General features: G+C 37.1%; 1 protein-coding gene and 1 long non-coding RNA gene across 2 annotated transcripts; both read right to left on the reverse strand.

Moving 5' to 3' along the window:
• Positions 1–34,476: 34,476 nt before the first annotated feature.
• On the reverse strand, positions 34,477–38,596 carry LOC127859818 (uncharacterized protein K02A2.6-like). Its single transcript, XM_052397322.1, has 2 exons — positions 36,922–38,596; positions 34,477–34,514 (listed from the first exon to the last, which is right to left on the reverse strand). The coding sequence occupies exons 1-2, from the start codon at positions 38,594–38,596 to the stop codon at positions 34,477–34,479; spliced, it is 1,713 nt and encodes a 570-aa protein (XP_052253282.1).
• An 18,159-nt stretch (positions 38,597–56,755) lies between these two features.
• LOC127860620 (uncharacterized) lies at positions 56,756–60,404 on the reverse strand. Its single transcript, XR_008039863.1, has 3 exons — positions 60,283–60,404; positions 59,646–59,795; positions 56,756–58,998 (listed from the first exon to the last, which is right to left on the reverse strand). It is a non-coding gene; the product is annotated as an uncharacterized LOC127860620 (long non-coding RNA).
• Positions 60,405–62,578: the final 2,174 nt, after the last annotated feature.

The raw sequence follows: 62,578 nt of genomic DNA on the forward strand, positions 1-62,578 counted from the left end.
TAACCATTCTTCTTGTCGTTTTTTTTCTATCTTAGTGATAGTGACGTATAGCAAATTGCACTAATCAGCTTCCTTCAACACGAAAACTACAAGGCAAAACCTCCACCCGAAATCAAGTTATTGAGTAGGTACATTTTTTCTATTAAAATCCTTGACCTTGACTTGATAAGGCCCAGTTACAAACCAAATTTACATTTCCGTAAAAGCTTGCTTAATCCAAACTCTAATCAAGAGTGTAGAGTTCAAACTTAATTTACTAGAATTAACCGAAACTCAATATAAACGCAGAGTTTTGAACTTTGTTGAATATATTTCAAAAGGTTCTCTCGCTTAAGGAGACGAGCCTTTCGCGCCCCCTTAACGCGATTCTTTCATAAATCATGGTAGAAGAAAACAACATTTGTTCAACAGTGAATTTCAATATGTTAATAAAGCTTATAATAAAACAAACTCTAAGGGAATATAGGGCTTACCTTTCCAAGTTGTCTTTGTAGGATTCGAACTTATCATCGTCCTCAGGCGGTGCGGCAGAGCCTTCTAACTTCGCAATATTCCCGTCCAGAATCTGGATGGCTTTCACGTCCGCCATGGTACCCGACTTCAGGTCAAATGTGTTTCAAACTCGGATGTGAAGTCATTGGTCAACTAACAAAGTAACTTAAAGGGAATAGTCTCGGAGTTATTTGCTGTTGTTCTAAGCTAACGTTCTGATATGATATATCTATATATATATATATATATATATAATATATATATATATATATATATATATATATATATATATATTTAAATAGTGCATTTACCTTTCTTTAATAAAATCTCCAACGTATTTGTGTTTTCATACAGATAAAAAATGCTGGTTTTTATTTTTATGTGAACATATATTCCATGTGAATTTCTCGCGACGAACGTGAGTTTGGTTTCGGGAAGTTCAGGAGAACTTCGTCGTGCTTCCGACTCTGACCGAAGCCAATCTCGAGTTTGCTCGTGAATGTTCGGATATCGTCGCGGGAAATTCACATGAAATATATTGTGATACAAAAAAACTGAAAACAAGCATTTTGTATCTCGTAAAATCGATGTTACCGCACCACATCTAGCGTTGAAATTTTGACTATTGCTACAAGGAACACTTTGAGTGGGTAACTTTATTAATATGTGGCTTTAACAGTAACCGTATGCTTGTTTTGTGTATACTACACTGGTCCTTTAAACGTGTCGAGTTGTACAAGAAGGTAGTCGCATCGATCTCATTTATATTTTTCTATTTATCGTTCAGTTAAGCTGAATAATGCTTTTCGGCTCATCAGCTCATATCATATTACGCTTTGTAAACATACTGTGAAATCTAGTGTTATTGAACAATAGCTTATGACAAGTTTTATTGTCATTTAAAATCAGGCGAACACGTCTCCGTTTTGAACTGTTCAAACAGCAATTGATTCATTTAATATGAACTTTTTAGATGTTTATCAATACTATTACTTAAACGATTTATTGATAAATCAAAACATCTATCATTGAACCAGTCGTAATCTGATCTTTTAATTCCTTTATTGGAAAATCGTCGTAGTCATGTGGACCAGGAAGTTTATTAAAACAAAAAGCGACCATCAACGCATTACGTGTATATTTCACTTTAATGCGTTAAATGCGTGTATCTTAATTGTGACAAATTGATATGTGTGCGATTTAAATAATATATTAGTATGTGCATTCTTATAATATGAGCCGCGTTCTGAGAAAACTGGGCTTAATGCATATGCCTAAAGTGTTGTCCCAGATTAGCACGTGAAGTCCGCACAGGCTAATCAGGGACGACACTTCCCGCTTTAATGGTATTTTGAGTTTCACGGAAGTCCCTCCTTACCGAAAATCAAGTTTAGGCGGAAAGTGTCGTCCCTGATTAGCCTGTGCGGACTGCACAGGCTTATCTGGGATGACACTTTACGCACATGAATTAAACCCCCTTTTCACAAAGCAAGGTTCACTTGTTGAAAATCAATTGCCAGTTGTCCTCCCCTCTATCTTCTCTTCAATCACACTGCCTTACATTATTTTCTCAGAACAAGGCTCATATTTAAGTAACACATCATACTAGCCGCCATCGTCAAATCAACCAATGCAACTCAAAACCGCTCAAACTCGTACTTTATTAACCGGTAAATAGCTCAAAATCAAAACGTATTTCTCAGACGTAAGTTACTCCTCTGATAAAAGCGGCACTTCCATTGCATTCAATAATATATTAATTTAATTATAAGCAGGGGATACAAAATTGCATTCTCATCATAATTCTGAATAAAAGGCAGGCGGTTGAGTTTGAAACACAAATTGTACATCTTTTCCTCTTAAAATCTATTGCCTTTTTCTTTTCAAAGTATATTATAGCTATACGTCTTGGAATATTAACAACGTTAGGAGTACCGATTGTCAATAATAATATTTTGTTATTTTTTAGCTGATTAATGATTCATAGTAAATGTGCTACTTTGTAACCATAAAATTGCTTTAATTTAAAACATATTATAAAAAAACATCAAACATGACATCCGTGTCGGCATCAACTCATGAGGGGCGGAACACTAAGCTTCAAATTGGGGCGAGCACAAACGGTCGTCGCTTCCGATTTCGAAAAATGCGAGTTGGCGATGATTTGAGTATAATGATGTAAAATATTTTGGGAAGAATTTTTATAGGGATTGTTGAGGATAAAAAAAAAATTTTCTCCAGCACAAGATTATGGAAATACTTTAACCAAACTTCTGGCACTTCGCCCTCTTAAGTTGAAAATCTGTTTGATTTCATAATGACAAAAATGTTATCTTCGGTATGAATTACCAAGTCAAACTTTAGAGTTATGAAGGGGTTTTTAATTTGTTATGACAAAATTGTTTATAGAAAAAACGTGTTTATAACGTGTATATAAATATATATATATATTTATATATATATATATATATATATATATATATATATATATATATATTTACGTGTTTCGACGACCGAGTATTTAATAATTACGAGTATTAAAGTCATAATTGGGATTAGATACCGATTTCATACAAGATAATGCTTGTTTTCTTTACTTGATAAACCGTAATTAATAGAATTGAAGAGTTTATTATATTCTAAAAATGTTTAGACTTAAACAAGTCTTCTATACACGCATATTAATATTAAAGTAAATACTTTACAATAAAATATTGTTTGCTTTAAGTTGCAGAATGACTTTAAAACGACGGAAGTGCATATATGGCGGCTTAGTTAACAAACGAAAAATACAACTAATATGCATAGATGTTAAAACTTAAAACTATACACTTGAAGTCATTTGAATATGCATTTGATAATTTGATCTGTCGTATGTAGAAATAAAATACTTTCTTATCCTCACAAAATCAAAATGGTGTCCAAATCAAGTGTTACCATGATCAAACGCATAATCTACACCATCAATTGAAAATACGTTAAGACACTCTATACAAATCACTAAATAAAACAATTCCACACATAATCTCACATGTATCTGAAGTTTCACACAGTCTAAACACAATTCAGTGTATTTTAAGTAATACACTGTCACTGCAAAATCAGGCGTAACCTATTCATTCACTAAAATAATCGTTTGAACCTTTAAGTCAAGGCCGGTTTTAACACCCACCGCTTTGTATTTACCGTTTCATTTTAGTTGCCACAATATTTAGGGAGTCGGTAACGAAAAAAACGCAAGAAAGTAAATCGTTTCCATATAGTCGATAGCTTTAAAATACATGTTCTTTTAAATGCTCTAAATTGTTCATCACATTTTTAACTTACTAAAGCTTTAATAAGTTCAATGATGTTTCTAATTTTGTGTTTCCTATTTGTTAGCAAACGACTGCTGTGGCCTTGACCATATTCGAAGTTAGAGTTATCAGTTATTAATTTATTTAATTTGTGAATATATCAATGTAACAAATGTGGTTTACATGCCTTTAACGTGATCAGATTAAATGAAGTGTACACACAATGCGTTAATGTTTGCCTATTGTTTAATATATATGAACTTCCTGGTCCAAAAGTCTGCGACGAAATTCCGAAAAGGACGAGAAAAATCTGATAGCGACTGGCTAAATGGTCGATGTAATTAACTCTCTCAACTTATCTTTTAAGTTAAACTATTGATTTAGAGACTTCTAATTGAAATTTAATTTATTTGTTAAACGATAGAAGTCGTAGATTGTTTTGTAAGGTTTTAAATGACCTAACAACTTTGCCTGTAACAATGAACGGTATGTGTCGCGATGCGACATATGATAGGATCTGATCAGGCGATAATCTTAAAACAGCTTAACTATGTTAACAATTCACCGAAGTCAACAAATGGGATCGATGTAATTGATTTAATATATGTCCGCATGCAAACCTACGACCGCGTCATCTTTGTTATGTGTCGGTAAGAAAGTAAGCTAAATATTTCCTTAATATGTGTGATAACAAGGGTACTTTAAAAATACTTTATAATTGAAAAACATGGATTTCAGAAAGAAAGAAAAACATGATTTCCCCAAGGCTGCTAAAATCAGTGTCATTAGGATGAAATGGCCGCCTCCGAAACCACTCGTCCGTCCTGGCTGGTACTTCAAAGCATGTATTTTTACTTGATATAAGTAAGCCAAGCGTTATTATTCAATTTAAAGGGACCTTTTCACAGATTTTGGCATGTATTGAAGCTTGTCATTAAATGCTTTATATTGATAAATGTAAGCATTGGATATAAAAAGCTCCAGTAAAAAAGAACACAATTAAAGACAGAAAAAAGCAATCCTCAACTGGGCAAGAACAACTGACCCATGAAGTAAAGGTCTAACGCTTAGACCACTCGGCGATCCGTGCTCATACAGTATACTTTATATACACAATCCTCGCACTGTAACAAAATATAACGACAACAACAGAACTCTCCAAATTATTTAATCGTTTCGCGTTGCAACGCTGTATAATTTTCGTTTTTTTAATCGTCAAAAGATGCATATAATAGATATATTAGAGCATGGTAAATGCTCAGTTTTTCTTGTTTCCTCACAGATATCATAAATAGATCTACAACGAAAATTTGCGAATCTGAAACCTTTTTTTTTAATTGTGTCATTATTCCACAACGTGAAAATGTCACTTTAAGCAGATGGGATTGTTTCGTCTAGTTTTGCTACAAGTCCTCGATATGTAGACATTTGTTGCAAGTCGCCACTCGCAACCCACCAATTTCAAACAACCTCAACTTCATCTGGACCTTAAACTTCCATCGACCTTCTTATAATACAAAATGCTATTACCGGTAACTAGATTGTACCGTACCGTTTAGCAGCAACGTCATTTGTCACATCATTTAAACTATGATATAGCGGTCGCTTTTGACCATCAATATAATCCAACCATATAATCAAACCTCATAATTGTCTTACTTTGGCATTGCATAATTTAATAACATAAGAAGGGAATGAATGACACCTCCATAGGTTCTAACAACGAGTACATTGCTTCATCATTAAATTTTATGTCCATATTTTTTCACTCAGATGACTTATCAAGAGTTGATCAACTTGTTTCCTTTGCATATGATTTTGATCACCGCTGGGGTAACAGTGTAGGAGTATTCAATGCATGGTGATCGCCGCGGGGGTACCAGTATAGGAAGATGCAATGCGTGGTGATTGCCGCTTGGGTACCAGTATAAGAGGATGCAATACGTGGTGATCACCGCTGGGGTACCAGAATAGAAGGACACAATGCACGGTGTTAACCGCTGGGGTACCAGTATAGGATGAAACACTGCATGGTGATCACCGCTGGGATACCAGATTAAGAGCATACAATGTATGGTGATCACCGCAGGGGTACCAGTATAGGTTGTTACAATGCATGGTGATCATCTCTCGGGTACCAGTATAGGAGGATACAATGCATGGTGATCACAGCTGGGGTACCAGTATAGGAGGTTACAATACATGGTGATCATCGCTGGGGTACCAGTATAGGAGGATACAATGCATGGTGATCACCGCTGGGGTACCAGTATAGGAGGATACAATGAATGGTGATCACCGCTGGGGTACCAGTATAGGAGGATACAATACATGGTGATCATCGCTGGGGTACCAGTATAGGAGGATACAATGCACGGTGATCACCGCTGGGGTACCAGTATAGGAGGATACAATGCATGGTGATCACAGCTGGGGTACCAGTATAGGAGAATACAATGCATGGTGATCACAGCTGGGGTACCAGTATAGGAGAATACAATGCATGGTGATCACCGCTGGGGTACCAGTATAGGAGAATACAATGAATGGTGATCACTGCTGGGGTACCAGTATAGGAGAATACAATGCATGGTGATCACAGCTGGGGTACCAGTATAGGAGGATACAATACATGGTGATCACAGCTGGGGTACCAGTATAGGAGGATACAATGCATGGTGATCACAGCTTGGGTACCAGTATAGGAGGATACTATGCATGGTGATCACCACTGGGGTACCAGTATAGGAGGATACAATGCATGGTGATCACAGCTGGAGTACCAGTATAGGAGGTTACAATACATGGTGATCACCGCTGGGTACCAGTATAGGAGGATACAATGAATGGTTATCACTGCTGGGGTACGAGTATAGGAGGTTAAAATGCACGGTGATCACCGCTGGGGTACCAGTATAGGAGGATACAATGCCTGGTGATCACCGCTGGGATACCAGTGTATGAGGATACAATGCATAGTGATCACCGTTGGAGTACCAGTATAGGTTGATACACTCATCGTGATCACCGCTGGAGTACCAGTATAGGCGGTTACAATGCATGGTGATCACCGCTGGAGTACCAGTATAGGAGGATACAATGCACGGTGATCACCGCTGGAGTACCAGTATAGGAGGATACAATGCACGGTGATCACCGTTGGAGTACCAGTATAGGTGGATACACTCATCGTGATCACCGCTGGAGTACCAGTATAGGCGGTTACAATGCATGGTGATCACCGCTTGGGTACCAGTATAGGAGGATACAATGCATCGTGATCACCGCTGGAGTTCCAGTTCAGGTGTATGAAATGCATGGTGATCAACGCTGGAGTACTAGCATTTTATGATACAATTCATAATGATCACCGCTGGGGCACCAGTATAGGTGGATACAATGCATCGTGATCACCGCTTGAGTACCAGTATAGGAGGATATAATGCATGGTGGTTACGGCTGGGGTACCTGTATTGGCTGATACAATGCATGGTGATTACCGCTGGGGTACCAGAATAGGAGGATACACTGCATGGTGATCACCGCTAGGGTACCACTATAGGAGGATAAAATGCATGGTGATCACCGTTAGAGTACCAGCATTAGGTGGTACAATGCATATTGATCACCGCAGGGGTACCATTAAGGTGGATACAATGTATGGTGATCACCGCTGGAGTACCAGTATATGAGAATATAATGCATGATGATAACGGCTGGTGTACCTGTATTGGCTGATAAAATGCATGGTGATTACCGCTGGGGTACCAGTATAGGAAGATAAAATGCATGGTGATTACCGCTGGGGTACCAGTACAGGGGGAGCAATGCATGGTGATAACCGCTGGGGTACGACCAGTATAGAAAGAAACAATGCATGGTAATCACCGTTAGGTATCAGTATAGGATGATGCAATGCATGGTGATTACCGCTGGGGTACCAGTATAGGAGGATACAATACATGGTGATCACCGATGGGGTACCAGTAAAGGAGGATACAATACATGGTGATCACCGCTGGGGTACCAGTATAGGAGGATACAATACATGGTGATCACCGCTGGGGTACCAGTATAGGAGGATACAATGCATGGTGATCACCGCTGGGGTACCAGTATAGGAGGATACAATGCATGGTGATCATCGCTGGGGTACCAGTTTAGGAGGATACAATGAATGGTGATCACCGATGGGGTACCAGTATAGGAGGATACAATGCATGGTGATCATCGCTGGGGTACCAGTTTAGGAGGATACAATGCATGGTGATCACCACTGGGGTACCAGTATAGGAGGATACAATGCATGGTGATCACCGCTGGGGTACCAGTATAGGAGGATGCAATGCATGATGATCACCGCTTGGGTACCAGTATAGGAGGATACAATGCACGGTGATCACCGCTGGGGTACCAGTATAGGAGGACACAATGCATGGTGATCCCCGCTTGGGTTCCAGTATAGGAGGATACACTGCATGGTGTTTACCGCTGGGGTACCAGTATAGGAAGATTAAATGCATGGTGATTACCGCTGGGGTTCCATTATAGGAAGATAAAATGCATGGTGATTACCGCTGGGGTACCAGTATAGGAGGATAAGATGCATGGTGATAACCGCTGGGGTACGACCAGTATAAGAGGAAACAATGCATGGTGATCACCGCTAGGGTATCAGTATAGGAGAACACAATGCATGGTGATTACCGCTTCGGTTCCAGTATAGGAGGATACACTGCATGGTGATTACCGCTTGGGTACCGGTATAAGATAATACAATGCAAGGTGATCACCGCTGGGGTACCAGTATAGGATGATACAATGCATGGTGATCACCGCTGGGGTACCAGTATAGGAGAACACAATGCATGGTGATCCCCGCTTCGGTTCCAGTATAGGAGGATACACTGCATGGTGATTACCGCTTGGGTACCGGTATAAGATAATACAATACATGGTGATCACCGCTGGGTACCAGTATAGGAGGATACAATGCATGGTGATCACCGCTGGGGTACCAGTATAGGAGAATACAATACATGGTGATCATCGCTGGGGTACCAGTTTAGGAGGATACAATGCATGGTGATCACCGCTGGGGTACCAGTATAGGAGGATACTATGCATGGTGATCACCGCTGGGGTACCAGTTTAGGAGGATACAATGCATGGTGATCACCGCTGGGGTACCAGTATAGGAGAATACAATGCATGGTGATCACCGCTGGGTACCAGTATAGGAGAATACAATGCATGGTGATCATCTCTGGGGTACCAGTAAAGGAGGATACAATGCATGGTGATCACCGCTGGGGTACCAGTATAGGAGGATACAATACATGGTGATCACCGCTGGGTACCAGTAAAGGAGGATACAATGCATGGTGATCACCGCTGGGGTACCAGTATAGGAGGATACAATGCATAGTGATCACCGCTGGGGTACCAGTTTAGGAGGATACAATGCAAGGTGATCACCGCTGGGGTACCAGTTTAGGAGGATACAATGCACGGTGATCACCGCTGGGGTACCAGTATAGGAGGATACAATGCATAGTGATCACCGCTGGGGTACCAGTATAGGAGGATACAATGCACGGTGATCACCGCTGGGGTACCAGTTTAGGAGGATACAATGCATGGGGATCACCGATGGGGTACCAGTAAAGGAGGATACAATGCATGGTGATCACCACTGGGGTACCAGTATAGGAGGATACAATGCATGGTGATCACCGCTGGGGTACCAGTATAGGAGGATACAATGCATAGTGATCACCGCTGGGGTACCAGTAAAGGAGGATACAATGCATGGTGATCACCACTGGGGTACCAGTAAAGGAGGATACAATGCATGGTGATCACAGCTGGGGTACCAGTATAGGAGGATACAATGCATAGTGATCACCGCTGGGTACCAGTAAAGGAGGATACAATGCATGGTGATCACCGCTGGGGTACCAGTATAGGAGGATACAATGCATAGTGATCACCGCTGGGGTACCAGTATAGGAGGATACAATGCACGGTGATCACCGCTGGGGTACCAGTATAGGATGATACAATGCATGGTGATTACCGCTGGGGTACCAGTAAAGGAGGATACAATGAATGGTGATCACCGCTGGGGTACCAGTATAGGAGGATACAATGAATGGTGATCACCGCTGGGGTACCAGTAAAGGAGGATACAATGAATGGTGATCACCGCTGGGGTACCAGTATAGGAGAATACAATGCATGGTGATCACCGCTGGGGTACCAGTATAGGAGGATACAATGCATGGTGATCACCGCTAGGGTACCAGTATAGGATGATACAATGCACGGTGATCACCGCTGGGGTACCAGTATAGGAGGATACAATGCATGGTGATCACCGCTGGGGTACCAGTATAGGATGATACAATGCACGGTGATCACCGCTGGGGTACCAGTATAGGAGGATACAATGCATGGTGATCACCGCTGGGGTACCAGTATAGGATGATACAATGCACGGTGATCACCGCTGGGGTACCAGTATAGGATGATACAATGCATGGTGATCACCGCTGGGGTACCAGTATAGGAGAATACAATGCATGGTGATCACCGCTGGGGTACCAGTATAGGAGGATACAATACATGGTGATCACCGATGGGGTACCAGTATAGGAGAATACAATACATGGTGATCACCGATGGGGTACCAGTAAAGGAGGATACAATGAATGGTGATCACTGCTGGGGTACGAGTATAGGAGGATACAATGCATGGTGATCACCGCTGGGGTACGAGTATAGGAGGATATAATGCATTGTGATCACTGCTTGGGTACTAGTATAGAATGATATAATGCATGGTGATCACCGCTGGGGTACCAGTATATTAGCATGCAATTCTAGGTGATCACCGCTGGAGTACCGGTTTAGGTGGATGCAATGCATGGTGATCACTGCTGGGCTACCAGCATAGGAGGATACAATGCATAATGATCACTGCTTGGGTACCAATATAGGAGGATACATGCATGGTGATCATCGCTGGGGTATCAGTATAGGTTGATACAATGCATGATTATCACCGCTGGGGTACCAGTATAGGAGGATACAATGCATAGTGATCTCAGCTGGGGTACCAGTATAGGAGGATACACTGCATGGTGATCACCGCTGGGGTACCAGTATAGGAGGATACTATGCATGGTGATCACCGCTGGGGTACCAGTATAGGAGGATACAATGCATAGTGATCACCGCTGGGGTACCAGTATAGGAGGATACAATGCATAGTGATCTCAGCTGGAGTACCAGTATAGGAGGATACACTGCATGGTGATCACCGCTGGGGTACCAGTATAGGAGGATACTATGCATGGTGATCACCGATGGGGTACCAGTATAGGAGGATACAATGCACGGTGATCACCGCTGGAGTACCAGTATAGGAGGATACACTGCATCGAGATCACCGCTGGAGTACCAGTATAGGAGGATACAATGAATGGTGATCACCGCTGGGGCACCAGTATAGGAGTATACAATGCACGGTGATCGCCGCTGGAGTACCAGTATAGGAGGATACAATTCATCGTGATCACCGCTGTAGTTCCAATTTAGGTCGATGCAATGCATGGTGATCACCGCTGGAGTACCAGCCTTGGATGATACAATACATAATGATCACCGCTGGGGCACCAGTATAAGTGGATACAATGCATGGTGATCAACGCTGGAGTACCAGTATAGGAGGATATAATGCATTGTGATTACCGCTGGGATACCTTTTATTTACTGATACAAGGCATGGTGATTACCGCTGGGGTACCAGTATAGGAAGATACCATGCATGGTGATCACCGCTGGGGTACCAGTATAGGAGGATACAATGCATGGTGATCACAGCTGGGGTACCAGTTTAGGAGGATACTATGCATGGTGATCACCGCTGGGGTACCAGTATAGGAGGATACAATGCATGGTGATCACCACTGGGGTACCAGTTTAGGAGGATACAATGCACGGTGATCCCCTCTGGGGTACCAGTTTAGGAGGATACTATGCATGGTGATCCCCTCTGGGGTACCAGTATAGGAGGATACTATGCATGGTGATCACCGCTGGGGTACCAGTTTAGGAGGATACAATGAATGGTGATCACCGCTGGGGTACCAGTTTAGGAGGATACAATGCACGGTGATCACCGCTGGGGTACCAGTATAGGAGGATACAATGCATGGTGATCACCGCTGGGGTACCAGTATAGGAGGATACAATGCATGGTGATCACCGCTGGGGTACCAGTATAGGAGGATACAATGCATGGTGATCACAGCTGGGGTACCAGTTTAGGAGGATACAATGCACGGTGATCACCGCTGGGGTACCAGTATAGGAGGATACAATGCATGGTGATCACCGCTGGGGTACCAGTATAGGAGGATACAATGCATGGTGATCACCTCTGGGGTACCAGTATAGGAGGATACAATGCATGGTGATCACTGCTGGGGTACCAGTATAGGAGGATACAATGCATGGTGATCACCGCTGGGGTACCAGTATAGGAGGATACAATGCATGGTGATCACTGCTGGGGTACCAGTATAGGAGGATACAATGCATGGTGATCACCGCTGGGGTACCAGTATAGGAGGATACAATGCATGGTGATCACTGCTGGGGTACCAGTATAGGAGGATACAATGCATGGTGATCACCACTGGGGTACCAGTATATGAGGATACAATGCATGGTGATCACCGCTCGGGTACCAGTATAGGAGGATACAATGCACGGTGATCCCCTCTGGGGTACCAGTATAGGAGGATACAATGCATGGTGATCCCCTCTGGGGTACCAGTATAGGAGGATACAATGCACGGTGATCACCGCTGGGGTACCAGTATATGAGGATACAATGCATGGTGATCACCTCTGGGGTACCAGTATATGAGGATACAATGCACGGTGATCACCGCTGGGGTACCAGTATATGAGGATACAATGCATGGTGATCACCTCTGGGGTACCAGTATAGGAGGATACAATGCACGGTGATCACCGCTGGGGTACCAGTATAGGAGAATACAATGCATGGTGATCCCCTCTGGGGTACCAGTATAGGAGGATACAATGCACGGTGATCACCGCTGGGGTACCAGTATAGGAGGATACAATGCATGGTGATCCCCTCTGGGGTACCAGTATAGGAGGATACAATGCACGGTGATCACCGCTGGGGTACCAGTATAGGAGGATACAATGCATGGTGATCACCTCTCGGGTACCAGTATAGGAGGATACAATGCATGGTGATCACCTCTCGGGTACCAGTATAGGAGGATACAATGCATGGTGATCCCCTCTGGGGTACCAGTATAGGAGGATACAATGCACGGTGATCACCGCTGGGGTACCAGTATAGGAGGATACAATGCATGGTGATCCCCTCTGGGGTACCAGTATAGGAGGATACAATGCACGGTGATCACCGCTGGGGTACCAGTATAGGAGGATACAATGCATGGTGATCACTGCTGGGGTACCAGTTTAGGAGGATACAATGCATGGTGATCCCCTCTGGGGTACCAGTATAGGAGGATACAATGCATGGTGATCCCCTCTGGGGTACCAGTAAAGGAGGATACTATGCATGGTGATCACCGCTGGGGTACCAGTATAGGAGGATACAATGAATGGTGATCACAGCTGGAGTACCAGTATAGGAGGATACAATGAATGGTGATCACAGCTGGGGTACCAGTTTAGGAGAATACAATGCATGGTGATCACCGATAGGGTACCAGTATAGGAGGATACAATGAATGGTGATCACAGCTGGGGTACCAGTATAGGAGAATACAATGCACGGTGATCACCGATAGGGTACCAGTTTAGGAGGATACAATGCATGGTGATCACCGCTGGGGTACCAGTTTAGGAGGATACAATGCATGGTGATCACCGCTGGGGTACCAGTATAGGAGGATACAATGCATGTTAATCACTGCTGGGGTACCAGTATAGCAGTTTACAATGCATGGTGATTTCCGCTGGGGTACCAGTATAGGATGATACAATTCATGGTGATCACCGCTGGGGTACCACTATTGGAGGATAATATACATGGTGATCACCGCTGGGGTACCAGTATTTGATGATACAATTCATGGTGATCACCGCTGGGGTACCAGTATAGGATACCATGCATGGTGATCACCGCTGGGGTTCCAGTATAGAATGATACAATGCATGGTGATTACCGCTGGAGTACCAGTATATGAAGATACAATGAATGGTGATCACCGCTGGGGTACCAGTATAGGAGGATACAATACATGGTGATCACCGCTGGGGTACCAGTATAGGAGGATACAATGCATGGTGATCACCGCTGGGGTACCAGTATAGGAGGATACAATGCACGGTGATCACCGCTGGGGTACCAGTATAGGATGATACAATGCACGGTGATCACCGCTAGGGTACCAGTATAGGAGGATACAATGCATGGTGATCACCGCTGGGGTACCAGAATAGGATACACTGCATGGTGATTACCGCTCGGGTACCAGTATAGGATGATACAATGCATGGTGATTACCGCTCGGGTACCAGTATAGGAAGATACAATGAATGGTTGATGGAGAGGGAGTGAAATTAAGCATAAGTAAACTAAGCATTTTTACACTCTTACAGAAGAGGTACAGTATTGACATTTTTTGTCCAACACCAACACTTTAAACCTAACACCGTCGATTGAATACGCGATTTTACCAGAGCATTGAGGCATTTGGCCCGAGTAAAGACCATATTTTTCGAAAAAGATTTTTTTTTTTAATTGTACAGGGCGGTACTTGTGTGAAGAAGACACAAAACAAACGTCGAAACGACGAGAGTTTTGACTCGGATATAAGTATCATTGTGACGAGTGTGGACAAGAGTAAGAAGAAAATAACACGCAAAGGCAAGATTCGAAATGTATCACCATCAGAAAGCAGCGAAAGCGAATAGGAAAAGCATTCTGATCGCCGTAAAGGGAAGAATAAGCAACGAAAGCGAGGTCTCGGAATCGGACAAGTCCTCTGATGACAAAAAGAAAAAGAAAGTAAAACAAGCAAAAGAAGGCAAAGAGAAGAAGAAAAAGAATATTGGATTCGATTTAAAGGGTGGTAAAAGTAAAGTTTAAAATGCAGGACAAAGAAAAATCGGAATCGGAAATCGATGACAATGTACCAATTGTTGAAATCGAGACCAAAGAAACGCCAGTATAAACAAAATATTGGGTTTCGTCCGCACCAAAACGTATGTCAGCATCGATATCACCAACAGCCGCGAAGAACACGACACCAAATCAACTGAGCAAACAACCCAATACCGACGGTAACAAACGCAAAACTGACGATGACCAAGCACTCCGAGAGGCTCTTGAACAGTTGGATAGACGTAACGATTGTGAACTTGAGCAATGAAACGGTGGAACAGTGAGAAAACTACCGCCGGAAGTTAACATGGATATGCGCAAGAAAATCTTCAGCCAAGAATTTCAAAGTAACATAAATGCGTTCTTGCAATCATAAAGCGAGAATATACGATTTAAAGGTCAACATTTGTATTCCTGCAATATAAAACCAGGAAATGAAGTAAACGAGGAACGTTCATAAAAAACATTTATTTACCACCTTTGCATGATATCATCCATTAATTTCTTTACTTCAGGAACATTTATAACGAAGAAGTTTACGCCAACACGATTGCTCGTATATTTTAGAAGAACCTACTTTTGATCTATGTGTCGAATTAACAAATCAGAACAGGCAATTTTTTGGTTCTGGAAGACTTATGAGATTTTAAAAAGCGTAAATAATGTTTAATTTAAAGGATGCTCCTTTCAGATTTACAAGGAGAGGTTTTTATTATCCGCTTGTCATTCAGGACAAGTATTTTGTTGGTAAACTCTGTGACAAAAGTTGGACAATTGAAATTTAAACAATCTATGACCAAGTCCACTTAATGCATTCGTATGAAATATTTATGAAAGTATGCCTATATAAAAATCGTTTTACACTATGCTTGGTCGTATTCCTGTTTACATGAGAAACAGATTCCTTATGAATGCTGTTTCTTTATAAATTGAAATGTTTTATCATAATTGTAGTTTTGGGGCACTTTATTATATTTGCAACGAAACGGTAGTATTATTATGTTTAAAAAACGAATGGTGTAATGCCATATAATACACGGGAATAGTGTTGCTGCCGTGACTGGAGATTTGCACATTTTCTGAAGTAACATTAGTGAAACATTTTTCTTGAGTAGCATAAGTGTTATTATTAACGTCTGTGCATTGTGATATTTAGTATACGCAAAGGACGTAGGTAATTTTTTCAAGATAACAATCTAACTGTTCTGTTAACAGAAAAAAAATCGACGATTTTTATTTTATGCTTTCCGGTGGTTTAAAGAGAAATATCAGTGAATTAATTCTGATAACTTCACTGTTTCAATTAATGAAAATTATCAGTGAAAATTATCGATAATTCTCAGTGTTTACTGTGAATTGACGTCAGTTTTTGACGAAATGACCTCATTATTCCAGCGAAATTCTTTAGTTAAACTCTTTAACAATGTTTATAAACTGTGAAAAATAAGCATAACATAAAAAGAAAATGTGTTTGATTCGGTGATATTTCGATTTTATTTCACTCGTGATCATAGAAAATATAAAACTATAAAATATGAAGCTGCGCCACTCGTGAAAATATTATTTTCTATGATCACTCGTGAATTAAAATCGATAATCCAATGAATCCAAAAAATATCCTCTATATCTCTACGTGAACAACATATACTAAGAACCACGTGCTCAACAAATTTGAATTATTGGGATACTGGTACGTATACGTTCACTTTCTAATATTATATTGATTATATTTTTAAGTTTTTCTCGGTAGACAGTTGTAGATAAATGTTTTATTTATGTTTGAATTAAAACAACAAATGTGTGTTTTTTCTGTTGAAAAGATTCCATTTTTGGGGTATATGGAGTAAAGGTTCTTTAGGCCGTAAAATAACAATCTGTTCATGATGGTATTCGTTTATGTGTAAGCGTAAATCATAAAATTATTTTCAGTCAATTATTTTTCATAAAATTATGGCAGCATTATTAAAAATGAGTTTTGGTATTTTTTATTTTTTGGTTTTTAATGGCTAACTTTTTTAACAAAACAACTTACAACAAAATAATAGTCATAAAAACTAAACCATGTATGCATTTTTCATATAATAACAATACAGCAATAATGGCTGTTATGTACTACATGTGGCGGCAAGAGTAAGCACAAGAATATCTAGGATTTGACTTGGTTATCAAGTTTAAGACGAACATGACCAACATTTAAATTCAGCCTGGATAGTGTCATGATAAACATTCTGACAAAGTTTCAAAAATATTGAGTCATATATGTGGCTTCTAGAATGGTAACACACGTAACCCATATTCAAACTAAGCCAAAATATTGTTAAGATAAACATTCTGAACTATTTTAATCAAGATTGAATGAAAGCATTGCGGCATCTAGAGTGGTTACGAGCTTTAAGTTGACGTCGCCGGACGCCGGTCATAGATTGACCAAAATACCGGTGAGTTGAAAAGCAATACATATTGAATTATAAATAACAAGAACACCGCATAGCGGGTTCCAACGCTCGGCTGTGGGTGCAGTTTTCAATAAATGAAAGCTTGTCAGAAGTAAAGGAAGAAAGGTAAGTGACGAGAAGAACTCATCTGAGAGAATATGCATCTGTCGATAGAATATTTACATTTTCAGGACTTCTACCTATGTTTAAGTTTATTTTATGACCTTTGACCTAGTGAATCAAAATGGGTGTGGGGTGTAGAGCTCATCAAGGTGTTTCTACATATGAAGTGTTAAAGATGTAGGTAGAAGCACTTTGAATTTAGAGCCTATGTTAAAGTTTAATATAAGAGGTCACAGTGACCTTGACCTTTGACCTAGTGACCCAAAAATGGGTGTGGCGTGTAGAACTCATCAAGGTGACGCTACATATGAAGTTTCAAAGTTGTTGGTGAGAGCACTTTGATTTTAGAGCCAACTTTAAGGTTTAAGCACAACGCGGACGGTGGACGGCAGACGCCGGACGGCGGACGCCGAGCTGGCTATGACAATACTTCGGGTTTTCTCCGAAAACAGCCGAGCTAAAATTCACATATAGGATAAGGACACCATTATAAGTTTTTGGAAAAACACACATAAAACACAATGTTTATACAAAAAAACAATCACACAAGTAAAGCGAAGTATTATATAAATACAGTTTTGTTCTAAGAACAAAACATTAGAGTTCGATCATAGTGTTACTTCAGACGATTCGTTAGAGTGTTTTGTAGACAATCTACTTTTTCCTAGGTTGTAGTTTTGTTAGCGGTTTGGCCTTGGAAGAATTCAGCTCGTCAGACCGTTCTGTGTACATACCTCCGAAGCCACTTCCCCGAATGCTCTGTACAGACAATACGAACCGTGCTCGAGTGTTATTAACCAAACTCTATTTATTTCATGCTTTTTTAAGCAATTATTTTAATTAAACATGTATATATGTATCGAAATAATTATGTATAAAATCAGTATTGTGTTCAATACACGCTATGTAAAAGGAGAGAAGTTTGCTTAATACACCATTTCCGTTTTGTGCAACCAATACATATTTATATGTTTTTGATATTTCTTTGACTGCCATCAACGATATATTTGTATTTATACCTTAAACATCACTTATATACGCCACTAAAGACAGTTTTAATCGATATAGTTTCCACTGTCCGTCAACGTAAATGAAGAAATTATAACATACATTTGCGTTTATTCAGCAGTTTAGCGTATATTTGTTAATGGGTGGTTGTACTTTAAAAAAAAACTACACCTACCTCAAAAGACATGCCAAGTCGCACGGTATCTAACGGCTCACCAGCTTCGCTTTTCAACGTTACGACAATGTAACCGTCATAGGGCTTGCCAGACGCTCGGAGGGCCCGGATATCTTTCTGGTAGGCGATGGAAAGACGCAGATTGACTGGATTCATGTAGGCGAAGAATTTGTGATTTAACTAAAGGAGAAAATAACAATTGTGTCATTATTTGATTTTAGTTTTTGTCGAATGTCTGCATACCAACAAGTACATATTATGGAAAGGCTTAATTGGAAAAATACTACTGAAATATATAAGGCTTGTAATGAAAACCCAGTTTTATTTGATGTTGAACCAGTTAAGAACGTAACATTTGGAAGGGCCTTAAAATTTAAACTATACAGAATATCTGTTTCTAATTTGATCTTTGACGCTTCGACAATCCTGCTGTCGGTTAATTTCGCTCACTTAAACATCTCCTTATGGTGTTATGAGTATAATATGACTTACCTGATCTCGGTTTACTTGAATCTATACCACATATCCCGCTCATGTTATGTTCATAACATAATTTACCTGATCTCGTGTTATTTTACTCAATTTCACGCATCTCGCTGATGTTGTATTCATAATCTGACGACCCAATCTCGTTTTACTTGGCAAAAGGTCTACTTAACTCAGGCACAGAAATCCCTTATGTTACCTTTATACTCTGAACTTTGTGATCTCGGTATTCGATCAATTTTGCTAATCCGTTTCATACATTAATAATTTGGAGTACCAGGTCTCGGTGGCTTAAGCCAACTCATCCCTTTATGTAATGTTCATAATCTGACCCACCTCATCTAGATCTACTTGACTCAAGTCCACACATCGCTCTGATGTTATGTTCACAATCTGACCCAACTAATATTGGTCTACTTGACTCAAGTCCGCACATCCCGCTGATGTTATGTTCATAATCTGACCGACCGTATCATGGTCTACTTGACTCAAGTCCACGCTTCCCTCTGATGCTATGTTCATAATCTGACCCATCTTATCTTGGTCAACTTGACTCAAGTCCACTCATCCCTCTGATGCTATGTTCATTATCTGACCCACCTTATCTTGGTCTACTTGACTCAAGTCCACGCATCCCTTCGATGTTATCTTCATAATCTGACTCACTTTATCTTGGTCTACTTGTCTCAAGTCCATGCATTCCTCTGATGTTATGTTCATAATCTGACCCACCTTATCTTGGTTAACTTGACTCAGGTCCACGCATCCCTCTGATATTATGATCATAATCAGACCCACCTTATCTGTGTCTACTTGACATAAGTCAAAGCATCCCTCTGATGTTATGTTCATAATCTGACCCACCTGATACTGGTCTACATGACTAAAGTCCACACATCCCTTTGATGTTATGTTCATAATCTAACCCACTTTATTTCGGTCTAATTGACTCAAGTCCACGCATCTTTCTAATGTTATGTTGTGTTCATAATCTGGTACATCATATCTTGCTCTATTTTAATCAAGTCAACAAATCCCTCGGTTGTTGTTTTCATAATCTGACCACCTTTATCTTGGTCTACTTGACTCAAGCCACGCATCCCTATCATGTTATGTTCATAATCTGACCCACCTTATCTTGGTCTTCTTGACTCAGGTCAACGCATCCCTCTGGTGATATTTTCATAATCTGACCCACCTTATTTTGGTCTACTTGACTCAAGTCCACACATCCCTCTGATGTTATGTTCATTATATGACCCACCTTACCTTGGTCTACTTGACTCAAGCCAACGCATCCCCCTGATGCAATGTACATAATCCGACCCACCTTATCTTGGTCTACTTGAGTCAAGTCCACACATCCCTCTGATGTTATGGTTATAATCTGACCTTCCGAGAGGCACACTTCTTTGCTTGGCTCTGGGCCTAGGTGCAGAACAAAATGGTTATATAAAGGAAGTTTTTTTACTTTTTCCAAGTAAGAAGGCATAAGGTCTTAATACCGGACGGGTTGGGGTTCATGGCGGTTCCTCCACATAGCAAATACCGTTCCCAAACTAAATCATTAAAGGGGCATTGTTTCAGATTCGCAAATTTTCGTTTTAGTTTTGATATTTGTGAGGAAACAGTAATACTGAACATTTGCAATGCTCTAAAATAGCAATTATATGCATCTTTGGACGATTTAAAAACCTAAAAATTATAAAGCGTTCGTCGCGAAACGAATTAATAATTTGGCGAGTTCTGTTGTTGTCGCTATATTTTGTTTATCTACCTGGATTACTTATAAAGAGTATAAAATACATTTGTTATTTTATCTGGAAAGATGGCCGAGATGTCTATGTCGTAGACCTTTTACTCCACGACTCCATGGATCAGTGGTTCGAGCACTGCTGAGGTTTATTTTTTTTATTTTTTTTTTAAACTTTATTTTTGATTTTTTACAGGAGCTTTTAAGAACCAATGTTTACATTCATCAATATAAAACATTTAATGACAAACTTGAAAACATTCCAAAATCTGTAAAAAGGCCCCTTTAAACACTCAATAGTCGCATATTGTAGTTTTTATATAAGAAGGGTCCCAACATCAAATTGTCTATTAAAATAAAATGGTACACACACCCGGCCTTCATGTAATGCAGTCTCGTGCGTGCGTTGAAGGACATCATATTGAACAAAATAATGCTATAAATTAACAATAGCTTTACCGAAATCGTATCCGCTTGATTTGAGTTGTGCGATGTTTTCATCTACAAGATGACTTTCGGAAACGAGCAGTATAGCAATTTTTGGGTTCTCACTTTTTTGACGGAAAATTAGTTTTGCCTCTGTACCATTAGCGGGTTGAAAGGTGGCTATGACTTTTATTGCATCTTTGTCCGACATGCCGCCACTTATCCCGATATCAACGACCCTGTATTAAATCAGAATGTTTCTTAAAAAACAACATTTAGTTGAAAGGCAACATAATATTTAACTAAGGAAAATCCCAAAATTATATCAAGACAGAACTTGTTTTAACATCTGCGTGTCTGTAATAAAAATTATATGACCAATTGCTTTTATTATGCATCACATTTTATACCACAAATAACTTCTCAAAACATATCATATTGTTTTTATCATTTATAGCTGTGTTATTGTTTTTAATAATAATTGTGTTCCAAAAGGGAGCAAATCAATTCTGGTAATATGGGAATAAGGAAGAAAACTAAAAAACTGTCGAGGATATTGATACACGTTTATACAAATAGTTTTTTATATCCGCTTTTGAAGGTTAATCAGTAACACATGGTACATTTCTGCTGTTCAACTATTCATACAGAAATAACAGTTATTTAGCGGTTTATCTGTAACACATGGTACATTTCTGCTGTTCAACTATTCATACAGAAATAACAGTTATTTAGCAGATTTGAAATGACATCTGAAAATTAAGTTTGACCGTTCCATCGGAGGAATGGGTATTGATCTTTTGTGCGAAACATCGCCTCATACAAGATAACAGTTCAATAATTTTCAGGACTAGACAGATTGACAAACAAAATGACCAAACCTTTGAACTCTACGATCGACGTTTGAAATGAAGAATAAAACCAATACCAAACTGCACCTACCTGTATGCCATTTTGTTTGGTGGAAGTAACAGGAGAGTGGTTCCAGTCGACGGTCTGTACTCGAAATCTGCTAGTTTCCAGTCTGAGTCATCCGTCTGGAAAAGATGTACACGGCGGTCCGCTGACTTCCTGCCTAAAAAAAAACTGTTTAGCTTTGTGACTTGATTTGGTTAATGTTACACCAACTGCAACACCAGTAAAACAAAAATAATGATTTTTCAAATACAAAATCTTTCCAAACGTTGTTTTCAATAGTTATATTTTATTCAATACTTTTACTGTAATTTAATTTATTAACAATTAACTTCTTAAACGTATATCTTACTCAATCATTTAATATTATAAATATTTTGCGCAAAGGAACAGCAATTTACTTTGTATCTAAAATAACATTATTTAGTGCATGAAGCAGGCTAGACAATTTAAGGTTTAGTTTATGTTTCAAGTAAATATGTTTAACCATATTTGGTTTAATGACACATTTATACAACGCGACAAGACAAAACCGAAATAATCTCGTTACTTAGTTTCACAACATGATAAGCTCGACGGAATTCCCCAAAACTGCGACAACAATTAAAATAAATTGTGTGCCTGTTGCTTTTTTAAGATATAGACGTAGGGTTAATTAAACCATTATAAATAAAATAAAATAAAATGGTCTGTGGGTTATGATTCGTGCTACAAGTATTTTAATGAGACTTAGTACGTTTGAAGAAGTCAATTATTTGTTTAATAAATTGCGCAGTATTTCGTTGTGCAATTGGACTGTTAACGCACATCAGTTGTTTACATTCAATTATATTTGGGTGTAACCAATATTTACGTTAAATATGTTTTGCTCTTTTTTTTTGAAAAGATGGCATATAAGAAGATGTGCATTTCGTCACCGATTTCATTTTTGTTACCGAGGATGCATCAACCGTTTTAGTGCGAAATGTACTGTTGATATTTAATTTCTATATAACTACTAAAGGCAGGCGAAAAGCGTAGAATACACTAATTTTGTCCATATTTATTGATCATTCCTTTTAAGAGCATTAAATGCTTCCTACAAAAGTATTGCCGATAGATTCCACGTATTACACCCTGGAGCAGTTTGGCCGACCAACCACAGTCTGTCAATTAAAACTGACAGTAGTATCATTTTTACTATAATTTTTGCGTAATTCATTCTGCTTGTATCCGCTTCTTTTCCGTCAATTTATACGTCCTTTTTTATTAGATACATTCAGCCCATTCAGGCGGCATTCCATAGTGAGAAGCAGTGATCCCTAAGCGAAATTACGTGTAAACATATCTCTGTACAAACTGTTTCAGAACACCCAATGGGAAATGACATTTTGGTTTTAGAACGGATTAGAATGTCTAGTTCTGGTATTTTCTAAAATCAATTGTTTAAAAAAAATAGATATTGAACGTCGAAAAACAAGTAATAAAAATACACAACATTATCTTCTTTAAAAACAGAAAAACAGACATTGCAGGCGCAAATCATTTTTTTATTTGAGTGACAATAAAAGTGCGGAAAAGCTGACAATTATCTAATGAATGTGTTTTAAATATCACATTTTATTTCCATGGTAACGCCATAACCTTGGATTGTGGATAAGATTTTTGAACATAAAAATTTGAATATAAAAGGGCCGCAATTAGACAAGCTGATAATGCCCGAGAACTGCCGATTTGGTAATTAAACCGTTGACATTGTCGGTTTTTGATTAAACTGAATAAAACACGTCAAACAAATTCACTTAATATTGTTTTGCGATCGCATCCGCACCCTTACAAACTGATAATGAAATTGTAATGCAATAATGTGTGTTTTATTCTTGTACAATATTACTACCTAATTTGTGAACATCCGAAAATGCCACTTTGATTTGTCCTGCTGGCGGGGATGCACATGTCATCGACACCATGGATGTTGAACTCTGTACGTGCTTCCACTGCTCATCATGAAGCATGCATTCGTGCCTATCCACCAAACGTATGGGTTGTACCTGGCAGAAACATTTGAGGTTTCAGTTGGTCGAACTATTAAAAAAATAATATCATATTAAGGGCGCTGGTTTTGGGATTAAAATGTCTCTGGTTCGACCGCTGTGACTACTCGAGTTTCGCAGTACAAATAATGGGCAATTGATCTCTAACAAGAGCTAAAATTGGGTACATTTGATAGGTATATAATGTCTGGAACAAGTCCAGCGCGTCGAATACTGCGTCTAGTGTTAATGTACAACATATTTGACAGTTATCGAGGGGTAAATGTTTTATTTTATGCTTTCTGGTGGTTTATAGAGAAATATCAGTGAATTAAAATTTATGATTCACTGTTTAAAACAGTGAAAAATAACTGAAGATTATCAATAACTTTTATTGTTTGAGCGAAATCATTTTAAGATATGTTTGGTTTCCCCATTGTTACCCCCAACTTCACCAAGGGCGACTACTTTGCATTGAATGTTTATAACAACATACATATTAGCTTATATTGAACATTTAATGACATAACGGGGCGCCCAACAGGAATTAGATTGTCCGGAATGGCAAAAATACAAAAATCATCACGTGTAAGCATAAAATAAAAATACAATGTGTTGGATTCTATGGAATATCGATTTTAATTTACTCTTGATCATAGAAAACATATATTTTATATAATCACTCGTAAATTAAAATAAATATACCACCGATTCCAACAAATATTCTCTACGACGTTCAATTGGTATAAGGATTTGTACTTATCCTAAACATGTGCTTTTAGTCAAGAAACACAACGCCTGCCCAATTACGCAAAGTTAGAGTCGTTAGTGAATACAATGTTTAAACGTCGCATTACGAGTACAGCGATTGCTATCACTATACGATAGATTAAAGCAACTTATCGATTGCTTTTACAAAATATGACTTGCAGGAAAAGATAGAATATAAAGAAAAAATCACAAAACGCAAAATAAAATAATGATTAAAACTCAATTCAGCTATTGCAAAGGTAAATTTAATGCAAATCACCGGTTAATTCTAATGATTATGCATTCTGATAGGATAAAATAAAAACGGAATATATAAATATATATATATATATATATATATATATATATATATATATATATATATATATATATATATATATATATATATATATATATATATATATATATATATATGTAATAAAATGTAGCAACCAATTAAACTCCTGAAACTTTATCTAGGAAAACAAATTCTGGCTCGTAACCACTTCTTTTAAAGCACCAATGTAAAGAGATCATGATTAAAACTGTAATCACAACCTTGGAAGGATCATGGAGGTTTTAACCGATTTAATACTTTAAACTTGGCCCAGAATTCATCACAAACCAAACAAGCGTTTAACGATATAAATAAAAGTTACCTTTACTGACTGAGAATAAAAAAATGATTGCCAAACCGTGAACTGAAAAGCGATTATTACACACATTAATTAAGTGTTCTAGTGTCGTTCTTAACGCCGCTGACGGTAAGAAAACCTACTGAAGAAAGAGAATGGTGGCATACATGGTAACCTACAATACCATGTGAAAACCAACAGCAAAAAGAAACTCCCAACAGCATACAGGCTGACATTGCTGGTAGAAAATGGACCCCAGCTTGACCAACAGTTTCTGACGCCATGCTGTTAGTCAACTGAAAGCGAACAGCATCACCACCATCATCGGTACATAGAATGTCCGAAAAGTTCAACCTCGCCTTAATAGGAATCAGCGAATCAAGATGGACTGGTTCTGTGTAGATTTAACATAATCCAGTGCTAGGCTCCGACGAACAGTTGCTAAATCAAATAGATAGACGATGTAGAACCATGAACAAGACTGCGATTCGCTCACAGCCTGTTCTGGTTTTATGATGGTTGCAAAAGCTATTTCCACTTTGCTTCTGAGTGGTAAAGGGTTAAGACATGCTTGATTCACCAATTGTGTGCCGAATTCAATCTCAACTGAGGTCTTCATAAAAGCTTGCTATATCTTTTCAGTGCATAATCTTTTTTTCGGCATACCGCGTTTAAGTCACGTAGATTGCGTTCGTTAGCGTTCGTCGGCTGTCCCTCTTATCAAATGCAATACTACCGAGTTTCAAAAAAGATCACCAACATAATCTGAAAGTTTTTTTGAAGGAATTACCAGCAGCATCGTTTGTGGCATACAATTAACCGTCGATTCAAAGTAAATATCGGAAGGAAGAAAGACTATTTTTTCTCTCCTTTCCTGTTCCTGAAGTCCAAATACTGTATTATAAAGACATTGAAGGACCAGAAGTTAAAAGTAATCAATTGGACTCTTTGGTAGCAGTTAGACAACCTCGACTTTTCTGACGATTTCGCGGCTGTTCTCTCTTGCATACAAAAACATATGCCAAAAATGCCTACATCAGCGCAGACAACTCAGCGTTACCATCAAAAGAGGGCAAAAAAAGGTTTTCAATTACAACGCAAACAACAACGCAACTATCACAGCCCAATGTGAGGCGATATAAGAGGTGGGAAACTTTACCAATCTTAGCAGAATCTTGAACAACCATGGAAGAACGGATGCAGACGTCAGAAACCATATCGGTAAAGCACAAGCCTTTTATCATCTGGGAATTCATTGAAATAAGCATCACCACTAAGTGAAGTTGAAGTCCATTCTAATCTATGGAGCAGATGCCTGGCGAACCACCGTCACCAACGTGAAGAAAATCCATGTCTTCAACAACACCTGTCTCGCGAAGATCCTGAAGATTCGCTTGCATGACAATATCACCTTTACATTATTGTGGAGCAAAATTCAGAATCCCGTTTGTGAAGAAATCGTTAAGAGACGTTAGCGATGAAAAGACCTCAACTTTCGCAATCCTGCATCCCATGCGACAACGCAGTCTCAGAGACAGATCCTGAAAATACGCTTATCTGACAAGACCAACTTCACCTTATGGGGATCAAAAAAGATGCATCTCGTTTGGGAAGACATCCCTTCATCCAAAACGACAAAGCAGTTTATCACCTAGAACTCCCAATGGAAGAAGAAGAGAGTAGCCAAAAAACACCTAGCGCCGAAATCTGGTTGCAGCTGGAGGGACTCGCTGGAGGACCGATACGCGTTGAAGAACGTTCAGAGATATTTGTCATAGAACAGGCACCACATGAGAAGATGATAAAGATGATCTCGTAAGTGATAAGGTGATAAATGTTAAAGTTATTAGTATATAACAAAATATGGTTCAACTATACACATTATGGCGCGAATCATGAAAACACCAAAGATATGCACTGCATCCAAACAACTTTTAAAATACAATGATGTATAATAGCATCATCGCCATGGAACGATCAATTCAAAGATTTGTTTTTAACCTGTTTGATGGCTAACCAAACATCACAGTTTAACAATAATTGATTGTTATTAGGCAGAAAATGAAAAAAAAAAGATTTACTTTTCACTAAACAAACGAATGATATATCACAGTATGCTATTATTTCCGAATATTCGGAACTAAATAATACTTACATAATAAGGACTTGTAAATAGATTGTCATAATGACTTTTTTTCAACATTTCGTAACGGATTCAAACACTTAATGAAAACTGTACAACAGGGAGCTAAATGAAACTTATGGCATAAATCATATTTAATACATTTTCGTTTATGAATAATGATATTTCGGACATTGAAACAATCAATATAATCTTACAAACGCGAAACGATCGAATAATTTGGAAAGTTTTTTTTTCGCTACATTTTGTAGTAACACCTGTATCATCTGAATAAAAAATTTAACTTATAACAGTCCGAATTGCAAAGTTACTCACAATCTGAAGTACAAAGATTTGAGACCTGTAAGGGACAAAAAAATTCTTTCCATTTTTGTTTAAATTCTATTTACTTTAATGCAGCTTTTGAGATAACATGTTAAACTTGAACCATTTAAAGCATCTCCAAGCCTCTTTTACTCTTTACAAACAATAATTTAGGCATTTAATGTTATCCCTAACCTTAAGTTCGATGCTACTGGACTCTTTGAATGTCCCCTTTTCTATCAGCACTTTAACGCTGGAATCAACGTCGGAACCAATGAGGGCCTCTTGCTTATTGACCTTGACAGTTTGAATCGCCGGACGCGTAACAGCAACAAGCCTGCAACTGGCGACGTCACGCAGTTCAACACCAGCCAGTGTGACGTCATATGAACCCTAGATAAAAGCAATAGATCAAGCAGGTGTCATGTTTCTTATAATAGTAATACAACGCAACTCACCAGCAAAAACAACCGAATACCTTATAACAAAACAGGAATTTTGTGTGAAAACAAGTTTTACAGCACACAAATAGCATATGGTCAGAAACTAAAAAGTTAAAAATCCACTTTTCTTTTGTAGAAGTGATGTAAAATATAAAAACCGTTGAATATATAACTGAACACTTATATATAAGATATAAGCGAAAAATTGACCAGTATGTATACTGTGCTCATATAATATTGGCCCACTGAATTTACAATTCAATTCAAAGATATGGATGAGTGAAGTCAAATTAATAATCGAAATGGACAAAACTCAAAAAACAAAAAACTTACGCATGATTGTTGAACGTTCTCCGTAGCTTGTAAAACTTCTGTTGTTACCCATTTACCTCCGTTGATACTGTGTTTAATGACCACTTCTTCGGCTTTATTATCGAGTGTCACGTGTGGAATAAATACGCGGACAGGTATCTGAGATAACAATGGAATAAAAACGCGGAAAGGTATCTGAGATATAAAAAATGGAATAAATACGCGGGCAGGTATCTGAGATAACAGTTACTTTAAATGCAAAATCTACATCAGACTTCCATGTTTTATAAGGCCTTATTTTATGTAATGCTTCATAATTGTATGATCTTTGTCAAATACAAATGACTTATTGATCAAACAAGTTACTGCAAGTGCATTGAATGGATACTATCATAAGCATGTGTTATTATACGATGTATTTTATTATATTTTTATTATTTAATGCAATCACAAGTACTTTGCGGTCACTTATGGGAAAAACATTTAATAATATGGAGGGACAAAATCGAATATTAAACCACGGGCTATTAAAACTGTTTTCTATTGCTGGTGCTCTGTTGATATTTGCTTAACCTTACCTCTGTTCCCAAGTTTCCTTTCTTCGAGTTTATGCTGATGATTCGACTGACAGCCTTTTCTTCCTTTCCCAGTACAGCCTTGTAACCGTCAAAATCGTCACTTGCCAAACACTGAATGTCTTCTTCGTACATCTCGTTGTCGGCGAAGGAAACTGCAGCTTGCATACCGTGAGACGGACTTTTACGATCATCAACTTTGTCTTTGTATCTAGAGTACGCGTAACTTTTTTTATAAAAATACATATCAATGTCCATCTGTGTTATCTTTTTCAATTAAACATTTATATATGAATACCGATATATACACATATAAATACATATAACTCTTTTACTATTTACTAACTTGTAAATTAACAAAGAAACTAACAAAAATGTCTTCACGTTCTATGTCGTTCGTTGACGGAATGCAATGCATGGAATCTGCAAATACGTGCTTTTTACCACTTATATATTTGTAAAATTCCCAAAATTAATTGATTAATTGCAATCTTTATCGAGCATCAAGGAGTCAGAACCCAAAGTAAATCTTTGGTTAAAATTTCCATAATGAGATTTGTTAATACTGGCCGGTGTTGAAAAACTCGTTCCAGCTTTAAATACACACATGACAGTTTTCCAATTGTTAGGGTCGCGACGTCTTGCCTCCTGGTCAGCCTTTTCCTGGGCAATACGCCTCTCTTTCTCCATCCTTTTTTCTTTTTCAAGTTGTTTCGTCTTTCCTCTTGACTGACGTGTATTGTTGAGGTGTGGAAATAAGAAACATTGACATGATTTTGAAAAAGTAAAAAAAATCCACTTACAACACTTCATCTATCTGCAACCCGAAATCAATTTGAACTCAAAATGGGAACGATTCTTCTTAAACAAAACGATGATACAATCTTACATATCGGTAAATATATTTCGAAAGATTAGTTTTTGGAATACTGTGCGAATTATTTAATATGTTCGACAAACTAATGATCAAATACCTCTCTCTCTTTATCATGCTTCTTGTCTTCAAAACTTTTACCTTTGCTGTTTACCCATGCATCTGTGCAACCTTTAACCAAATGAACATTAATGTTTTCTTGCACATGAAAAAAATGAAATTAATAAATTATGAAAGACTGAATTACAAAAAAACGTATTATAATAAAACTTCAAATGTTGTTTTATAATGGCCAAGTTCGTGCAAAAATAAATTTAACATTGTGTTCAATAGCATTTTGTGGTGCATTTCCTTTATTCTTTTTAAATCTTAAAGTAAGATCAAGGGTGGTATGCATATTTTTTCAACGAACATCCTGGTCTACAAAACTTTCAGATTTTCCGAACTAATAGAACAATAAACAATTGCCAAATAAGTTCGAGCACAGACAAACATCAGACAGGACCGTGCAAGATGAAGTTTTTTCCCACGAACCTTTCAGGAATTCCATGTCTTCCATTGTAAGAGAAACCCCGTCCTTGATCTTCGCCAACAGACGCTCCGTCTCGCTGATAAGCTCTGCCAGTCGGCTGTCCATTAAGTGTTTGGTTTTGGTCGCAATATTTTGTATGGACTGCAACTGTTGCAGATACATCCCCGGGACGCAGTCGCCACTCATTGGCCGCTCCGGACATTTTGTAACACTCTGGTCTACCATTCCAGAGGTCCCTGGTTCAAATCCCGGTCGAGGCACTGCAAATTTCAGAAATGCTTCAAGTGTTTCCCACCCAACTAGAGATGTACTGGTATGAAACCCAGGTAATAATCGCGTGTATCGGTGCTATACACTGAGCACGTAAAAGAACCAAGGTATCTATTCGCAAAGAGCTAGGGTATTGCACCCGGATTTCTTGTATCCCAATACTGTCTCTTCTGCTTGCTGTCTCTTCAGCAAAACCATGGACCCCATTGGAAATAAGTGCTTGCACCTTCATGGGTTATCCTTGACCACAAGGTCAAAAATAAATACAAAATAAATACAATACGTAATATGTAACTTCTTGTTTCTGAATGTGTGAACAAATTCAGGTGAATGAAATTGCATAATTCTGTTACAAACATATAACATTATGGACGGTTATTTAGAGATAAAATGCAAAGGCTTCCCGTATCTGATTAAGGATTTTATTTATATCATATTAGTGGTGTGGACTTTGTTTAATGCTAAATAAAATCTTAATTGACTACCTTTCGTCTGTTGCTGAACCTCTATCGTCAGTTGCTGAACCTTCTTCTCGACGACTTCCTTTATCCTCCGTATTTCCTCTGGTATCCTTTCCCTGAGCTCGAGCAGTCTCTGCAAGATCTTCTCAGCATAGTCACTTATCTGCGTCACTTCCGAGACGGCCACCTTAATGAGCTGCAAACGGTGTATGTGTTCTAGAAGTAATTTTCTATATTTTGCAACGGTTCACTTATCGCATTGAAACACTTAATAGTCGCTCATTGATAAACTAACACGTCCGAGATGGCAATCTCAATAAGCTGCAAACGGTGTATGTGTTCTAGAAGTACTTTTCTATATATTGCCACGGTTCACTTATCGCATCGAAACACTTTATAGTCGCTTATTGATAAACTAACACGTCCGATACGGCCGTCTCAATAAGCTGCAAACGGTGCGTGTGTTATAGAAGTAATTTTCTAAATATTGCCACGGTTCACTCATCGCATCGAAACACTTGAAAGTCGCTTATTGATAAAATAACAACGCACATGCAAAAGTTATTTAGGTCCTGACATGATCTGTAAACTCGTGTGTGTAATCGACATGAGATTTGGCGGTGCTGTGCTTCGAATCTAGTTTTCTGTTTCTTGCTTTTTGTTGAATGTTTAAACAATATTCGTACAAGTTATTTTTGTCGACAAATAAGCCAGTATCTTGTATGGCCACAACCTACGATTATAACTAGTCTATTTTACTCAGTGCAATTGGGTAAAGGAAACAATAAATGCTAAACCGAGTTACGCATGAGACGACCTTCTCCATTACATTCGTAACATTTAGAAATCTGTGTACATTATACAAACAAGGGTTGTGCTCTAAGTCTCTATTATGTATGAATTTGCATAACAGATGGTTTTTACAAATATGATAAAATGCAATGGAAATATCTCAAAATCGTCAAACAGAAATTAATACTCAACTGTTCAAATATGAACTTAAATATCAATACATTTAATTCTGGTTTATTGTCACCAACTTATGTTTTATAAAGTTGTATTAACTGCCATTCAGATAAGCCTCAGCAAATCGTTGTTAAGTAAGGAAAATTGATCTTTTGATTAATAAACAACCTTCTTTCGAATCATGATCATCGTCACCACCACCACCATCGTCATCATCATCTTCATCATCAGTATCATTATCATCATTATCACCATCACTATCATCATTATCATCATTATCATCATCATATTCTCTAAGAGATTATATGGCTTACCTTCTCCAAGTTGTCTTTGTAGGATTCGAACTTATCATCGTCCTCAGGCGGCGCGCGCAGATCCTTAAACTTCTTAATATTCCTGTCCAGAATCTTGATGGCTTTCACGTCCGCCATGGTACCGACTTCAGGTCAAAATGTGTTTCAAACTCGAATGTTAAGTCATTGGTCAACTAACAGAAGTAACTTAAAGGAACAGTCTCGGAGTTATTGGCTGTTATTCTAAACTAACGCTCTGAAATATATATTTCGACATGACGTGTACATTGTCTGACATAGAAACGCCAACGCTATCTTGTTTTCATAGAGACCAGGCTTAATATGAAAAGTATACAATTAGCACTTCTCAAGCTATTTTGCGGAAACCATCTTTTACATAAATTGCCTATGTTACCTTGTTGTCTTTCTACTGAACAAATCTCATTATGGCATTCATGAAGAACAATCATCATGAGAAAGATCTACAGTAAAAAGATCTTAAGATACGGAACGAATTTCGAAAGTGTCGAGGGAGATAAAAATTCCGTAGAAATTTGAAGACACCGAGTTCTTTGCAAAATCGTGCTTTCTTAGTACCGTATCTGTCAAAAAGTATGTAAATAATGCAATATTGTTGCACTTAATGAAAATCCGTCGTTTCGTAGCACATACAAAACAACCGTTACAAAAAAATAAGAGATTTTAGGTATATGTATTCAAACATACGGACGGATTGACGGACAGACAGAAGGACGGAAAGATCGATCTAACGGACGGATTTACAATCTTAAGTCCTCTTCTTTGAAACCGATAGAGGTCTAGTTCGCAGCAGAAAATCGAATTAATATTCACAATTTAAGGCCACCTAAATACATAAAATCAACGGATATTTCATAAAATTAAGTTAACCCATAAACAATCAGTTCTCTTTATAGCAATAGCCAAAATTTCAACGCTAGATGTGGTCTGGAAACATAGGTTGAACGAGATACAAAATCCTCATTTGTTATTGTTGTTTTTGTGACATTATATTCCATGTAAATTTCTCGCGACGCTGCCCAAACTTTTACGGGCAAACGCGAGATTGGCTTCGAAATCAATCTAGCGTTTGTCCGTGAATGTTCGGATATCGTCGCGGGAAATCCACATGAAATGTATTGTGCTACAAAAACTAAAAACGAGCAGTTTGTATCTCGTTAAATCAATGTGTTTATACCACATATAGCGTTGTAATTTTGGCTATTGCTACGATGAACACTGATTTTAAATGGTTTAACTGTATTTTACGAAATATTTACGAAAAATGCATTGATTCTGAGTCTCTATGTGGCTTTAACAGTAACCGTATGCTTGTTTTGTGTAAACTTCACTGGCCCTTCAGATGAGTCGACTTGTACAAGAAGGAAGTCGCATCGATCTCATTTGTTCTTTTCTATTTATCGTAAACAGAGCAAAGCTGAATAATGAATTTCGGCTCATCAGATCATATCATATTACGCTTCCTTCAACGTACCGTAAAATTTAAATCTTATTGAACAATAGTTAATGACAAGTTTTATTGTCATTTAAAACAAGGCGAAAAAAAGTCGTGATTTGATCTTTTAATTCCTTCAATGGAAAATCGTCGTAGGCATGTTGACCAGGAAGTCTATAAAAACAAAAAAAACAAACATCAAAGCATTATCATTTATCTGTATGTTTTACTGTAAATACGTTAACTGCATGTCTCTAAAATTGTGTAACATTGATATGTTTGCGAATAAAATAAATTATTAGTTGTTGTGTGTGGGTAAACAAACGAAGTGAAACGCATATAATTTCAGTGGCTACTTTATTATCATTCAACGATAGAAGCGATCAATGCCTTACAACTAACTAACCAGATCAGAGGTAAACATGCAGTTATGAAGAACATGGGGCGGTGCGTTGCTACGCTTCATTTACAAGTAGGCGTGGCGAAGCGGCATTATCTAAATACACAACAATTCTCCCCTTTTAATTTCATTGATCATACATGTAAATAAAAATGAACATACAAACACATGCGTTTACATGTAAATATCAATGTACACAATTCTAACAATTATAATGAATAATCAATAAAACCTTGAACATTTCAAGTTCATGACCTCTTTACTAAGCATGACCTTTTATTCATTATAGCATGCAATCAAAGAACATTAGTGAGCGTCCGAATTCGACACAGGTTGTAAAAACAACTGATGACCTGTCTTTCTCTCCTGCCAACTAAAGTTAATGTCTGTATGCCACTATAACACGTAATTGGCTTAACATTAAACCATCAGTGTCATTAGTACTGCAGGCGTTTGGGCGGGCTTCTATTGCGTAATGGATAGCGTCTTTCTGGCAATCGTAAATCCGTATCATTACAACGATTATCCCGGGACTCATTTATTTCCATCGAATTCGGTGCCGGCTGAAGTTCACTGACATTTGTGTTCGCGGCATTTAAAGTAGTGTCTAAGGGTGTGAAAACAGGTACATTTATGAAAGAATACTACTGCATTTCCGACGCGCGAAGCTGATCAACATGGCGTTTCCATGTCATATTATTCCCGATATCTACTTTGTATAATAGTGGACCATCTCGAGAAACTATTGACCCAGGGATCCATTTTTCCCTTGAAGTAGGTCTGAAATCTTGCGCTAAGACACGTTGGCCTAATTCGAATTCGCGAACTTTTCTATTGTCAGCCATTGATTATTGCATTTGACCATTAGTGACTCGTGTCTGTGTGTCGGGTATCATCAAATCAAGTTTACTGCGCAAATTCCGACCGAAAAACAGTTTTGCAGGAGTTTCCCCCGTCGTACAATGTGGCGTATTACGATATGCCAACAAGACAGTGTTGATCTTCAAATCGAAATCGGTGTTTTCATGCATTAAAGCGCGCATTGCAGATTTGAAAGAGCCATTGAACCTTTCCACAAGACCATTTGTGGACGGTTTTGCTACCGCAGTTCTTATATGACATATCCCGTTTCTCTTCATAAACAGAGAAAATTCTTCAGATGTAAATTGACAACCATTGTCTGATACTTATTGCTTGGGCAAGCCGTATCTTGCGAATATTGTACGCAATTCTTCAATTGTTCTTTCAGAAGTTATCGATTTCATTTCGATGACTTCTGGCCATTTCGAAAAGAGCATCTACGATAACCAAGCACATGCGTCCAAGAAATGGACCTATGAAATCTACATGTATTCGCTCCCAACTTGACGTAGGCCATTCCCACGGGTGTAACTGAACTTTCGCGGGCGATTTCTGTTGCATCTGACATGGTTCGCATCTTTTAACCATGTGTTCGATGTCAGTGTCAATGCCAGGCCACCAGACGTAACTACTCGCTAGTGCCTTCATTTTAACGATACCTGGATGGCTGATGTGCAATAAATCAAGCACACGTTCGCGCATCTTAATGGGAATTATCACCCTCATGCCCCACATTAAGCATCCGTGGTGAATCGTCAATTCATTTCGTCGCGCGTAATAGCCTTTCAAAAGAGGGTCATTATCATTGGTATTCCAACCTTGTTGTACTTGCCTAAATACACGTGACATAACGCGCTCCCGCCTAGTTTCACAGCTGATTTCCACGCTCGTGACCGGAATTTGTTCATATTGAGAAGTGTAGAACACATCTTCAACTGAAATTTCTTTACCTTTTTCCTTTGACGGCGCGGGTAAACGCGACAATCCGTCCACATTAGTATGCATTTTAGTACTTTTGTACTGTATATCGTAATCGAATCCAGAGAACAAATAAAGCATATCTCTGAACGCGTGCGGCAGTCGTTGCCGGAATGCTTTTGCTCGGGCTGAATATTGAAGTGAGGGGTTGGCAATCAGTAACAAATGTGAACTTTCTACCATAGAGATATGGGTAATACTTTTGTACTTCCCAATAAATTGCCAATGCTTCTCTATCGATTTGAGCATATTTCATTTCAGTTTTGGTAAATGACCTTGAAGCGAACGCAATCGGCTTTTCTGAGCCATCTGGCATAACGTGTGACAATATACCGGAAATACCGAACGGTGAGGCATCCGACGCGAGCCTAACCGGAAGTTCCGGGTTGTAGTGTGTAAGAACAGGTTCCGTAATGAGAAGTGTTTTCGACTTTTCGAACGCGCTCTGGCATTCTTTTAACCAGACGAATTTTCGATTTTTCTCGAGCAACGCGTTCATGGGCTTTGTTACGGTCGCGAGATCTGGCAGAAAACGATGGTAATAATTGAGTACCCCGAGATATGCCCTAAGTGATGTAACATCACATGGAGGTGGTGTATTCAATACCGCCTCTACTTTATCCTGACACTTCCATAAACCTTGTTCGTCAATTTCATGACCACAGAATGTAATCCTTGGCACGAAAAACTCACACTTGTCCTTATTTACTTTAATTCCATATTGCTGTAACCTACACAACACCTTTTGTAAGTTATCCAAATGCACATTATCACTTTCACCAGTAATCACCATATCATCCAGCATGCACTGCACCCCAGGAATTCCTTGAAGAATTTGGTCCATTGTGCGTTGCCATATAGCTGGAGCAGAAGAAACCCCATATAGCATCCGGTTGTAACGGTACAATCCTCGGTGGGTGTTGATCGTTAGAAACTCCTTGGTTTCGTCCTCGCATTCTAGTTGTAGGTACGCTTGTCGTATATCAAGCTTGCTGTATTTTCGCTCATTTGACAGATTGGCGAAAATGTCCTCGATTCTTGGAAGAGGATATATATCAACCTTGATTGATTGATTTACGGTAACCTTAAAATTACCGCATATTCTCACATCGCCGTTTCCTTTTACGACAGGAATGATCGGTGTCGCCCATTCACTGGTGTCCACTTTCGAGATGATTCCTTGACTCTCGAGACTGTCCAGTTCTTTCTCTATTTTTGGCTTAATAGAGTACGGTACCGGCCTAGCCTTTATGAATTTAGGCTGAGCATTTTCATTTAGGGTGAGCCTTGCCTTAATGCCCTTCACCTGTCCTATACCGTCACTAAACACGTCTTTATGTTTGTCAAGTATAGAATTTAGACGTACCTTCAGGCCTTCCGTTGTCACAGAGTTCACGTTAAAAAGTGTGTCCCAGTCCAGTTTGATGTGACTCAGCCAGTCCCTTCCGAACAGTGCAGGCCCATCACCTTTTACGATGCAAAGTCGCATTGTTCGCGATTGTCCGTTATAACTGACATGCACCATAACTGTCCCTTGTTGCTCTATGACATCGCCTGAATATGGCTTCAGTATGGAAAGAGCAGGATCGAGCTTCATATTTCCGAATCGTTTTCGAAAATCCTTGTTTGATATGAGGGTAACTGCTGATCCTGTATCAAGCTCCATGGGTACCTCGACATCGTTAATCTTCGGCTTAACGATGAATTTCCCGTTGTCTCCTTTGTTCACAGTGTTGATCACTGAAACGTTTTCCTCCATACACTGCACCGACTTAAGCTTCCTACATATAGCCTGTATATGTCCCTTTGCTTTACAGTGATGACAAACTGCATCTTTCAGTCTGCATTTATCGGAGGGGTGGTTAGTTTCCCCACAGTGGATGCACTTGGTGTTCTCTTTGGCATGTTTGTGATGCTTCCATTTCTTGGGTTTTGTTGAATGTCCAACTCGATTGACAGGCACATCGGCGGCTGCCGATAACTGTAACTCGGCGGCGTCCTTATGTGCAGCTTCCATGGCAAGCGCTATTTCTATGGCATTTTGCAGTGTCAAATCAGCGATTGACAATAATCTTCGCTGTGTTCCTGCATCTTTAAGTCCACGAACCTGTCCCTTAAAGAATCGTTCAAGTTCGATCCGAATTCACAGAATTCTGCCAACTTCCGAAGTGAAGTTACGTAACAACTCACACTTTCGCCCACTGCTTGTTTCCTCTTGTGAAACCGGAATCGTTCCGCGATTATTAACGGTTTCGGGCAAAAATGAGTTTGTAAAAGCTGACAAAGTTCCTCATACGATTTCTGGGACGGCTTTGCTGGTACGGTAAGGTTCCTTAACAACCCGTACGTCTTTTCACCGAGGAGTGTTAAAAGTCCTGCCACTTTTCGTTCATTATCGATGTCATTTACCATAAAGTACTGTTCAAGTCGTTCCTGGTAGGAAGTCCAAGTTTCGACATTGCTGTCATATGCGTTAATGTTCCCAATCAGGCCCGTTGCCATTTTGTGTTTATATCCAGAATTTCACGCACAATCTTGTTAAACGTATAAAATTCTCGAAATATAATCCATAAAGTTTTATCCGTGTCGCCAGTTTGTTGTGTTAGGGTAAACAAACGAAGTGAAACGCATATAATTTCAGTGGCTACTTTATTATCATTCAACGATAGAAGCGATCAATGCCTAACAACTAACTTACCAGATTAGAGGTCAACATGCAGTTATGAAGAACATGGGGCGGTGCGTTGCTACGCTTCAATTACAAGTAGGCGTGGCGAAGCGGCATTATCTAAATACACAACATTAGTGTGTGCATTTTTTAAATATTTCAGTAATACAACATACTTGCCGACATCGTCAACTCAATTGTAACTAAAACTGCAAATCAGGTAAAGGTAAAAGTGAGTTTCTGTAGTTAAGTGTGGAATGGGAATAATGTAAAGTTTCAACTTAAAACTGCTCATACCCGTTCTTAAATAACCAGTAGATAACTCAAAATCAAAACGCATTTCTAAAAATAAAGTTACTCCCCTGATATAAGCGGCAATTAATTGCATTCGAGAATAGATTAATATAATTATAAGTCAGGGGATGAACAATAAGATTCCCATCATAATTCTTAATACAATGCAAGCCGTTGAATTTAACACAAAATTCTGTACATGTCAATGGCATTTCTTATAATTCCTACTGCCCTTTTCTTTTCAATGTATTTTATTTCTATACGTTTTAAAATTATAACATCGTTAGAAGAACCAATTGTCAATAATAATTCTTTGTTATTTTTGCTGATTAATGATTCGTTGTAAATTTGCTACTTTGTAACCTAATACTTGCTTTAATTTAATTAAAAAAAAAACTACATCTTACATGACATCCGTGTAAGCATCAACTCATGAGGGGCGGAACACTAAGCTTCAAATTGGGGCGAGTCAAACGGTGTTCGCTTCCGATTTCGAAATTTTCGAGTTGGCGATGTTTTTAGTTAATAAAAAGTATTTTTGCGCAGAGTTTTTTTTATAGGGATGGGTGAGGATGAAAAACAATTCTCCAGCGCAAGATTATGGAAATACTTTAACCAAACTTCTGACACTTCGCCCTCATAAGTTGAAAATCTGTTTGACCTCATAATGACGAAAAATTTAATCTTCAGTATGAATTACAAAGCCAAACTTAAGCGTTATGCAGACGCTTTTACTTTACTGTGACAAAATTGTTGATAGAAAAACGTGTCCTTCTGCGACATATATTAACGTGTTTGCGACGACACAGCGTTTTATAATAAAGAGTATTTAAGTCGTACTAGAGATATACCAATTTCGTACCAGATAATGCTTGCTTTCATTACTTGATAAACCGTATTTAATAGAATTGAAGATTTTGATGATATTCTTAAAATGTTTAGATTTAAACAAGTCTTATTTAAAAGTATTTAAATATTAATATAAATATAATATTTTTTGCTTTAAATTGCAGTATAATGCGTTTATGTTTGCTTATTGATTAATAAACATGAACGTCCTGGTCCAAAAATGAAGAGGAAGATCTAATAGCGACTGGCTAATTGGTCGATATAATAAACCATCTCAACTAATCTTTTAAGTCATACAATTGATTTAGAGACTTCTAATTGAAATTAAATTACGTTTTTAAACGATAAAAGTCGTAGATTGTTTTGACAGGTTTTAAATGATTAAACAACTTGTTATATATACTTAACCAATAACAATTAACTGTATAAGTCGCAAAGCGACATATAATATGATCTGATCAGGCGCACAGGTGGTTAGCGTGTGGCTATGATATTAATTAGTGAAAACATCATTTTGAATGATAAATAATCATATTATAACGAAAAATTAACTTTTCTGAAAAAAAAATTCACTATCAAATATATATATAACAAGGTATGCAACTCAAAATCAGCCCGAAACGGGGTGCATCGCTTTGAACAGCCATATCTTCATCAATTGTGCAGCGATTTTCACGATCTCGGTCTTATTCAACGCAGAAATGAATTTCCTTTCTGGAAATGTATATGTCTTGCAATATTTTTACAAATGCTGGGTCAACTTTTAAGAAATAACACGATACACAACACGCATGACCCAGTTGAAAGTGATCATGCAGTCTTTATGAATGAAATCTCCAGTTGTAAAGACACATCTCCGCATTGGACCAATGAAATCACTCGTATGTTTAAAATGTCAGTTAGTTGACATGTATGTAAACAAAGGTTTCAAACGGTGCTGGACAGTTAGTCTTGATGCATAATGTAACGACAAGAACGGTAATACTGTTTTTTCATACGTTTTATTGAATTATGGTATCGAACTACATGAACTTTGTAGGGAAGTTGCCCTTTACTCCGTGAAGATTTCAGTCTTAAAGACTGCATGATCACTGTCAACTGGGTCATGCGAGTTGTGTATCATATACCATTTAATTAAACACACAATTCCAATAAAATGGAGAACACAAGTTAAATTTTAAGAATATTTTTTTTATTTTTATTTCACCCAAAAAAACATCATTTTTTTACTATTTTAACCACATAAATGGAATTAAAAAAAATTCTACCAAATAGAATTCTGCGAAACTGCTCAAATATGTTCATCTACGTATTGTCATCATGAAACACAATTAAACAATGGGGGTCACCGCACTTTTAACAGAGATTTTTTGTTTTAATTTTCCCAACCGTCTAGACGTCAAATTTCATTAAAAAAAACAGCAATTAGACAAAACCCAAGTACCGGTACATAGATTGTCAGAAATATGCATAAACATTAGAAATTGTTTACAATCTTAACTGGGATCACAACAGCCTACCAAAAGACAGTAATAAAAAAACAATATTTAATCACAAACATAATACCATACAGTATCAAACTTGACCTTAATCATTAATAACTAACATGTTCACAGATTTCGACATGTTTTGAAGTTTGTGTTTAAATGCTTTAATGTAAACAACAGGACTAAAGAGCTCCAGTATTAAACAAGTATAAAATTAAAGAAAGAAAAAAAAGTAAAAAAAAGTTAACCCCCGCCTGTGATCGAACCACTGACGATTGTATTATGAACCAACTCGGTCATTTCTGGTGATACTGATAACAAAAATTTGAGTTGTGATAATAGCATCATCGGTGTTGCTATAAATATATCCTCGGTTAAATAAACTGCCGCAACACCCCTTAAGTCAGGTAAACTATGTTTATAATTCACCGGAGAGAACTAATGGGATCGATGCCACTGTCTCTTCGTCCAAGAGCCAGTTTAGTACATGTATACAGAAAACAAAGCTAAGGTTGCTGTTAAAATCTTAACTTGTGAGAGTAAAAACGACTGCCTGATGCGTGTGAAGATCACTGGAATGGACTATAGTTGACCATCCGTCCGTCCGTTAAATCGATCTGCCCGTCGCTCTGTCTATTCGTCTATGCGTTCGTCCGTTTGAACACATACCCGGTATACTCGTGCACTTTGAATACATACCCGGTATACTCGTGTATTTTGAATAGATACCCGGTATACACGTGCACTTGATTTAGTAGGCTTATAAACTTCGGATCAAATTGGTAGTTATTGATTCCCTTTTCACAAATATAATTCTAACTGACATTTAGAAACACAGACATATCAAATTATAGTATAATGATCGGTTCAAATAGAAATTTTAACTAACACTATTCGTGTCGTATTTAAAGAAATCACTTGTCCAGTAATCTTGCGCACTTATGTTATATGTTTAATTGTAAGTGTCCATTTCTTGTTATATTATTCGCTTGAACATCTGAACTTTTACAGTATTCAAATTTTTAATCAATGCAGATTCTTTCATCACTATGTACATTTACTCCGTTTTTTCCAATGTTTATAAAAATTTATTTTACTGAGATGCCTCAAAAAGCTAGTAAAAAATTGTGTTTTCATGAAAATAGACAATAAACATGAATATTCTTTTCGATTGGATTTCCGAAAGGAAAAAGCGATCTTAATTTAAGACGCCAAACAGCGAAGTGCACAAGCTTGTCGGACTCAACTTTTTACCAATATATTTTCAAGTGCAATTACTTTATTTTGTTTTATAAAGTTTGCTTGCATGTGCTACGACATAGAAAATATGTATTAAGTGTGTACGATATTTACATACATGTACTTTAAGAAAGATACGTCACTACGAAAAATGCAATGAAACGAAAAAAAGTATACGAACATCCGTAGCAACACTTTACGACTGTATATGTTATCCCCCTCCTCAATACAGGGTTGCATATAAGTTTTATTCCATCCGTTATTCCGCAGGACAAGCAGAAGCGTACGTATGAACTGAAGGTAATAGGAGACAAGGTGAAAGTAGGAGATCACATTCTGGTTAAGATTATTGCAAATAGTTAAAGGAAACATAAACTTGCAGACAAACACGAAGAAAAACTGTTTGTTATAAAAGATCAATCATGAGAAAATTAAATTTATCATGAATATTGCTGGTGAGAGTGAGAGGTTGAGTGCTCGAAAAAAGGTTTAAAACCCCAATGCTTTGCATTGACCGTTCCAAGGCGGTGACCACAGCTTTATTATTTTATGTGTTATGTATGTTGTTTTGTATTGTGCTTTTTGTGCTGTTTGTACTGTTTTGGCAATTGGTCACTTGCCTTAAATAAAGGACCAACTAATTGTATATAATGAGAATTCAATACTGCTCCAGCAGCTGGAGTTTCACTTCTTTATATGACATTCAACGAAACAACGGATACATCTAAGGGTAAATTGGTATATGAACATAATCACCCGTCAAACAGCGACAGTTCAGATGACAATTTTGTAAGTTGTCAACCAGTTACGAAAACAATAAAGTAGCAAATAAATTTGAGGTGTAAAGAAATTTCGAACATTGCCCAGACACGTTAATGATGAATTTATTAGAACAGAAAAAATAGAAACCAATGTCGGAAATAGCAGTAAGCACATGCAAATCAGGACCACCTATACTGGATTTTAGATTAGAAGAGATTACATTGAAAGAAAAATCCGCAAAAGAGGAAAGTGATAAGCATGTGTGTGGACTGCATAGGCTAATCTGGGACAACTATTTTAGCACATGCATTTAGCCCCCTTTTCCCAGCTCGAGGCTAATTTAAGTTATTAAATGATTCATGGGGGATCTTAAAGTTTTCTTTCACGATGAACATCAAGATTTAATTGTAATATCACGTCAGTATACTAGTAGTACGAAAAAAAGTCAACGAAGCAAAAAGTTGGTCGACCTACCCACAATTTGTACAGATACTTATTGAAATAAATCTTTTGTGTTTGCATAAGTTTAAATAAACAAACAACATTACCTATGTTGAAGCTTACACAGAAGATCAAACATGACGATTAAACATACTTTTATTATAACATCTTAGGGAACAATGTACATGTTTATGAATGTGAACATATCAAATGCTGGGGATTAGATAAATAAAAGACGATGGCATAAAATCGATACAAACAAGATGTGTTTGTGAAACACTATGTCCCCCCATATATTTGACCTTTGACATTGAAGGATGACCTTGACCTTTCACCACTCAAAATGTACATCTCCATGAGATACACATGCATGCAAAATATCAAGTTGCTATCTTCAATATTGCAAAAGTTATGGCCAGTGTTACAGCTTGGCGCAAACAAACCAACAAACAGACAGGGCAAAAACAATATGTCCCCCAGTATAGACTGAAGGACATAAAAATCATATTTACAGGTAAATTAAACATACTTGTAATACATCTACACTCATACAATACGTTATAAAAACATGTCTGTGACTCATTTATGTTATTTTTTCCATTTGCTTGTTAGATCTTCGATCTAAATGACATGTGGATTTGAATACCAAGACCATGACCCCTTCAGAGGCAATAAACAGAGGATATGTGTTCGCTTTTAGAACAATATCGTGAATTATTGTTCTCCGTAAAAGGTAAATAAATAAATTACCCCGAAAGCAAATAAATTGTTTGTTCATTTAATGATTTTAATAAGTTTTTACAAGCTTCTACATAGACGTTTTATACCCTTGCTATTTTCGTATTGATTGGTGGAAATTGGATAGTGACAAACTGAAAACACTGACAATATGGATCAAAGGAAATATGCATTTTAAGATGTAGGTTTTAGAAACATGTCGAGTGGTACAAACAAAAAACATGATCCTGAACATGATTAATGATTGGTATTATTTGTTTTATAATGTATTTATTCCGAAATGGCTACGTAACTGAATTGGAAAAGTGGCATGAAAAACACGATGGCCGACTTGGATAAGTACATATTTGGATTGAAAATACCATTGATTTCAAAATTAGGTTAGTACTAAGATGACAAGCTCCGATGCCTTTTTGGGGTTCATTTGTACCCTCGAGACAGTATACACCCTTGCGCAATAGAACTGAGAAGATTAAAATCGTGTTGGTTTAAAAGAGGATATTTGTTGAATTGGGTGGATTATCGATTTTAATTTACGAGTGATCATAGAAAATATATTTTATCCATGAACACAATTGATCATAGAAAATATTTTTTTCTATGAAAACGAGCAAATTAAAATCGATATTCCACCAAATTTAACAAAGTTTTTTTTTATTGAATGCTTACAAACAATTATTTTTGCTGAAATAATGACGTTATAACGTCATGAAAATGACGTCAATTCACAGTATATATCGATAATTTTCACTGTTTATTTTCACTGTTTGACACAGTGAATTAACAGTTTTAATTCACTGTTGTTTCGCTTTAAAACCAGCGGAAAGCATACAATAAAAATAATTGGCATTTTAAAATGATACAATTTACATTGTTCAATTGACTAATATGATTATAGGTGCTACCTAATTTACGGGCAAAAGCTTTTTAAGTCTTTTTGATAACCATGTATTTTTAATAAATATATGGAAATGATTGTGTTAAAAATATAATAATTGTTGCAATAATTAAGAATGCATCCAAAAAGTCAATCCTAAAACGAGTTACATGTTCCAAGCTTAAAGATCTAGCATCTTATTTTTTTTTAGCTCATCTATTTTTTTTTTTTTAATTATGAGCTATTGTCATCACCTTGGCGTCGGCGTTGGCGTCCGGTTAAGTTTTGCGTTTAGGTCCACTTTTCTCAGAAAGTATCAATGCTATTGCATTCATACTTGGTACACTTACTTCCTACCATGAGGGGACTGGCCAGGCAAAGTTAGATAACTCTGGCGTGCATTTTGACTGAATTATGTGCCCTTTTTATACTTAGAAAATTGAAAATTTTGGTTAAGTTTTGCGTTTAGGTCCACTTTTCTCAGAAAATATCAATGCTATTGCATTCAAACTTGGTACACATACTTACTATCATGAAGGGACTGGGCAGGCACAGTTAGATAACTCTGGCGTGCATTTTGACAGATTTATGTGCCCTTTTTATACTTAGAAAATTGAAAAATTTTGTAAAGTTTTGTGTTTAGGTCCATTTTATTCCTTAAGTATCAAAGCTATTGCTTTTATACTTGCAACACTTACTAACTATCATAAGGGGACTGTGCAGGCAAAGTAATGTAACTCTGACTGGCATTTTGACAGAATTATGTGCCCTTTTTATACTTAGAAAATTGAAAATTTGGTTAAGTTTTGTGTTTAGGTCCACTTTATTCCTACAGTATCAAAGCTATTGCTTGCATACTTGCAACACTTATTAACTATCATAAGGGGACAGTGCAGGCAAAGTTATGTAACTCTGACTGGCATTTGGACGGAATTATGGGCCCTTTATACTTAGAAAATTGAAAATTTGGTTAAGTTTTGTGTTTTGGTCTACTTTACCCCTAAAGTATCATAGATATTGCTTTCATACTTGGAACACTCGCAAACTATCATAAGGGTACAGTAAAGGGACAAGTTGCATAACTCTGGTTGTCATTTTTACGGAATTATGGCCTTTTTTTGACTTAGTAACTTTGAATATATGGTTAAATTTTGTGTTTCGATCCACTTTACTTCTTAAGTATCAAGGCTATTGCTTTCAAACTTCAAATACTTTCATGCTATCATGAGGTTACTGTACCTGGCAAGTTGAATTTTACCTTGACCTTTGAATGACCTTGACTCTCAAGGTCAAATTATTAAATTTTGCTAAAATTGCCTTAACTTCTTTATTTATGATTAGATTTGATTGATTCTTTGACAAAACTACTCTTACCTGACATACCACAATAGACTCCACCCAAACCATCCCCCGTGCCCCCCCCCCCCCTCCCCCCCCATATTTTTTTTTGTAAGATCATCTCACAAATGACCACCACACCCTCACACTATACCCCCCCCCCACCCCACCCCCAATTTTTTTTTCAAACGGTTAAAAAACACAAATATTTATTTTTATTATTTTATGTTTGAAATACCGTCCAACCATCGCACCCAAGAATCCCCCTCACCCCCCCCCCCTCCCCCCCACCCGAATCCCCCCCCCCTATTTTTTTTTTTAAGATCATCTCACAAATTACCACCACACCCTCACACTATACCCCCCCCCCAAATTATTTGTTTGGAAACGGTTAAAAAAAACAAATATTTATTTTTATTATTTTATGTTTGAAATACCGTCCAACCATCGCACCCAAGAATCCCCCGCCACCCCCCACCCTGATTTTTTTTTTGCGTTTTTTTTCGCATTTTGGAATATTATGTAATAAATGTCCACACCCCCACACTATACACCCCTCTTCACTCCACCCCTCCCTCCTTTGTGATTGAAAATGAGAGTCCCTTCACCTTTAAAAAGAAAATAGATGAGCGGTCTGCACCCGCAAGGCGGTGCTCTTGTTTTTTTTTCTAGCCACAGGAATTTAAAGCTGGTTCGGTGGCTGTGGTATAGTGGATGGGGTGTCTGCTAACTGGCTTAGTCACTGGGAGGTCGCTGTATTGATCCCTTAAGTGGGAGCATTCTTTTGATAACCCTCAAGACATACTATGGCGTACCATTTGGGTTGAAAGTCAAGAAGACCTACAAGTTAAAAAGAGAAGTGTACGTCGAAGTACAATAATTGTACGTCGACATACACATATAAAATACACTTCGAAGTATATATTTGTACGTCAAAGTACAATTTGTACTACAACATACATGTTTGTACCTCTACGTACACATTTTCTGAACAGCCAATCAAAACACTAGTCTCTTGAGCCGCTTTTCCTTAAGATTCATAATAAATGTTTAAATCTCTTTTTTAATTGAGGACAAAATGAATAAAAATATCAGAATGGCAAAAAAAACAACACATAGAAGTTTCAAGTATTTAATGCATTGAAATAGATTATATACAAATTTGAAGAAGATTCAATTGTTACCTTTTTTTAATTAAAATATTCAGCATATTGTGAGTATTTATTGATCATGCGGGGCTGAGTATCACGACCGTCCAGCGCATTACTGTGTAGGAAATTCCCAACGGTAACCAAACAGTTACCAAGCATTAACGGGATAAATAATGTATTATAACCTCGTATTTTGTGATAACCATAACTTGCATAAGTCAGAGGTTAATTCCGCCACGCCAGGTCGATAAATACGCACAATATCTATGAGTAAGCGGTCGATAGTCGCATAATTCGGTATAAATAATAATAATAATAATGTTCAATGTCAAATAGCTCTAAAAGCAACAGACGTCCGGTGTCTTCTGATTGGCTAACACTCAAGGGTCGGTGAAATTCGTAAGTTGAAGTACATTTCTCGTTCTACCTATTAGGTCTTGTAGACTTCCGATGTCATGGTACGTCATATAGACACTAAGTACTGGTCCTACCCAGGAAACAGTTTGTTTCATCAAATGTCTCAATTCAACTTGACAGCTTGCTAAAGCAGTTGCATTTAGCATACAGTACACTGATTTAACATAATCAAAATCATGTGATGTGTCAAATCAATTTGATTGACGAATTTGACAGGATTTTTTTTTAATCCAATAAGTTTTAGACTGTCAAATAACACACACTACATATTGAAAGCCATGCATGGAGCTTTCGTCTGTAATATCACTGACTTCATCAGAAGAATGATTTCTACTGTTGGGAAACGTTAACACCACTAATTGTCTTCTTATTTATTATCAATGTATAATTATGTGTAACAGCATAACAACATACTTGTTTCGCAATTAAAATATTTAATAAATACAGGTATCTTGCAGGTTTCTAATTTTCTTTCGCAAACTATTGTTGAATAGTTTAAATTTTGTCGCCACTAAAAAACTAGCCATTTTGTAGCAATTCTGAAATCACAGTCTAAACTGCATACACATGGCTGTATAGTTACAATTTGAATGCAAATATTAGAATGCATCATGTTATATCATCTATATTTTTGTATTATAACATTCAAATAACACATAACACAGTACATATATAAAAAGGTATGTGGTATTGTGTGGAGATACAAAACACTTCACATCATTTATTTGCACATAAAATAATAGTTACAAAATAAGTAAAACTAAAACACTGTCATCAACCTTCATTTCAAGAATATTTACGTTTATGAAATTACAAAGTGGTGTTATTGTATTACCTTTTACAAAATTAACATTGCTGGTTTTGTACTAGCCATAAAACATTTATCAAGGATTAACAAGTAACAACCAATTTTTTAATTACACAATAGAACGGATATCATATTAATTGCATTATGCATTTACTGAACAAGCTATTTGCTACTGTTTAGAATTACACTATCTTACTAAAAATGATCACAGGTACTTAGTGCTTTTACATACTTGTGGTAAGTTTTGTATTACTAGTTTTGACAATTATCGGCGGACACCTGTCGATATACAGACAAAATTTGTATGGGAACTTTCATATTTTTTCAGCATAATTGCCTTCAAATTGTTGATTTAACAACCCTTTGACATTGTTTGCACATCTGATCTTATTATACCATAGCTGATTTTTGTATATATATAGACATATATAGACTTTTCAAAGTTCTATAAAAGTTCAAACATGTTCCATCCAAGTAAACCAACAGAACCAATAAAGATCACCACAGATAATAACTGTGTGTATAGCTTGGACATTTCGATAGTTCAGGAATCCCTGCTTTGTTGATTTCTGTTAACCAGAACTGTCAGTTTTGCTGGATAGAATGGCTTGTATGATGCCCAGCTCTTGCCTTGGCAGTACATGTTGACAATTTATAATTGTCTTGTTTTTTTGTTGATTTCGAATGTGGAAGATTTTTTACGCAAGATTGTGGTACGAAAATCCAACGGTATCGGATTTTGTGGTTTTAGGCCTAAACTAATTATAGTGATATGTAACCTTTTGGGATATCGGTAAAGTGCGAGCAGACGAGGTGTAAATACGTTTAAAATTAAAGCTAAAAGACTAAAAAGTTAGATCGGAATATCTTTAAATTTTGTGAATAAATGTGTTTCTGGTGGATAACAACGAGAACTTACCAAAATATTGCTCATGATCACACGTAAAACTATTTTCTGAGAGCGAATGGAAAATGCGTCACAAATTCTGACAAATAAACAGTAGGTTGTCGTTATTGAAATACCGCGAGAATACTGGAAGAAAAGAGATGCCAACTATAATGTTTAAAACAAATAATTTTTTTAACAAGCGTTTGTGATTTGTCTGGATAATAATAACAATAAGATATCGAAAGGATCAAAGCAAATAAATTCGACAGAAATCTGAGATTCGGCAATATATTAAAGACGGGTTATGTTCACCTAAATTGTGTTTGGTAAAGACTGTCATTATATGTAGTGAACTAGTCTTCGGCTTATACCCACTGAAGAAGAGCATTCAGGGGAGATTATTGAGTAATGACTTAATTCTGGAACGGTTGCGAAGAAAAACAAATAATGCGAGAATATTTAGTGCAATTCGGTACATAATTATGATGTCATTGATATAACTTTTCATGAGGTAGGTATTTACATGTGATTTAGCATATGTCAAAGTGTTTTTGATTTGTTCAAGTTCAAAAATAGCATCGCGAAAATATATGTCGCGTGGCAAATTTTTTTGAGTCGCATCCCTGTATGGTATTCTTATGTAATTTTATGGTCTAAATTTCCATATGTATGAACGGTATTATTTGTAATAAGTATTTTACTTCACTACTTTTATAATTAGTGTCGATTACAGTATTACATACAAATTCATCTTTTCTAAATTAATAACTGCATTGTGTAAACAATTGGTGGCGGAATTAGGGGCTTTAAAGGACCTGGGTCCCCATTATATCAACGATCTTACAACAAATCTAAGTGACGACTGAATAGTTAGTTAAAATATTGAGACGTGTATTAACAATGTAATTCTAAAGTAAAGAAGATGCACAGGTAGAAAGGATCATAGAAGTCGGTGCTTAGAGACAATAGTATCACAAAAATAATGCATCGCAATTTGAATTATTATTATTATTATTATTTTATTATTATTATAATTATTATTATTATTATTATTATTGTCATTATTATAGTTGTTGTTCTTGTTATTACACGAATCAAAACAACAACATTTTCATCTTATAAAACAAGAGATGTGTTTGTCAGAAACACAATGCCCCCTACTGCGCCGCTTTGAATAAAAAAGTATTGTTTTGATTATATCCCTTTAAAAAATATTACTTCCCTTGTAAAAATGATCTGTACCTGCCAAATTATATAAAATTGAAATTATCTACCTTTAAAGCTTGTTAATTCACTTGGATTTTGTTTTTTGACATTTGACCTTAAAGGATGACATCTACATTGACCTTTCACCACTCAAAATGTGCAGCTCCATCAGATACACATGCATGCCAAATCAAGTTGCTATTCTCAATATTGCAAAAGTTATGGCAAATGTTAAAGTTTTTGGACGGACGCACGGACGGACAGACAGACGGACTCACAGTTCAACTGCTATATGCCACCCTACCGTGGGCATAAAAAGTCCCCAGATGGATAAAACAGCTCAGTTCCTCATGGATGCACATCGTAAAACAGCCCTGTTCCTTATGGATGCACATCGTAAAACAGCCCAGTTCATCATGGATGCACATCGTAAAACAGCCAAGTTCCTCATGGATGCACTTAGTAAAACAGCTCAGTTTCTCATGAATGCACATCGTAAAACAGCTCAGTTCCTCATGAATGCACATCGTAAACAGGGGTGGCGAAATCTAAAAAAACTATACTTGTCCACGGACAACAATTTAGGAAATTTAACTTGTCCGTTGCTGAACTACACTTGTCCGTTAAACTTAATGTTTATATAAATTATAAACACATTTATTGTTATACCTACACATGTACCATTCTAATCATATAAAATAGTGGTCAGTTTCTTTGAAAACTGATGATGGCAACGGTGTAATCCTCGTGGAAATTGTGCATTTCATGCGTAATATTGTCAAAACATTTTTTCATCGCGTTAAGCGTTTTAACAAAGACTCGTTGAATTAATTACACACAACAGTAAACGTTTTGTTATATTCTCAAATGAGCATAAGTAAATGTGTAATCCGACAAACACTTCTGAATTTTAATGACAGCCATTAATGGCACTATCCGGATTCTGTACTTTGATTATACTTGTTAAGATTACTATCCGTAACTATCCGGCAATGCTCGAATTTGTATGAAATAACACGATAAAAAAATGATGCTAGAATTTAGCCAACATTTGGTATTGGAAGGTATAAAACCCGGAAATGTCCGGAAAACACTGAATTCTTTGAGGTAAAACCCAGAAAAGGTAAAAATGGTTTTAAATGCATTATTATTCTTCCGATATGAATTATAAAAACTACCGTTGGAAAAAAGAGCCTCCAAAGCTTCTAACGATGTAAACATATTGTATGGCAGGGTCGGGGTCGGTCTGTAAATTGCGGTCAAAGTCCGTCTACTTTTAGGGTTTTTTTCGCACACAAAAAATGCCTAATGGAAAACCCGGAAAAGGTAAAAGTGGTTTAGAGGAAACTGTTTTATTAATTCGATATTAATTATAATGGTACCTTTGTAAAGAGGATCCTAATAAGTGCCTACGAATGATTTTGATTTATATCTTATATTGAGGGTAAATAGTACATATGATGGCTTTTGTTGTCGTGAGAGCAATAAGGAAAAGACAGCGGGTGGTTTGACCATATTCCCTCATGATCTTATTTCTGGAGTTAACTTATTATTTTATTAAAAACATGCGACGTTGTTTTTGTTTTATTTCAGTGTACCTTAGAAAGTTACAGTTATGTTGCTCTGGTGAACATACAACCATTGAAACCATTGAGTAGTTGAATAGTTTATTCAAATTAAGCGTATTCTCTTTTATTGTAGTTTGATTGAAATTGTCATGCAATTAGGTTAATTAGTGTTTTGCTTTTGAAGGTTATTTTTTTCTTTTGGCAAAGTGTAATCTTTCGGCGCCCTTAAACCGGGTCTTAACCTCAGGCTATGTGTTGCTTTGCATTGGCCATGTTTATGCGGTGACCCCAGTGTGTGTCGTGTTTTTTGTCTTGTGTCTAATTTAATTGCAATTGGCCACATGCCAAAAATGACCGACCTTGTTTTGACGATACAATAATTTCCTGCAGATGCAGCTTGATATTAACGTTATTTATAATTGATATTGGACTCGAATCTGTTAGTTCATCCATAATACACAATTATTAAACAGCGTACATTCATCAGCATAATTCGCTAAACATTATATGAAGCGATGAATCTTATTAGAATTTTCAAAACCCTATTGTGTGTGTTTCCAAAATAATCGTACATTATGATAGTATGACGATATTTTGTACAATCCTGACAGACGCGTTAACTAATTATATTTGCGTAAATTACTTGTATTGCCCTCTTTTCGCTATTATTGATGAAAACACGGAGCTTCATATCACGTTCGGTTATCTCTAGCGCCACCTCTGTTTGGAGTTGTATTATTTACTGAGTCAACTATACTTCCAAGATGTTACTTGTAACCGATAGTAAAAATAAAGATAAGTAAGTTTATATGTCTTCGACGATACCACAAGTCCCCTAAATGTAACATGTGGAAAAAAGCAATTAAGATTAAAGCAACCTCAGCTAATGTAATTTACGTCATGCACAACACGTGTAAAACATTGCCCAATTACCGGGGTCTTTGTGCCGACGTCGTTTGAACCGATAACGAACACAACAACCTGTAATGATGGTTTAATGTACAATTAACAGGGTTTGATGTGAATAAAAGATAATATATCCCTTTTCCGTATAAACAAGTGAAATTGAGAAAAATAAGTTTCAGTCTCGTGAAAATGTGACATTTTATGTCGTGGGGACAAAGCAGGATGAAAATCCTTATCGCGCATGCATACCACCGCTTTAGTTTTACATGAAATTGGTGGGGTTATCACAGGGGAGGGGCGGAGGCGGGCACAAATCTTGACCAAAGCGTGACCAAACGATCGTTATTTGGGCATTCATAACGTTGAATATAAGTGACACGAGTGTGGTGCTTTATGAAAATTTCGGTTTGGGGGACTCAAAAAATGTATTTGAAAATCTTAACAAGTATTATCAAAGTACAGAATCCGGATAGTGCCATTAATAATCTCGTCCTCCTTTCATTACGGGCGATAGAACAAGTAATATCAAGAAACATGATGGTTATAATGACGTTTCTATGGTGTTTATTTTTTTTTCAATAACAAATATGTGTCACTATGAGTTGTGTATTGGCTGCAGCGAATCTACCGTGTATCTCATTTCTGGATAAGACCCTATCAGCAACTAGGCCAGTGTTGACCAATTCACAATGAATAAACTAATAAGGATCTTGTGTATTCATTTTTGATACAGTGTATTCATGGTTCAAATCTCATTATTGCTGGTATGACACACCGTACTTTGTACGACTAAACAATGCAAATGAAAATAAATCCAGAAACAGAAACTTAAGTGAAATGGCGAGTTGATACGGATTAAACTGTATATAGTTCAATATAAGTATTTACAAATATACACAATCGATCTTTAAAAAAATAACATGTTTTTTAATTCCGTAGTATTGTTCTGATATTCTAGATGTGTTTAGAAGATCATCATATTTGCCAAACATTTACAGGGATATTTTTATGATATAATATAATAACATTATCACTTACAAGCGGGTTTTTAAATTGCCTCGATCAAAATTACATTCTCAACCTTATTCAACATATAAATTATTGTGTTCTTTATTAATTAGGAAACATACATGCATTCCTAAATGAAAACTTTATTTTTAATATACATTCTGTTTTTGACGGTGAATTGTTAGCATGAATTAGCTTTACACATAAGTATATAGTCTCTGTATGGGGGAATTAGGTAGAGTCCGACAGATTCCTGTACAATTGAGGTTAATAAAGGCAATATTTCAAGGGCCAGAACTTCCTAAATATATATAAGCAATATATAACTCCCGGCATTAAAGTACAACTGCATTTCGCCCTGAAGAATGTCCATGAGTATAAATGAAAATCCATTGAAATAATAAGAGGAGATGCGTTCACAAGAAATTATTCTGATACTAAGTATATTGAAAAAATAATCCAAGGGTCATTATTTCAGTTTAACGGTAAGCGATATTTAAATTTCCGAATAAAAGACGGGAGAGCTTATGTCCGCCCCTATGAAGTTGACGGGATGGTTTTTATCCGGATGCCTTATATCCCTATTATATGCATGTAAAGTGATAATGTCGAAAGAAAAGCGTGTGGCACGAAAATTGACTTTAAATACTCCAGACTAAATTTTAGGGTCGGCAAGAAAAAAAACGTTGGGTCGGGTTACCGGAAACAATTTTACGCTTTAAAACTGTACCTTTAAAACAGAAAATGTCATAATTTGGTAGGGAAATCAAACATTTTATACCAACCTACAGCGCACATCTGATATTGAAAAAATACTCTTGCATATTTTAGGAACGTCATAAATTTTCCTTCACAACGATATTATTTTAATTCAAGTCGGTAGAAAATATTGCTTTTATAATTACTTTTATCTTTTCCGAATTTTACGCAAAACATAATTAGGCATTAGAAATCATAAAACTTTACCAACTTTGGACACTAACAAGAGTGCTAATTTTATATTGTAAAACATTATTGTTGCATGTTTAACAAGAGTGCTAATTTTATATTGTAAAACATTATTGTTGCATGTTTTACAAACCTAAGAGGACCTCTCTACTAGGACACCATTATAATTTATATGAAAAAAAATATATAGCTTTAATAATCACTTAAACATAGGTTTTCCTTAAATGTCGGTATCTCTGTTTTTTGTATTACATGTATATATTGTGGAAATGCGCATTTTTCAGCTGATTCGTTTGATATAATTAAAATTGTATTAAGAAAACATGTACATCACATGCGCAATTTTCTGGATGGACGGACTTTTTGACGTTACGTCATAGCATATTTTGATAATAACATGAATATAATATTGACACATCATTTAAATGTTATTAACCTATACAATTACAACTATTAACGTAACACTTGATCAATATCAAATTTTGTATTTTGCAAGATTTGTTTTTGAATACACGTTTAAAAACAACAAATAAAATAAGTTGTAAATAAAATTAGTTTAACACAAGACAAACACATACCATATCTCCAGGTTAATTTCAAAACTGTGTTGACTGCCATTACTACGAAAGTACACGTTTTTAAATGAAATAACGAAAAAAATCCTGAACTTCTTCCATTTAGCTTTTGTTTTGACATTTTTATTATCTTATATTTATTCAAATCAAGTTATACATGAACAGCACATTCGTCTTTAAATACTACTTGTATGTATGCGCTGCCCTGTATCTTTTTGAGCAACAGTATTTAAAAGTATTTTATTAAAATAATAGACTTGCAAAACCAGCATAAATGTTGATAACATGTCATCAGGCTAACGGAGTTCACATTTTGCAAATGCATTTTGTGTTTTGACCTTTTTTGTCAGTCATCCCGGTTATTCACAACATCATGAGGCGTTTATGACACAAAGGTTGCATTATATCAAACCATTCAGAACAGTAGTATTATGTTATAACGTATTGGGTTGTTGGTTACATGGTTAACACGTACTACAGTATTTTTAAAATGGTATCAACGACATTGATAAGAAATGAAGCATTAGGAAGACTAGCAAGCACTGATTAACAAAATATAAAAATGAAGTGTCTTGAAACATTACACGTGTTTATATTTGCGTACACAACCGGATTTATAAGCGGGATATTGTGAGTAAAACGCCGAAATATATTGCTTACATCATTATTTTGTTTACCAAATATCTCCGCTCAATATTTACGCAATTGCTTTCGGATTGGCCAAACGCGTCCAATTATGTCGTATCATATGATCAAATGTTTAAGTTATCTTCTTTGTGAGGAAAATCTATTTTTTTCCTGTTTACGTATGGTGTTTTATCTCAACATAATCTTCCGGTCTTTACATCCATGTCAGTTGGATTTGAATGAATTTTCTTCCTGTCCAATTGTGTCGTATCATATGATCAATTGTTCAAGTGTTCTTCTTTGTCAGGGAAAACTATTTTGTCCTGTTTACGTGTTATTTGGTGTTTTATCTCAACATAATATTCCGGTCTTTACATCCATGTCAGTTGAATTTGAATGAATTTTCTTCCTGTCTTTTTAAGTTTCGGTTTTGAATTATAAAATTGGAAACCAATCAAGCACACGAGAGTAAGTTGTACTTCAGGAAGTAGTGTGATTTTGCTTTAAATGTATGATATTGCTTCATAAGCTCACCTGAAAATACGTCATGATGTTATAAGTCAGTCGTAATTGTATGTAGTGAGATCTACCATTCAACACGGTTAAAACCACAGCGGTGTTTTAAAACAGTATTTCAATATATAATTTTCATTTTTGCAGATGAAATAAGCCAGGAAATGTAATGTTCAAATTATACATTATATATATGTTTTTTATACATAATGACTATTTTACCGTCTTTGTTCAACTTTAATATAAATTGTAGTTGATTTAAACGGAACACTTCACCCAATCAACGGAACTGTACGTAATCCAACTCGGCTTTCGGCTTATCACGTCCCAACGTCTCGACGTTTGTAAGTCTAGAAATTTAGTTAGGTAGGAGTGATGTGACACACTCTGGGTTTTCCGGAAATTTTCGGGTTTTATACCTCCCTTTTGGTATTAATAATGCATTTTAAAATTTAAGACGAAAGTTCAACATTTACGGAATAAACGAGCAAACCAGTCTGTACACTGCCTATTAAACAGACGGGCCGAATGTTGAAAATGCGGCATGCTAGCCTCCTGGTCTCTTATCATGCTTGTAGAATAAGCGAGACCATTGTGCAGGAGAGTGCCCATATTTTAGCTTGATTGCTCCGCAAATAGCACTGACAATGTTATCGGGTGCCAACATCCGGTTTTGTAAATTTTAATAACGGCTTTAATACAATCTATTTTTTTTTGTATTTATCAACCCGACTGGTTGTCCACGGACAACTTAATGAAAAAAAAACAGTTGCCCGGACAAGCAAATGTACGACTCGGGCAACTCGGACATTTGATTTCGCCACCCATGGTAAAACAGCTCAGTTCCTCATGAATGCACATCGATAAACAGCTCAGTTCCTCATGAATGTACATCATAAAACAGCTCAGTTCATTATGGGTGCACATCGTAAAACAGCTCAGTTCCTCATAGATGCACATTGTAAAACAGCCAAGTTCCTCATGGATGCACATTGTAAAACAGCCCAGTTCCTCATGGATGCACACCGAAAGAAGTTTGTTGTTCTCGAGCACTAAAAGAAATCTTCCCGTGTTCAACGGACACATGTAGACCGTCAAACGCCGTATCGTCTGAAATCAACAGAAAATGACTGGATTTAGACGTGTAAAGAAAACGCCACGTGCGCAGAGTGGGCGGTATATTTGCGTTTATAAATTCCGGTCACTTTACTATAAAAACAACGTGAGAAGGGACTACCTACTGACCGTACTGCCGAGGTGATTTAAACATAAATGTCTTAAATTTTACGACCACGTGACTATTTTAACCGCGTGAGTGGGGACTACTTTCTCAGACCACTACCGAGGTGATAAGACTGTAACCGCTTTTCAAGACATAAATAATGCAGAAATGTATGGCTACTTTAAGCGTGTATGAGGCTGGAATACCAACAGACAAAAATCTTTAAAAAAAATCCGAGAAGATAACTGGTCTGAGGAGCTGCGCAAGTTTATGCTAACTGGGCTACAACTATGGCTTGTTAAGTATTCACAAACCTTTCCCTTTATTTGCTATGTTGATTTTTAAACCAGTTTCAAAATTCAAACGGTATATAAATAATTTTATGAGCAGACTCGAAGTTCCCTTGAAAAAAAAACATACTTCATGGCCCAACGGAATTTTCTTTGATTTGAGCGTATAACATAGTTTTTGCATGCCCCATTTTGAACTCGTCCGAGATATGATTGATAAAATAGGCATGGTCTTACAGACTTACCCCGGTTTGGATCCATGTCCCATAGGAATCGTTTGCACTGCCAGACGACAATCACGAGGGCGAAACCCGCGATGAGGACAATAAGAGCGCTAAGGATCCCGATCTTAACCAATTCCGGTTCCGGTGTGTTGGACTCATAATCACGAGTCGCTGTAATAGGAGTGATTACACCTTAGTAGTGATCATACATTATACACCGACACATCTACATATTAAACATACTCAAATTACAAAAAGCGTTTGCCAACATTTTCTAGGCAATCGAATGTCTCCATTTGCCTTTATTTAATCGATTAATTCATAAAAAACTTTCTTCAAATGAGCCTCGTTTAGGTAAAACTGGGCTAAAGGATATGCGTAAAGTACCTACCCAGATTAGCGTGTGCACTTAAAAGAACTATCTATTGACCTAAATAAATAGTCGCATTATTGCAATTTAAAAAAAAAACTATGTTCTTACTATGGTGCATTTAGAACTCTTTTTTTCATCTCTTGCTCAACTGATTGTGCACTGTTTATCAGTTTAAGAACAAGGTGTTTCATCTTTGTTCGTGTAAGAATTTTAACTAAACATATTTATGCCACTTTGCTGTTTAAAGCTATTCCCACCAAAACAACAAAAGATCGACATATTTACAGGGTTCCGTTGTATTCTCTGAAGACACTGAAATAACTTTCGTCCAGAGTGCTTTCGTAAAGTTATAAGCGGGAGAGATTATCACAGATAACATGAGATCAGCGCTGTCGCGAATGTTCCACGAGAAGTTTCGCAGGACACAACCCACGTGTCCCGTTCTGCGCATGAGCGCACCCATGCGCGAACGCTGGTATTGTCTCTTGACCAATCCAGAGCGATTTCGGAAGCATTCACTCCGGATACGGCTAGTCTTGCCGTCACGTTTGTAAAATGCGACTCCGTACTTAGCTGCACGTCTATACCTGGAAAAAGAGAATTATTTTATATAAACAACGATTTTGGGTAATATTTGTAATGTAAATATATGTTATGCATATAAATTAGTAGTTCCGTTTCACATGTTACAAAGTGCTTAATAAACCATATGCTTTATATAATTACATGTATACATGGTTCCTTTTTATTGGCCTTTATACTTTAGTATAAGTAAGTTAACACAACCTTTGAATCTAGCATAACATAACAAATAATGAAAGCTGTTTATGAAGCATAAAATGTGGAAACACTCTGATTTAACATACACAAAAACAACACTTTTGAACTAGCATTATATTAAGACAAGCTTGTATTACAAGGTAAAGTTGGAACAAGCTTTATAACTAATACTGAGGGGTCAATAGAGCTTTTAATCTAGTATGACAAAAACGGACCAGTTGTAAGTAAAGCATTTAATTGGGGATTACAAACTATTTATCTGCTCGCTAGATATATTTTTCTTACATTGAATATTCCAGTGTAGGGACAGAATACGTTTTTCTCAATAATTAAACGGAGACAAATTACAAATAAGCATTACATAGGTTCAAACTTTCAAATTAGCATATGCATTATGTCATAACCCGGCGTGTGGCCACAGCACTTCTACCTATTGAATTATTTAATTCATTAAATTTGGTAATAATTTTTAATTATAGCTTGAATTTCCAGCTACCTGTTTTAAGGAAGATATTTTTGATTTTAGTGTGATATTATGTTGTGAAGCGAAGTACCACAAACCAACTGACTTACTTCCGGGAACGGGCATTGAGCACGGTACCTAGGTGGGAAGCGTGTGTACCAACCACTGCGCTAACCGGGCTAGAATTCGGCTCAACTTCTTTACATTAACTATGACCGAGTTTTCGTACGCAATCAGGGGCACCATGTAGGTGTCGGCTCTCTCCCATAGCCCCGTGAGGTTGTGCCGGTGTTCCAACGCAGTTGCTATGGGAACGGATGCACATTGGACGTCGGTAGGCAATGCTTGTAAATCTGAAATCTGTATATCTTGCAATACTTGTGTTCGAAATATGTATAGCAACGATTTTATTCGAATGTCCGAATATTCGAATAATACAAATTAATCGAATTTGTCTGCGATTTGATTCGAATACCTGCTTGTCAACGTGTTTATATTAAGATATAAAGGATTTGTGTCAAAACGACCTTTCGTCTTACTGTTGTATTTACGTGTTGACCGTTTAAAATAACGGGTAATCCAATATATTAAATTATCAACCATGGCCTATTGTAAAGCGAATAATATTATTAGTTTAATTAAACATTTGTTTTCTGCGACTTGCATTTATTGATTTTGAAAAAAAACTACAAATAAACAATTGAGTCGAATTCTGAGAATACTGGGCATAATGCATGTGCGTAAAGTGTCGTCCCAGATTAGCCTGTGCAATTCACACAGGCTAATCAGGGACGACACTTTCCGCTTGTATGACAATTTTCGTTTAAATGAAGTATCTTCTTTGCAAAAATCCAATTAAGGCGGAAAGTGTCGTCCCTGATTAGCCTGTGCAGACTGCACAGGCTATTCTGGGACTACACTTCACGTGCACGCATTATGCCAAGTTTTCTCAGAACGCGACTCAATTGTTCATGCATTTCTGTTATATCTACGCGTCAAAAGTCTCTAATTTTTAAGTGAGTAACGTAACATAACCGTGTTAGAACTCGAGAGCCATACGGATGACATTTCATGCTAAAGTAGGTCTGTTTGTATGGCAACTTACTGGATCCATTTACCCTCAAAATCTACGAATATTTGTACAATATTCGAAAAAACTATAGTTGACACATTAATAATCAATGTTCCTATAGCAATAGCCAAACTTTCAAACTTTCAACGCTAGATGTGGTCTTTTTGTAACAAAGATCAAAGATTTAACCATCGTCGGACTGCCCCGGTATATTCATTACGTTACGTACTCTCCATTCCTAGATAGATGAGGGAGCGTAATCAGCA

Source organism: Dreissena polymorpha, chromosome 15 (assembly GCF_020536995.1).
Source record: "Dreissena polymorpha isolate Duluth1 chromosome 15, UMN_Dpol_1.0, whole genome shotgun sequence".
NCBI lineage: Eukaryota > Metazoa > Mollusca > Bivalvia > Myida > Dreissenidae > Dreissena > Dreissena polymorpha.

Excerpts from the sequence above, each read along its gene's own strand:
- LOC127859818 (XM_052397322.1), bottom strand. The coding sequence starts at position 38,596 with ATGGAAGCTGCACATAAGGACGCCGCCGAGTTACAGTTATCGGCAGCC. Across the intron at positions 34,515-36,921 it reads GTCGGATGCCTCACCGTTCG|ACTTCCTGGTCAACATGCCT; the intron begins GTATTTCCGGTA and ends TTGTTTTTATAG.